The following is a 63,476-nucleotide window of genomic DNA, read 5'->3' as shown; positions in this document are numbered from 1 at the left end:
CAACAAAAGAAAGATGACTAAAAGCTATCTAGGTGGTCCCCACACATGTGGACAAAGCCTCCCAAGTACTTCTTGTTCCAAGTCTCTCTACGTTGCTTTCTTTGAAGCCCAAATGACCAAATATCTTTCACTAGCTTGTGGTCCCCCACCAATTCAAGGGCCCAAGGATTGAAGCCCTTAGAAGTCTCCATATTTTTCACAAAGTCCCTCCTTTTTGGTAGTTTTCTGCTTCATTCCTGAAATTGATTCCAAATACCAAATATGAGTAAATATCAGCAATTAACACAATATTTGTCAGGGATAGAAGGGAAAATTAATAATAAAAATACTAACAAATTATACCCTATCACCCCCCAAGACCTATCCCACCGATGTGGGACAAAAACTTATGCCAAAAAGTCAACATTAGGTCCCATTAATGAATTCAAATCTAAAATTACGAAATTAAATAAGTCAATTTGTTGATTCCTCTTACCTTTTATGTGAAATCAAGTTAAAATTGAAAGAGCTACTTGATTCTTTTCTGCGAAACATGTGCACTAGCTATGCTTATTTGCAACGGTGGACCCAAGTTTTTGTTAGGGAGCCGAACAGTCAAAACTATAATAGAAAGAATGTTACAGGAAATAAAACATAATAAATTTCAGTGATAATTTCAAAAACCTCTCCCTTGAGATCTCTGACTATTTCACTGACCTCTCCTGAAGTTTGCAAAATTTCATTGACCTCTCCAGATAGAAATTTGGGCTTGATTGCTTACATCACATGGTGTAAAGTTACTACTATGCCTAAAGACATTATGTATTATTAGCAAATTAATATCTAACAAATGAGTAATTAGCTTAAATTAATTGATTCCAATTGATTACTTAACATAATTATGGTGAAGCTCTTAATAAGAAACAATAACTGCAATTACAAAAGTGGCACCAATTGATACACTAATATGCTGCCATTTTTTGATTGACATCAATAAAAAGGACAACAAATTGATTTTATACAATCTGAGAAGAAGGCATCTTGTAGAGGAAAGAAAACTAAGAAGAAAGATGGAGAAAATAAAGGCCAAACATGAGGGAAGTTTCTGTTGAAACTAGTGCTGCTCTGATAGTAGCAAAGTGATTTCATAGTCTTAATTTTTAAAGGAGAAAGGAAAGAGTATAAAGGCAAATTTTGATATTTTTTCTGCTGTAAATTGCAACTATCACAGCAATTTTTTTTTCCTGGGAACAAGTTGAACTTCCTATAGTTTTTTGCACAAGAGAGAGATATATTGTGTGTCTAATCCTCAAGTAAGGTTTAGACTAGGCCATATATTATCCTTTCTTGGATGGGCATTTATTAGAATCCAAGTCTATAGTTCGCTTATTTCCCCAAGTCTATAATAACGATGTATATACTAGTCATGCTACATTTTTCATCCTATGCATTAGGTCTCGTTACTAAGTTCTAATCTAGGATTACGAAATTAAATAAATCAATTGTTGACTCCTCTTACCTTATATATGAATCAACTTAAATTTCCCCACTGTTGGATTTAGGGTTCAAATCCTAGGTCTGACAATTAGGATGGAAAGGGTGTAAGAGGTAAAAAATTTTTGTTATAAAGTTAAAATTGAAAGACCTATTTGATTATTTTATGTGAAACAAGTGCACCAGCTATGCTAAATTGCAATGGCAGACCAATGATTTTGTTAGCAAGGTGAACAGTAAAAAATATAATAAAAATGTTATAACAAATAAAGCACAATAAATTTAAAACAAAAGTTCAATAGACGTTGACTAGCAATAAGATTTTTTTTATTTATAAAGGATAAAGTATAAAATATATAAAATTTAAACTCTCTAGTCATTTTATTTCCTAACATTGATGCAAGGCATGCAAAACTGTGTTTTATAATCCTTCATGTTGTCAAATACATCTATTATTGAATGAACTTTGATTTCTCAAATTATTCCTTTCTTAATACATAAATAATCAATGTATGAATAAGAAAATCGTCATTAAAAGACTCAATAGAGATATGAATGATGGATACTTCGATAACATTTAGAAAAGCTAAGACATTTTGAGCTTTTTGTTTTATTAAAAAAATTAATGTGGCTTTTTTTTTTAACATCCAAGTCAATCTGATATTTTGGGATTGGTTTTATTGCTTTTTCAAATTCAAATCACTCTTATATTAGGGGCTGGCTTGTCATATATAGGGAAAGGAAAAGTGACTAACCAATCTTGGGTTCCCAATTTCCCCTAAACCGACCTGTTTAATGTTTAGCATCTCTACAAATAAATTCATTACAAATGTGGGAGATTTTAGATTTATTCCAACACCAATCATAAGATGAACAACAACAATTATCTACCCTACAGTTCTTGAGATCTAACTTAAATAGTAGGACATTAATCACAAGAACAGGAAATCAAACTACGAACTCTCCTTTCTTCCATTTCCGTTATCAGTCTTCGAGTCTCACTTGAATCAGAACAAAGACAATGAATGACAGAGGGAGGTAGGAAGACAACAAGGTTTGACAATTCATCTTCTTCGTTTGGTTCTCTGAAAAAAAAATTCAAAGTTTATCGTATTCATGCTTATTAAGTTGAATAAGACAGAAAAGTAAAAATGAACTTGTGGGTAAAAATGCCATAGCCATGCCACATCTTTTGATTTTGCTGAGAAACATGAATGAGTCAAGTTCTGCAAATAGAGTGGGAACATACAATTTACCGTCATCTTAACTTGAGCAATTAAGCCCAACTTTGTGTCTCGATCCTAACATACTCCATCTTTGATCGAATTCTCGTACCCTTTTTCCAGCAATTGACCTATACTAAGCAGATTTGTCTTTAAGTCTGGAACAAAAAGAACATCAGTGATAGTGTGAGTAGAAGAATTTCTTTTACTTTGGATAGTTACCCTTCCTTTTTTCATAATGGAAATTGTAGAGTTGTCACCAAACTTAACAGTATTACGGAATGACTTATCCAACTCAGAAAATGCCTTCTTATCTCCATACATGTGGTTGCTGCAACCGGTGTCTAAATATCACATATTTTGTTGAGTTTCTTCACTCATGTGACACACCATCAAAAGAGACACTTTTTCTTCTTTTTTTTGCAAAAATTAGTCCTTATACCATTTTTGCCTATTCAAAATAGTTCGATATTCCGACTGATAATGGCCATACCTATGACATTTGTAGCATTCAACATTAGATTTGTCTGTTGACTTTGGTCTTTCAGTTGTTGGTGGATGGCCTCCTCATCCTCTTCTTATTCCTTGAAATTGATTTTCTTGGTGCTGGTAATGTTGTTGTTGGTTGCCACGATCATTGCTTCCTCTACCTCTACCTCTACCTCTGTCTCCTCTCCATGTTTAGTGACTTTCTATTGAAGTTTCAATGCTTGCTTCTCTTTCTCTTGTTAGTTAATTTTTTGTTCATGAACCAACAAAGAACTCTGCAACTCATCAATTGAAATTGCATCAATATTTTTCGATTCCTCTATACAGCATACAACAAAATTAAATTTTGTTGTCATCGATCGAAGAATCTTCTTGACAATGGTGACGTTCTCCAAATTCTCTCCATGGATTCTCATCTTATTAGCGATTGCCATCATTCTTGCGAAATAATCTATGATCGACTCACTTGACTTCATGCCTAAAGTCTCAAATTCGGTCTGAAGAGCTTGAAGCTGCACCCGCTTTGCCTTCGCATTTCCTTGATACTTTTTCTTCATGGAGTCCCAAATCTGTTTGGAGGTATCTTTGCTAAGAATTGTCTCCAAAATAACTCAATCAATAGCTTGAAAAAGATCATTTTTGGCTTTAAGATCTTTCAGTTTCAATGCTTCCAACTCTATTTTCTGCACCTCTGACAATACTACTCCGACTGTTGGCTCTGCTACTCTAAATTCGACAACCTATCAATACTTCTTGGATCTCAAGAAGTTCTCCATTAGCATGCTCCAATGATCATAGTGACCATCAAAGCGAGGAATTGCTGGCTACACAAAATTATCGCTGGCCATCGTAATTTACCAATACAATTCTCACAACTTACTTTTGTTTTCACTCACGAGCCTAGCTCTAATGCCAATTTGATAGGGAGAAATACCTCAAGAGAGTCAATGGAAGAGTCTAATATGTAAGTCAGGCAGTGGCGGAGCCAGAAAAAATTTTTAGTGGGGGCAAAAGCAATTCTAAAATTTTTAACTACTATTTTTTTAGTTTTTTAAGGAAAAAAATATTCACCAACAAGTACAAATGATGCATATATTTTATGAAAAATATCAAAAAATAAACTCAAAATTATTAATGTAATAATAATTTTATTTCAAAAGCAAACTAAACCATATACAATTGCTCATAGCAAGTTTTCATATTTTGATAACGATTTACAATTTTTTCATTTTGAACTTCACGAAGTATATTTTTCTCAATATAAATAACTAAACAATTATTCATCCAAGGGTCTTCCATTTTATTTTGTAACCGATTCTTCACTATATTCATTATTGAAAAAACCCTTTCTACGATACCTGTAACAATAGGTAAAATCATAGACAACTTTAAAAGCATATAAACCAATAGATACACAAAACTTCAGGGGGTACACTTGAAATTATATCAAATTTTTATAGGTATTATAGAAATTTAAGGGGGGCAGTGGGGGCCTATAAACCAATAGATATACAAAACTCCAGGGGGCATAGTTGAAATTACATCAAATTTTTAAAGGTATCATAGAAATTTAAGGGGGCAGTGGAGGCCCAGTGTAAATCCGCCACTGAAGTCAGGAACCCAAGTTTGACCCAAAAGGTTAAACTCTTAGGTCTTGGGCCCTTATTTACATATTAACCGTTCTTTTTCTATCTCTCAGACCAATGTGGGACATAACAATTTACTCATCATTCTAACAAAATTTTTCCTTCATGAGTAACCCCTCACATTAAACCCAAATTTACAAGTCCTTGTTCGAGCCTACTTTAATATTGAACACAAGTCCACCTTATCATCTAAGATCATATCTTTTCCCAAATATAAACCCACTTTTCTTCAACATCCAAGCTAGATTTTTGGACCTCTGCCAACCCTTGGTTCCATCTCACACCAACCGGATCCCCTGCCAAACTCATGATACACTTGGTCCAACACTAGCCAAACTCCTTAGCATTTTGGCACTTCGATCCACCACCAAGAAGAGAAATTTTCACCAGTCCAACTCCGAAAAGAATCCATTTGCCCATGAGTAGTCTAGTCTCACAACCTGAAACTCTGATACCACTGTTACAATTATTGAGAAAAATAATAAGAGAAGCAAAGGATAAGAGTTTATTTCTTTGTAAAACTGACTTAACTCATAACATGAAATCACTCTATTTATAGAGTTCAAACCAACTCCACTAACTATCCCAATAACTCCACTAACTCCATTAGCTACTCCACTAATTCTACTAACTCCATTAATTAGGTAAAACAAAATAACATGATTAATTAACAACAGTAAATATTTCTAATAAATTATTGGGGTACTAATTATTCAAACAATTACCTTGAGTGGATGTCACTATCAGCTAGGTGAACTGATATTTACTTCACAACATCTTTATCGATTATTACTTTTGTCTATTGAAATCATTGATCATATTGAAAGAGTATGTTTTCTATACTCAAATTATTAAAGTGCTTTTGGTGATTAACTTCTATAATAATATTCTATAACCTTGGTATCTAAGTTTGTATTTTTAATAATAATAGAAGTGTAATAATGTCATTGTGCTCTTTTTTGTTAATATGATCTTTTTAAATATAAAAAGAAGTCTTTTTTTGAAAAGAATATAAAAAGAAGTCTATTGTAAATATATAAAAGAATTTTTTGTTTCACTAGGATTTATATGTTAATTAGCAGGTATACATGACAAGTATTTCATAGCCTGATATACAAACTAGTTGGGATACCGTATGATGGTAGAATATTCAAATTGTATATTAATTCCTAAGAGTATTGCTCGCAATTGTTTTTGGCACCTAAGAGTATTTCAGTCTACCAATTTACATTGAATATTTTGCCGAATACACCAATAGTTATACGAGAATAATAACGTTTCACAATAACTATTCTATTTTCATGCATTTTATCCTATTGTAGATATAGTTATTAGAATTGTGACTTTGATCGCAGGATCATACTGTATCATCACTAATAATTCGAATCGCATGTAGGTCGAAATTTAATATTAATTTAGCAAGATTGATAGTATCGTGATCCGAATTGTACTCTATGTTCGTAAAATTATATGACAATTTTAGTATTTTAATCATATCAATAATTCGTATACGCACCAATCACAAGTAACAGGTCCACCCCTAACTTACTTTTGTCGAAGGCCATCGTCTTTCCTGGGCCATCAAGTCTACTTTGCTCCTTTCTCTTATATATTTTTTTTCTCAGTGGGACTTCGGTCCATTTTCAGATTGAGTAAAGGAAAACGCTGTGCAGACTGTGCAGTAGCGCTGATATAATTTCAGAAATCTCCTTAAAGTTTCTAATAGTTGCACTGGCTTTTTCTGATATTTTAAAAATTTTAGATACCTTCCCTACTAGAAATGGAGCCCAACACTTACATCATGTCTGATGAAATGATTGAACTACCCTTAAAGCTTGTAAAGTATTTGACGGTTATGTAAACTTAATCAGTTAAATAAATAGTTAAACGACGCTTACAAAAAAAATAGTTAAATAAATTAATAGAAATAATCACAATTATAACAGGAAAAAAAAAAAAGCTAAAGAAGTCAGACTTGAAAAATAGAGGAATAGAAAAAAGAGACATTTTTTTGGGAGTGAAATATTGAAGAAACCAAGATAATGCTTGCCCAAGCCTGCAAACCTGCAATTGACAGCCACAGTAACAGCAAAAGTGCAAAACGGAAGAGCTACTGATTAGTCTTCAGACACATTAATCACGAATCGTACCGTATTAACAAACTGGGGCTTTCATCACAGTCCAACAATTAAATGTACACCACCATTGTTAAAAGAATAATAATAATGAAAACAATTACGATTTACAAACCGCACAACATAATAGCCAAAGCAAAAAGAATTTCCAAGCCAGTGTCCTTCAAACAAAGAATCTCCAAGTCTGCAACAATAAGTTTCCCTTGCTAGCTTCTTCGGCATCCATGTTATTCCTGACTCGGTTAAAACAATTAACACTACAACGATAAGAATCTCTACCGCTGTAATCTTTCATCCCCCACACTTCAATTGTTTTTCACCTTGGTACACACAAATTGTGAGGACCCATCTCGCATGAGTTTATGGATTACTTAATAATTTGGGTTAACCACTTTAAACACGTGGTTTCACCTCAAAAGTTACTTGAGCTAGCCTGTGGAGTCGGGGCGTTATAAATGGCATTTAGAGCAAATTTTGCGTGGTCTCTGTGCGAGGTAATTTTGGGCCAGTGGTTGGGTTAAGATTTTGATAAACCTCACATGCTTCTTTTATTGATGGATACCACATTGGATTTTCTATTGGACCTGGTAATCAGAAGTTTGATTCGCAAAAACAGGGAATTTAACTTTTTTGAAAGAAAAAGCAATTGGAAGAATGTGCTTCCTTGTGCTGTCCCTCATTACAAATACTCAGTCCTTTTGAAGTACAGTGTACTTCTTGGTAGTTGAGGAACTGGCTATCATGTCAAATTACAGTCGCAACCTGGTTAGTTCCTCTTCTTCCTTTTTTTTAAAAACAAAATTTGTAATAAATTGGATCCAAAATTCCTACTTTGTCTTCTTAAACTCTTACATGCAAGAATAATGACTAAATTTGGCTTACATTGAGCGTGTTGTAGTCGACATACTTTGAGAGCTCTACAATATTTAACAGTCATTAATGAAATATGACGAATTGCAATGTCTTTTCATATACTAGATGTAGGGTGTAGATTGAACAGTCTTTCGTGGTACATATTGATTTTATTTCCTGTAATATGACTTAAGGTCCAGGCCTTGAGATTAGCTCTCCAGTTTTAAAAGAAAGTAAAGTCGGAGTTTCGTTATTACCAAATGTGTAAAAGGTTACCTGTCAAGAAAGCATAGTTGAAAAGATTCATCTGTACGTTCTCTGCTGTTGCTAAATATTGAATAAATACATTGGGAATATGCCATGCCTATGTGTTCAGGTCTTCTTGAAAAACATGTTGATTTAGTGTCATGGATGTTATTGGAAGTTTATTTGTGATACAGCTTTCATGAAAGTTACCGTAAGAAATGCATAAAAACCTCCACAATCCTTCAAGTGTTAGCTCTCTCTCTCTCTCTCTCTCTCTCTCTCCCCCCCCCCCCCCCCCCTCCTTCACAAGTCTTAATTATTTGGCCATAAGTGCATTCTCTAGGTAGTATTTTCTGGATTCATGGAGCTAAACATTATATATTCTTTGACATATTTGCTTAATGAAAGTTATTGTAAAGAAATGAGGGAAACCTCCATAACTCTTGAAATGCTAATTCTCTCACACACACACACATAAACCTTTTCTAGCCATAATAAAGTGCATTATCTAGCTTGTATCTTCATTGTTGCGATTTTTAATGATCTGATTTCCTAATGTAAGTTTTAACCTGGACTTCAAGAAGTGGCAGATTCACGCAGGATGGTTCTGTTTGAAGGTGCAAATGTTGGAAATTTTTCCTAGCGATATAGCCTATGCATCTTGAGCCTGGATGAATCTCCGACAATGCTTTTGACCTTTTGAAAGAACTTGTACTGTTAACCTGTAGACATTTTGGTTCAATATTTTGATCTTAAACTTGGCTCGATCGATTAAATGGTCTGAAAATGGAAAACACGTTGTGGACTTGAATTCAGCATCAGATAGTGATAGAACAGTTATTTGGCACATTTTGCAGTGTTATTTCGGCCTAATTTTGGCTATTTACTGTGCTAAGTACTGAGGTCTAACTCATATTTCACATTGGTATGAATTATAGGTGATCGGCATTAAAAATGATCTCGCGGGGAAAATTTCCAGAAAACTTGTCGTCCCAGGGCGTGGCCACGCCTTGGAAGGTGGACGAAACCGAAAGACGGACCGTGGTCCACGTGAACCCGAAGCGGGGGATCAAAACTCCAAAGGGGATAGCTTTTTGAATTGCTCCAGACGTCTCTGGCCTTGATTTTTCTCTTGTGCGGCGGCTATAAAGAAGGGAGGAAGCAGGATTTACACGTCATCAAGACCTTAGCTTTAATTCTCCTTTTCTACTTTTTGTCAGACGCTTTCCGTCGTTTCTTTTTGGTTTTTTCTTCGGCAGCAAATTAGATAGCTAGATTGACATTGAATCAAAAACAGTAGCTTTAGTTTTCTTTTTCCCAGGCGCTAGACGTCGCTTTCCTCTTCTGACTTTCAACTTTTCCGCTGGACAATTCATTCGTAGCTTTGGCTTTGTAATTGGGACTCCGAAGCAGGGACGAAGGCAGGGCCTTTTCGGTTGTTATTGCAGTTAAGTTCCCTTTCCCAATTCCTTGGCAAATAATTAAATGAATTCAATTAAATCACGCGGGATTGAAACGATGAGAAGCGGCTAATTTCCCCCTCTACCCAAAAGGTTGACGCAAGGGCGCGGTCCATAATATCTGTGAGATCTAATCAAGCTTTCATTATTTCCTCCAATTTTGTTGCTATTCGTGCGTTTCCTGAATTAATTGTTCATGGGTATTTGATTAATTGAATATCAACGGCCGGGTATTTGATTTAATTTAATAGCCTACTGCCACGTTAATTAAATAGAATCCGTAATTGTTCATTTAATTGACACCCCGTGGCAACCACCATAATTGGTTTTATGATGGGAAAACGCAGGATCTAACTTAAATAAACCCTCTTAGCGCGTTTATTGGTTAGGGTTGGGTTCTTCTAGCTTTAATGCAATTGGGTAATTAAATTCCTACGGTCGTACCTAGGGTTGTTATCTGGTTAGGGAAGCAGTCAATGGTCGTACCTTGACTGTCGAAAAGGTAAGGAAGAACTGGTTGTCAGAGCTTATTGATAACTATAACCAACATAGTGATAAATGGATGAAATATCTTTGCATCGATGATCATTTAATTGGACCGTGCCTGCGCAGTTGATCCTTTGGGTAGAACTTTTGTTAATTGCTATTTTCAGTGAATTGTGCTTTGTGAGTTAGTTTTGAATTTTGTTTGTTTTATTTTATTTTATTTTTATTTGCCTCCCATTGAAAATCCCCCAATTTCGTTCTACTAATTTGGAAAGAAATAATTTCCTACCTGCTCCCTGTGGAATCGACCCTACTTGCCATTGTACGCAAAATTAGTATTTTTATAGACAAATCCGGTATATCGGATCAAGCAAACTCTTCGGGAACAGGGTGAATCAAGTAACCCATTGCACACCTAGGGTCCCTGCTCCAGTACTTGGATTTGTTCTATAATTATTTAATTGAGGTGGTAATTAGGACTTTTTAGTAATTATTATTGCACAGGTTCGGCACCTGTCAGATAGATATAGTTGTCATTTTCCTGCTATTGGTTTTAATACTTCACTTTCCAATTCAATACCAAATTGATATCATTTGATCATGGTGGCAGCATCAGTTTTGCTTTAAACTGTCAGAAGAACTTGGTAGTTGTTTATCTTGGCACATAAACTGAAAAAGATTTGACTGGCATTTGGGATGTGATGGTTCCTAAAGCCGTTGATTCCTTGTTTACTATAGAAGGGTAGATGAGCTTAAAGAACTTCATTTACTTAGCTGGAAGAGCAGAAAGAGTAGAGAAGTAGAAAAGCTTAAGAAGTGCTCATAAGAAAACAATTTTGATCATAGTAATATTAGTGTACTTCAAATGTTATATTTGTTCGTATTGATTTATTTTTTACCAGAATTACAAAAGCTAATTCTTAAGGCAAATATTGGAATCTAAAAATCATGCTTTGTGTTGGCTTGTCAAACCAGCAAAAATAAAAGTTCCTACTCTAATAATATGGATTTGACTGTAGCGGTGAGTAGGGTCGTATCCACAGGGACTGGGTAATTTATTTCTTTGTGAAAAATAGGGGATTAGGAGAAATTAGCTAAATAGCTCACGTGAATAAAAATAAAGACAATATCACAAAATTAAATAAAACTAAACCAATGAAAGACAATACTCTAGTCGAAGGTCTAATTTCCACTTTGGTTCATTTAACTGATCATCGATGCAAAGGTGAAATCACTTATTCATGAATAAACTGGTTATGGTCGTCAACACGCTCTGACAACCTGCCCCGTCTTACTGTTTCGATAACCACAACACACTCTGTGGCTATTTCTCTTGCCAATTAAGCAACCCTAAACAAACTCTTAGGATTTAACCTATTGACAGCATTAATAATTAGAGAAGCTACCAATTCTAACCAACAAACACACAAGCTCGGTTCATTTAAGTTAGATTATATATTCCCGTGACATAGATTTGAAAGTCTCTTTTATAATCAAATTACATCACGCGCCACAGATACTAAAACCATCAAACAATTACGGATTTGATATTTTAGATGGCAATAGACTATTTCAACAATTAAATATTGATCAGGTATTTAACTGTAGAAAATAATCATAAACATGGATGACAGAGAATATATAAATACTCAGAAATAGATGAAGCAAATAAATCAAATTAGATCTCACAGAATTGTCGAACCAAAGCTTCAATTATCCTTCAACTAGAAAAGAGATTAGCCACTCCTCATGATAGATTCGCGGCCGTAAGGAATATTAGGGTTTATTGTAGAGAAAAAGAGGAAAAGAATAAGAGCCAGTGGAAGCCCCCCTGCCCACGTCTGTTTTCTCCCCTATTAATAGGGGATGGGCTCCTCTTTCCTTCTAAGACTCCCAGTTCCCCTAAACTAACCAACTAAGACCTTTTAATTGGTTTCCCAAAATAATTACATCGAATCATGGCCCCTCAAGGTCTCCAATCCGTGGCTAATGTGTCAGCCTATGGGATGCAACCGGCTCTTTGACCAATTGATAGATTTATCTTGTGTCTTGCAAACTTTTGACTGCTTTATCAAATAAGGCGTGGGCATGCTTTATAACGAAAGCTCTTCTGGACATGGACCTTTAGAAGCACCACTTCGAGTTTGACAAAGCATGGGCACGCTTTACAAGACGTCTTCTGCAAAGTCGACTTTTAACGCGTCTTTTACTTCATTCTCACTAACAACTCCTACAAACAGTACCGAAATTCAAATATGAGTGAAATATATCGATTAACGCCATATTTTAGCAAAACAAAGGGGATAATATGTACCAATTATATGCACAATTAGCCACTTAACAAATTCCCCCACACCTAAACAATGCTTGCTCTCAAGCATTCACTACCCAAGAATCACAGTCAAGATGGCAAATATTTCATAGCACAGTGCATACTAACACAAGTATCGTGTCTTCTCAACAATTTTATCAAAATCAGGATGCACAAGATTCAACAGCCCTCACACGGATGATAATGTATCCACTCTGCACTCAAGTGTTTAAGGGACATTTAGCACTCAAATCAACTCCATGAAATGACATTACCATAAGCTTGCTAATATATCACATTTCCACCACTTAAAATGAATTCAATGCAAAAATCAAAGGGTCTTTATAAGGGTTGTAACGAGGCTTGGGTTAAGGGTTGGATAAAAGGGAATTATTTAGGTGTACATATATCAAAGGAAACATCAATAATATTCTGCATGAAATCAAACTCCTTTGTCATTTACATGTATAGCTAGCTTCCAGGTGTGTCAATAACTTCACTAAACTTGGCAAGTGCAAACGCAATTTAGGCATTAGCCCAACTATCACAAAACAACACAAGTGCACTTCACAACAAAATTTTTTTTTTCTTCTTTTTTTTCTTTCAATTTTTCTCTTTTTTTTCAATATTTTTTTCTCTTTTTTTGTATTTTTTTTCATTTCTCTCTTTTTTTTTAAAAAAAAAAATGCACAACATAACTATCACACTTGCCAACCATAAACGTACTTTTGGAACACACTTGAAATTGTCATGCAAGAATATTATGGTATTCTTTTGAAATAAGGTTCAAATGAGAAGGTCTAAACAAAAAGGTTTAAGGTAACGAATTTGGCTATTAAACCAAGAAAAGGGTTGAGGCTCCAACATGGTTAACTAAGGGTAAACATAATTAGGGAAGGCATTTAGATAGTAAAAAGGTTTAAACCTAATTGCCCTTGTCATTTTAATGTATCAAATTCAAGCATGGTCTCAACATGTATAACAAAGCAAGTTCTAGAATGTCAAATCATGTGTGATATCACTCAACAAAAGAAAATAGAGCACACTATAATGAATTGCTCATTAGGCTCAAAAGCTCACAAAATGATGAAAATTATGTCAAATCTAGTACATCCATCATTCAAATCAATTGCAAGAAAATAACATACTCATGCTAATAACATTATACTATTCATATTTGCATCTTAACTGCATTACATAAAACAAAATTATTCATGCCAATTTCGAAAAAAATTTCACTAACTTTCACTTGAAAGATCCACTCCCCTACACCTAAATCAGACATTGTCCTCAATGGATGAAATTTAAGTGCAAAAAGAAGAAAAGAGGACTTCCCTGATTATTGAACTGAACATTCAAGAGGGAATAAGTTGCTTAAAAATCACTGCAGGCGAAGCACGTAGTGAGGTTCAACTTGGGATCGCAATATTGGAGATTTTGTTGTAAGGCGTGGGCACGCTGTATAAGAAATAGTCTTCTGACCTTCCAATCGTAAAACAAACAACTCTTTCTGGACATAGAGCATGGGCACGTCTTGTAACAAATAGTTGACAGTCCAATCCGACCTAAAACGAACAATGCCCTCTGAACATAGAGCGTGGGCACGTCTTATAACAGAAAGTCTTCTGACCAAGGAATTCTCATCCAATCAAAGCGAAAACTTCATGAGCACGTCCACAGCCTGCAACAAAAAGCCTTTTATCGATAAGAAATGAAACAAACTGAACTTGCACCTAAGATCATGAAATAAAAAAAAATGAGAGAAAAAAAATGACTAGAAATTGAAACGCTTGGGTTGCCTCCCAAGCAGCGCCTTTCTTTAACGTCTTTGGCTAGACAATACCAGTGTTCAGTCAGGGTGTAACTCAAACTTTTTTCCAACTCTTGACATTTCTTGCGAATCCAAATTGCAATTGATTACATCCTTCAAAGCATCTCTACCATCTAATTCAAACTTTTGCTGCATGAAAGGGTCAATTTCATCTATAACAAAAACAGAATATGCCTCACTAGAATATTTCATGGCATCACAGATATTGAATTTTATTATTTCACCATCAAATTCCATTGTCAAGGTCCCCGAATAAACATCAATTTTTGTTTTAGATGTCATTAAAAATGGCCTGCCTAACAAAATTGGAGGTGAAACAGAGAAATCATCATCCATTTCTAACACATAGAAATCTGCAGGAAAAACCAATTTATCAACTTGAACTAGAATATCCTCTAACACCCCATCAGGATATGCATTAGACCTATCAGCAAGTTGCATAATGACACTTGTTGCTTTTAAGGGTCCAAGATTCAGAGAATTATAAATGGAACGAGGCATGATATTTACTGCAGCTCCTAAATCTATCAATGCTTTTTCGACCTTAGCATTCCCTATTTTGCAAGGAACAGTAAACATACCTGGATCCTTATGCTTAGAAGGCAATTTCTGTTGTAGGACCGCTGAAACACTTTCTCCCATATAAATCTTTTCACAGCCTTTTAACTTTTTCTTAGTGGTGCACAATTCTCTAAGAAATTTTGCATATTGAGGAATTTGCTTAATGGCATCGAGAAGGGGAATGTTTACCTCAACTTTGCGAAAAATGTCAAAAACTTCTTGCTCTTGCTGCCCCTTCTTAGATTTTGTAAATCGACTGGGAAATGGAGGAGAAGGTGTCACCACTACTGACGATTCATCTCTAAATTTTTGCTGCGGCACATCTTTAGGTTTGGGTGCCACTTCTTCTTTCTCAATAGCCTTCTCAATGGCCTGCTCAGAAATTCTCTGACTGGGTTGTGGCAACTCTTTGCCATTCCTCAATGTAATTGCACTCACATTTTGCTTGGGGTTGATAATAGTCTGTGAAGGCAACTTTCCTGAACCTTGAGACTCCCATCGATTAAATGCAGACGCTAGTTGGCTCACTTGATTCTCCAGATTTTGAATACTAGCTCTCTTCTCCTGTTGAAATTGCTGTGCATTAGTGGCTAACGATTTAACAATTTCTTCAAGTGATATACCTGGTTTTGAAACCGGTTGCTGTTGGTGAAATCCCGGTGGCTTTGAGGCATAACTGAAATTTGGATGATCCTTCCACCCTGGATTGTAGGTGTTTGAATAAGGATCATATCGCCTTTGAGGTGGGCCAGGAAATCCGCCAATTGCATTCACATATTCATTTGGATCATCTTGTAGTGTGGGACATGTATCAGTCTGATGGCTAGAAGCATAGCAAATTCCACATGTTTTGGCTTGCTGAACCTGTCTTACAACCAACTTTTCCACCAAAGAGGTTAGAGAATCCAATCGTTGTTCAATAGAGGAAATACTCACCTCATTGACTTTTCTAGGAGCATAATCCGGTCTCTCACCGAATTGTTGACCATTGGCTGCCATACTTGATATTAACCTTTTGGCTTCCATTGGCGTTTTATTCACCAATGCTCCTCCACTGGCTGCATCAATGATTTTCCTATCTGTTACTGATAATCCCTCGTAAAAATATTGAATAAGAAGTTGATCAGGGATTTGATGGTGAGAACAACTTGCACATAGCTATTTGAATCTTTCCCAATACTCGTGCAATGTTTCTCCATTAAATTGTCTAATCCCACAGATATCTTTCCTAATGCTTGCAGCTCGGGAAGCACGAAAAAATTTCTCAAGAAATTGCTGCTTCATATCAGTCCACATGGTAATTGATCTAGAGGGCAAATAATAGAGCCAATCCTTAGCTTTATCGGCTAAAGAAAATGGAAAGGCTCTTAATTTTATTTGTTCCTCCATGACCCCTTGGGGCTTCATGGTCGAGCATACCACATGAAATTCCTTGAGGTGCTTGTGAGGATCTTCACCTGCAAGTCCACGAAAAGAAGGGAGTAAGTGAATCAATCCAGATTTCAATTCAAATGGTACTTCTAAAACAGGATATGTTATGCAAAGGGGTTGCTGATTTAAATCTGGTGTAGCTAGCTCTCTCAAGGTCCTTTCTTCGGCCATGGTTTCAATCTCCTCTTCAATTTCACTAGAAGGTTCAACCAAGTTAGACGACCTTGCTCGTTGCTTAGTTTGCTTTGTCAATAGACGTGCTGTCTTCTCTATCTCAGGATCGTATTGCAATTCACCTGTACGCGAAGATCGAGGCATAAACTAGCAACATAATAAATAAAATAAAAATAAAAATCAAAGAAAATAAATCAATAAGGCACCAGTCCCCTGCAACGGCGCCAAAATTTGTTGGCTTGTCAAACCAGCAAAAATAAAAGTTCCTACTCTAATAATATGGATTTGAGTGTAGCGGTGAGTAGGGTCGTATCCACAGGGATTGGGTGATTTATTTCTTTGTGAAAAATAGGGGATTAGGAGAAATTAGCTAAATAGCTCACGTGAATAAAAATAAAGACAATATCACAAAATTAAATAAAACTAAACCAATGAAAGACAATACTCTAGTCGAAGGTCTAATTTCCACTTTGGTTCATTTAACTGATCATCGATGCAAAGGTGAAATCACTTATTCATGAATAAACTGGTTATGGTCGTCAACACGCTCTGACAACCTGCCTCGTCTTACTGTTTCGATAACCACAACACGCTCTGTGGCTATTTCTCTTGCCAATTAAGCAACCCTAAACAAGCTCTTAGGATTTAACCTATTGACAGCATTAATAATTAGAGAAGCTACCAATTCTAACCAACAAACACACAAGCTCGGTTCATTTAAGTTAGATTATATATTCCCGTGACATAGATTCGAAAGTCTCTTTTACAATCAAATTACATCACGCGCCACAGATACTAAAACCATCAAACAATTACGGATTTGATATTTTAGATGGCAATAGACTATTTCAACAATTAAATATTGTTCAGGTATTTAACTGTAGAAAATAATCATAAACATGGATGACAGAGAATATATAAATACTCAGAAATAGATGAAGCAAATAAATCAAATTAGATCTCACTGAATTGTCGAACCAAAGCTTCAATTATCCTTCAACTAGAAAAGAGATTAGCCACTCCTCATGATAGATTCGCGGCCATAAGGAATATTAGGGTTTATTGTAGAGAAAAAAAGGAAAAGAATAAGAGCCAGTGGAAGCCCCCCTGCCCACGTCTGTTTTCTCCCCTATGAATAGGGGATGGGCTCCTCTTTCCTTCTAAGACTCCTAGTTCCCCTAAACTAACCAACTAGAACCTTTTAATTGGTTTCCCAAAATAATTACATCGAATCATGGCCCCTCAAGGTCTCCAATCCGTGGCTAATGTGTCAGCCCATGGGATGCAACCGGCTCCTTGACCAGTTGACAGATTTATCTTGTGTCTTGCGAACTTTTGACTACTTTATCAAATAAGGCGTGGGCACGCTTTATAACGAAAGTTCTTTTGGACATGGACCTTTAGAAGCACCAAGTTTGACAAAGCGTGGGCACGCTTTACAAGACGTCTTCTGCAAAGTCAACTTTTAACGCGTCTTTTACTCCATTCTCACTAACAACTCCTACAAACAGTACCGAAATTCAAATATGAGTGAAATATATCGATTAACGCCATATTTTAGCAAAACAAAGGGGATAATATGTACCAATTATATGCACAATTAGCCACTTAACACTTCGAGTTTTGCTAAAATATATTGGGTAGGATGACACATTCAAGTGCCAAAGGCAATCAAAATGAGTTACATTGCTACATTTGTTCCAAAGTTCAAAAGCACAATACAGAACAAGAAAATTGGAAAGCTCCAATGCAAGGCAAAGCTTGGCCAAAACCTCTTGCTTTGTGGCAAACAAAGCCTCCAAAGTTTCAACTGAGCCTTGTAGTTATAGACCTGGAAAAAGGCAAGAAAAATGGTCTCAGAAGAACAAAAATCAAACATGATTTGCTTGGTCAAAATTTTAGATAAGAAGTTAAAAAGCAAATAGTCATGAAATTGGCATCAAATCAACCAATGGCCCTTTGGGTTGTTGGCTATCACCAATGATTTAAGTTGGGGTCAAGGGTTCCACTTGGGCCTCTTCTGCCCCCCCCCCCCCCCCCCCCCCCCACAACCCCCCAACACCCACTTGGCCCTCTCCCCTCCTGAAATAGCCTAGAGTACAACATTCATCGATTTGAAAACAAAAATGAAAGGAATAACAGAAACAAAAGGAATTCATGTCACAAACGAATAGAGAAAATGGATAGGTTGCTGAAAATTCATAAAATAGACTTACGAGCGATCATGGGAAGCATAAAGCAGAGTAATCCAAATCATGCTCATCATGTTGTCAAATCTGAACTCCTGATAAAGACTTTGATGTCATCAATACCCATGTCCATGCATTCCTCCCTAATCCTAATGGCCGACTCTTCTACAGATTGTGCACAGCAATTCACTTCAATCATTTGCAGTGTAGGTATATCCACAAGATACATCGGAATTTCCTCAAGGTCAATGCAATTTTGTAAGACAAGTCTTTCAAGTGTAGGGAGGTGGTCACGAGAGGCATTCCATTGGACAATGTCCAGAGTGTCTAAGCTCAAGAATCTGAGTCTCTGGAACTCTCCTTCCTTCATCTCCCATATTTGCCCTTCAAAGGCACCAGATTGTAACTTGAGAACTTCTAGGTTTGGAAGCCTCCCAATTGCAGACATATGGCTCCATGGCAAGCGAAAGTCTGAGAGAGTCAATTTCTTCAGATTCGATGGCAGGTTGAACTTGCCATCATTGAGAGGGGTCCCAAAGTAGAGTATCTTGACTGACTCCAAATGAGTTAGAAAATCCAACGCTGGAAATTGATTGAAGGTCGTGGAAGAATCCTGTGACTCATAGAATATGCAACTCAGTTTGCGAAGATTTGGAAACCTCTTCAGTATCCTTTCTGCATCCTGACCACAGGGAAGGGACAGGCGGGAAAAGCTGACCAAATTTTCTAAAACAGAGGAGTTTTCAGACTCTTCGTCATCCAAGTTGAAAGCAACATGGATTTTCACATGAAGATGCCTCAGACTTGTCAGGCACCAAATCGTATTTGGCAAGATGATCTTACCACGCAATCCTTTCACAATAAGAGTTTCCAGTTTCCTGAGGTTGCCTAATGATTGTGGAATAGAAGTCACATACCCCCCAACTGCTAAATATCTCAATTGAATCAGTAGTCCAATTTCAACAGGAAAAGAAGCCACGTCGATGCATTCGAAATCCAACACCCTAAGTAATTTAAAGTTGTGCAAAATGAACGAGATGTCGTAAGGCCATCTAGTTTCTGAATCTGTAGAGGCAAAAAACACCAAAGAACGGGTGCCCAGGCCAGATGGTCTTGATTCAAGAAACTGATTTTGCTTCAAACATACAGCCAACCGATAGGATGCAAATGAAACAGGACGCAAATGATGGTAAAAATCAAATTCAAAACCATAATCTGAACTGGGAAAAGAAGCATATGGGTCATCACACCTGGTTACTAGCTGAAAGAAGTTTGCATCTTTGGCTTTCGACTTACAGAAATCAAGCATAAGAGACTGAAGACGACATGCTTTGACTTTGCCGTTGGATCTTCTTCTGGAGACTATTACCAAGCTTTTGTCAATCAACTCCACCAAAAACTCCTCTGCCAAATCTTCAAAGCTCTTTGTCTGAGTTTTTGGTATTAACCCTTCTGCAAGCCACAGCTGAATCAACTTGCTAACAAGAATATCTTTGTCTTTATCAAGAACTCCCATGTAGAGAAAGCATGGTTTTAGATATTCCGGCAAGTATTGGTAGCTTAGTTCTAGGACTGACTGGCCCTGAGCTTCTGGGTCATTGAGTACCTGGGAGCTCAAGCTGTTTGCTATTTTCTTCCACGAATTTCGGCTCTTTTCTGTCATCTTCAGTATACCAGCTACAGCAACAATTGCAAGAGGCAATCCTCGACATTGCCGAGCAATTTCTTTTCCAACTGCCACTAACTCTTTGGGGCAATCTTCCTCATTGAATACCTTCATCTTTAATAACCTGAAACTTTCATCCTCAGAGAGCGCACGAAGAGAATGAGGTTCTCTATGTGGATTGATTTCCAAGGCCAATCCACGGGAACGAGTGGTTACCAGAATTCTACTTCCATTGTGGTCATCCGGGAAAATACGTTTTAAGTCATTATAAGCTCCAACACTCCAAACGTCATCCATAACTATGAGATACCTTCTTCTTTTCAACATCTTCCAGAGTTTGTCCTCGAGATCTTCATCATTCATTTCAGAAATCCTGTCAGTAAGCTCGCTAATATCTGCTAAAATCTGAAGCAATAATTGCCTTTCCTCATATACTTGGGAAACAGTGCACCATGCACGAATATGGAAGTGGCGCATGACAATTCTATTGTTGTATACTTTCCTCGCCAATAGAGTCTTGCCTAAACCGGGCATTCCAAAAATAGAAACAGTATTTAGACTCATGGATCCTCTAGTAAGCATGTCGGTTATCATTTCTTCTTGGTCCCATAGATCCACCACAATTTCATCGATTGCCATTGTACCATCCCTTGGAAACGTACCGCGTGAAACATCCTTGGTCACATTTTCGGGAACTAGGACTTTAGCATCACGGATGGTCAACTGAATTCCACAGGCCTTCTCATTTACAAGTCTCAACTCCTCCAGTACATCATTTAACCAGAAGAAATCCTGCCATTGAGCATCAACCTCAATTGAATCAATCACATACTCTGCTTTATAGGCCAAATGAATGATTTGTTTACCAATATCTTTCAGCTCCTGATCCTCTTCAATCTGTAACTTTGAAACATCCACAAGAAAAGAACTCAATGACTGGAGATGTCGTTGAATCTCTTCAATGTGGTGCTTTGCCAATGCAATTGACACAGGATCATATTTCAGCAGCTCCACAAGGTTTGTTGACAGAGAATCAACGAAATTCAGTCTGAAAGTCGTAGGGAAAGCAAACAGTGGAAATTGGGGAATTATCTTTTTGAGCTTTGCCTCCATCAACTGGTTCATCTTATCTAAAAGCTCGGAAAATGAAAGGATCATTTCATCTTGTGCGATAAGAAAAGAATAATTGAGACTTGTCAGACTCCTGAAAAAAACTTCAATTGGTTTGAAGGCTCTGAAGATGTCCTCTGTATTCTTCATTCGCTCATCTGAGAGAATTAGTGGAAAGTACTCAAGCTTCTGAAGATGAAGTGCAATTCGATCTTTCCCACTAGCCATGGAAGTTGCGTCATTACCACTCTTCAACAGTAATAAATCCGTTAGAAACGACTCTTCCTTGAAAATCACAATCTTAAAAAAAAGTAGGAGAAGTGAGTTCTTCATGATACATCCAGTGATTTTCTTGTCCCTAAATGACTGATGAAGAGATTCTACTTCCTGAAACAACGATTCAGTGAACGCCAACATCTTTTCCCCACCCTCAATCTTCTCAAGGGGTAAATTTTTGGAATATATGCTCAGATTTCTCGAGATATCTTTCCAATCTGAAAGCATACTGGAGGAGGACGATGAATTGCTGATAATTTCGCTCATATTATGAATTTGTGCCATGAGGGAAAGCTCCGCTCTGAGAAGACAAATTCTTGTAAGTAACTCAGAACACTGAGGAGAGTCATCCAGTTTGTGCCCCTTGCGACAATTGACTTCAAAGAGCGACGCTATCTCAACCAGCATTGCATTGATTTCTGGAAAGAAACTTTTTACTGCATCCTTGTCCTTTAATTTAGTAGTAGCATCAACAAAAAGAGTTAAAAGGGAAGGCACCTCTTTTCGAAAATCACCACGTTCAGAATTGAAGAGATAGTTGCAGAATTGCATAACAACATCCATCTCTTCATCCTTGTTATTACTAATACAGCAAAGAGTCAAAAGGAAATTGAGATGGAAACTCATGAAAGTGGGATTTCTTGGATGAACCTCATGGTGCAAATCCTCCACGAACTTACTCAGCTCACCTTTTTCCACTTGGATCCGGCCTGTTTTGCAATCCAACCAGTGGACAGAACACCGATCTACAATTCGAAGGACCAAGGATACCACATGACCGAGGGAGGCATCAATACTAGGCACTGCATCATCTGTTTTTGCTCCTGCCCCTTCTCCAACGCCTGATCCTCCCAGGTATGGGAATTTGGGATCACTTAGTAATAGACCAAAGTAACGCTTGATGGACTTTAGACTGTTGTAGAAGGTAAAGACTTGATCCCGTATACCAAAGTGTTCATGACCCAAGTGATCTACCACAATCTGACTGATTCTGAGCACGTTTGATTGTGCATGGCTGACAAATCTTGGCCAAAAGGAAACATCAAGAGTTGCAGGAGACATCAGCTGTAACTGGAGTGAGCTGCTGATGGTGCTCCCTCCTGTTGAGCACGACGAGTACAGATAGTCAAGAGCTTCTCCAATTTCAGCCATTAATCGCTTGGTTTTTGTTTCACAATCACGAGCTAACTGGAGAAGGAACTGTGATTCTGGACCCTCGTTGTCCTCCTCCTCTCCATCAGAAATACGATTAAGGTCATGGGCAATCTCCTCGGCTGCAGCTTCAATCTTGACACCTGCATCACTCCCCTTATGACAGGACTCCCAAAGAATCCTCAGAACCCTCCAGTCCTTGTAGACCTGCTCTGCAGTGACCGATCGACGCCGTAACCCTTCCAAAACAGAATCAAGGCGATCCAAACTAGAAGCCGCACCACCACCACCAGAAGCCATTATCTTCAAAATTTAAGGATGCAAAAAGTCGTCTTACAACAACGTTTTCTACCTGCTTCAGAGTTTTAGACACATGCATATTGTTAGTATTCTGGCCAAAATAAAATAAATAATTGACGACTAATTAATCAAGATGATTTTTTTATATACACCAAACTATCCGCCATGTGAATTGATGTTTGGAACTCAACCACCCCATTTGAATTTCAAAGTCAGAAAATAAAATAAAATTATGGATATTGAAGACTAGAGACTAAGAGTGCATTTGATAAAATTAAAGTTTGAAAACTGAAATTTGAAATTTAAAATTATTAAATTATTAAGTATTAAATCTAATATATTTGAGTGTGTTGATAAGTGAATTTCTTATTAATCATTTTTCGAAATAAGTTTTGTTTAGAAAATTTAGTGTCACTTGATTAATTTAGATGTTTAACTTTTGGTTATCAAATTCATTTGAATATGTTAAAATTTGAATCCATTAAATTTAAGTACTAAATTGAATTATCAAACAAGATCGTGCAACTCTCCCCTCTTCCCTACCTCTTTTCTCTCTCCCCTCATAATCAACTCTCTTTCCCAAAACCCGCTAAACACTGGCCCTCGCTGTCAGCAACCACACAACCATCAAAACTCTGACATCCCTAGTGTTTATTCCCTTTTTTCCCTCTTTCTTATTACTATAATTTTGAACCTTATCTGTTGTTTCAATATCTTCACTTTTTTTTACAGATTTCAATAAATTGAAGTTGCCAAATTGAAAGGCGTAGAGAGCATACTTAATTACCAAATTAGAGGGAAATGAAGATGGTGACAATGAAGAGTTTAAAAAATGGAATTGTGGAAATGAAAACTTTAGAGTAAGATAGAGTTTAAACGCCTGTCAACATCACGACTTTCATTGTTCCTCCTCCTCCTCCTATGACTTCATAGAAAGATAGTATTATCCTCTCTTCTCTTCTTTCTTTCTTAATCTAAATTTTATCTTCTCTCATAAATTCCCAAACTAGGCCTAAGCCCTTTTTTTTTTTTTTGGAACATGTGCAACAAGCAGAATTACATCATTTACTGTACTATTATTTTGATTCCTAATCTTGATATGAAGCATTGATTAAGAGGTGAATATCTTATGCTCATCTTCTAAGGCGGAGTGAAAACTAGAAATCAATTACTAATTTACTAGAATTTATCTGTTAAGTTAGCACATATGAATAAGTTCAAAACGATTTCATACCTTAGTATACAATACTGGATATTATATAAGATACATTACACTAACCTTCCTTATAATTTTTACAAAAGTTAGGAAACTTTCCTCTTGATATCAAAATAATAGGAACCTCCCATCTTCCTTGTTATACAATATCAAAAAGTTTCCCTACTCTTAATTAAATGAAGAAAATTAAGTATTTTTGTCATGAATTAGTTCTGCGTCAGCATATTGCCTTTACAATGACATAGGTAAATATTTCTAAAGAAAAATTAAGAAAAGAGGGTGAAACTAGTTTTTCTTTTCTTCAAAATCTGTGGTTACAAAAAATTGATGACACCTAATTATGTGTGTAGCCATAAAAGTTGGTCCTCTATCATTTTATTTTATTTCTTTCAGATTAAGTGCTTGTATTTCTAAGAAATATTAAATACTGAACCCCATTTGTAATTTGAAAAATAAAAATTTAAAGGAAAAGTGAAATTTGAATTTTTTGAGTTTTTTATGGAGTAAAATGAAGGGAAAAAGTAAAAACAAAACCAAGTGTACAATGGGACTTTTGAGACTTTTTTTGCCCATTAGAAGTTTAGGAAAAAAGTTTTGTCAAATTGAGGAGTTGCCACTCGATATTGAGTTTTAAGTGTATCAAATCACTCAAATTATCAATGAAAAAGTAGTTTTATTTTAAAAATTAAAGTAAAAACCCGGCCCTTTGCCTAAACAATTCTTGGTATTTTGAATGCCAGATAAAATGAGTTTGGGACTGGAGGAAGGGGTTAGGTTGGATAGTAAGGTGGAAAATAATGTTAGTTGGAAGTTCTGAATTCAAAACACCTCACTTACAAGAGAGAGAGAGAGAGAGTTTGGAAGCTCAATTGTGAGGGAGTAACTCAAGCACCTTCTTACACCCAAATAAACCAGATGCTAGTCTAATTTCAATTTTAGTTTTAGAGCCAATGGTTAGTCTATTCAAGCTAAACAAGTAACCCAAAATAAATAAATAAACATAGTTAACTCAAGCTTTTCATTGGAAAAGTTATAGAATAATGCGCTCTCACATATGATCATATTTCACCAAAAAAATAAGAAAAATGAATTTAAAAATTACAAAAGATCCTATGTCCTTTTTCTGGCTCACATAGTACTGAGAAAGCAATTAGTGAAAGAAAAAAAAAATTATAGAATTACATAGGCCTAACTCCGTTTGGGCTCACATAAGTACAAAGAGAAATTCTGAGGAGGTCTTGGTTTAGTTATAGAATTACATAGGCCTAACTCCGTTTGGGCTCACATAAGTACAAAGAGAAATTCTGAGGAGGTCTTGGTTTAGTTATAGAATTACATAGGCCTAACTCCCTTTGGGCTCACGTAAGTACAAAGAGAAATTCTGAGGAGGTCTTAGTGTAGTGATTAAAATTGATACTTAGGACTAGAGGTTCTGGGTTCTAATTTTTATATCCATTCCCCATTTCGTAAATCCCATCTTTCTCCTTTTTTTTTTGTAAAAAGGAAAAAAGTACAAAGAGAGATAAAGCAAATGACAAAGTTAGTCATTCAGACCTAACTGCAACATTTTAATCAAATTTGTGGGTCGAACTAAAAATGACAGAAAGTTAGTGGCACAATTTTAAAAAGTAAACTAGAGGGACTGAGATGCAATTTCGGAAAATCTATCATCTTCCTCCTCCGGACACAATGCTATTTGACCATATAGCTTTCTTCTTCTTTTATTTTGCCAAAATTACCAGACAATCTCACCTCCAGCCAGTCAACAAGACCAAAAAAAAAAAAAAGATAAAATTGAAAACAAGACAGATAAGGGGAAAAATTAAGGTTGCCAAAAAAAGGGGGAAATTAACGAATAATCATGTATTTCATGTACATAGTCCTAAGAAGAAGATATCTTACAGTGGTGGTGGTGTTAATTTCCAGTAACGGCGACAGCAGCTCCTCCCCTTGCTCGTTTTTCACTCTGATTTCCCTCTTCTTTTTCCTGCCTCTTAATGCCTGTGTTTATGTATTTCCTCGGCGCTAGTAATAGAGAAGACAGAGAGGGAGTTTGAGAAAGAAATTTTCCCTGATGATCATCGATGTTATCAAGCTCTAAATGAGACCACAAACCAACCAAATGTATTCATCATAGACATAGATATCATGGTACCACTGCCCAGTACATAATATGAAGGACATGAATAAGAAAGGTGAAAGGTTAAATAGTAAAAGCAAAATCACTCTATAAATGGTAGCTAGATGAGCTTACATTCCAACTCTCCACCCTGGCTTTCACCCAATAAAACCATAAAAAGGAAAAAAAAAAAAAAAAAAAAAAGGAACCAAAAGGGAGGTTTTAGCAAGGTTCCAGCTAAACTAAGAGGGTAACTTACAAAGGTAGTATGAGACATAATCAGAAATATTGGACAAATTAAATATCAAAAGCCAAATAAAGCATCTGGCTTTCTGCAACCATTTAACACATACGCAACCTCGCAGTAAATTCATTCGTCGAACAACATAATCCAGTATCACTTACGTGACAATCCAAGTTCCCAAATTCGGATGGTTCTTGTATCTCAGCTCATCAACTGCAGCGGCAACAGATGCAATGTTCCACGGGCTACAAGAGAGCAAAGTTTTAGGTTAGGAGCTCTATTTCCTGCTGCCGGTGCAACAAATACTCCAGCTTTAATCGCTGAAAGAAGTGTAGCGTCAAAAGTGTTTAAGAAGGTAGCCTTTGTGGTTGCTGGGGGTACTGTTTGGCTCCACTGAGAGATTTAGGAAGCCAACACCGTTGACATTGCAAGGCCTATGAAAAGAATCCCTGGGAAGATTCACATATGCAAGGTGGATATGGTTGATATCGATTGACTTCACAATCTCACGATGGTCATAAAGAAGAACAAGCTAGCAGATCAGAATTCTCATAAATGAGCTCTTTAAGGATGCAGAAGCCGTTTTAGAACAAGGCTTTTTACCTACTGCAGAGTTGTATATAGTTGCATACCTTGTGTATTCAGCCGAGAATGAAGGAAATAATTGACGACTAATTATTAGGATAATTTTTTATATTTGTGTAACCATCAGCCTCGTGAGCTGATGTTTACAACTCAACCACCCACTTTGGATTTTACTGTTTTGAAATAGAAGCCATGACTTTTGACTAAGCATGCGGAACAAGATAACTTTCATTATTTTACTTTAGCACGTATCATACTGAGGATCCAAAGCATTGATTACAAGCTGAGATCCCTGATTTAGACCTTTAGATAGTGTTCGTTTGTCACGAAAAGGGAAGGATATTGAAGGACTTTCCTATAAGTTTCAAACGTTTGTTTGTCAGAAAACTGAGGAACTTTCCTATAAGTTTCCCCGTAACCGCTCATTTTCCTGTAAAATTTTTCCTGTTGTAATTGATAGGAAAGTGAGTCACAAGAAAATTTCAATTAATTAATTTTTTTTACAACTTCATTCTTTCTAAACTATTTCCTCTATTCTAAGCTTCTACGTAAATTAGAATATCTTAGAATTTACAATTGAAACAACCGCCTTGTAATTAGACATTTTATTCTTATTTTAACAATTAATGATTTAGTAATTTATTGAATTTATATGAAAATAGTATTTTTCTTCTTTTACATTTTACGCTCCTTTATTATGTCCATATATTTTTGAAATAACTTACACACACACACACATATATATAGACTTATTATTAAAGAATGCGATTAATTTTCAAGTAAACAACTCTTCTAATATGCAATGCAAAATTCTATAATTATTACATGTTTTTACATATATTAAATACCAAAAATGAAGAAGTACAATATTGAATATTTTCTATTAACGAACACAGTAGCTAATTTTTTCCTAACTTTCCAACTAAACAAACACAAGAATTTATATTTGTTTGCATCATTTTCTTTTAACCAAGCAAAGTTAATTTTCTTTTCCTTTATCACACTTCATTTCATTTTTTCATGACATAATTTCTTACACTTTCCTGTCAAACAAGCAGCGCCGTGCAGCTAAGATTCCAATATAACCTACATACTTTACTTACTTTTCTTCTTTCCTTTTGATCATTTTTATAGGAATAAAAAGTTAGTGGGAATCCATTCATATGTGACGTCTTCTAGTACTTGCCTTCGATTATTGACCTTTGAGATTTATAATCCATATGTAGTTTAAACTTAAAGAATACTAGGGGGCACTCCTAATCAACTACGTGTCTTCTTGGCTCTATTCTGTTGGATTTGGCCACCCAAGCAAGAACGTTGAATTGGACAAGGATAAATCGAAAGTATGTTACAGGAAGATCATCCATTTTACAAATACTCCATCCAAGACTGGTCGAGTTGGACAAACATTGGGGGAGGAATGCATTGGGTAATTCGGGAGAGGCAATGTAAGTGTAAGTGAGATTTCGAATTCGAATCCTCCCATTTACACTAAAACAAAAAAATTGAACAAATATTAGGACAAAGTTCAATATTTACTGGTCTGTGGCTGTAGATGAATTTGTACATACTTTAGTTGGACGTCTCTATAATATTAAATTCGATATTTTCTAACTTCAAATTATTGCATGCCATTGAATTTTCTTTTTTTCCTTTTATATGCATTTTAATTTGTTAATTAGCCAACAAAAAATCAAGAGATTAACATTGAATGTGGTAGGAACAAATTTACAATCATTGTATTTAAAAATAAATTAACTCAGAGGCAAGAATGAATTGGGTGATTTCGGGGAAAAAATTGTAAATGAGAGGTTTCGGATTCAAACTCTCCCACGTACACTAAGAAAATAACTTGGGCAAAATTTCATCTTTTAACTTTCGCAAAAATAGGGAGAGCACTTGTAACCGTAAAAAACCAACATATATAATTGCTAGAATAATTATATTTTTGAATCTTTTTTAAAAAAATCAATAATCTTCGTATTTATTCTGTTGTCGGTAAGTGAAATATGTTCAGAATTGTGTCTAAAGAGGAATCAATGCTCACTAGACTAGATAAAATAACCCCGAAAGTCTTCTTGTCATTTTTGTATATATATTTACTTTAGATTGAGGATACGGGACAAGTTAAATATTTGTCTTATTCTAGAACTTTTAATCCAAAGCAAATCAGGCATGTAGACTGCAAATTTACCCATTTTCACCGAGGTAGTTTAGAAGATCAAGGATTGTTTGGCTCCAAATTTTTACAAGTTTGATTGTTTGGCAAATTTATTTTTTGCTGCTCATTTTTGTCAAACATGTAATATTAATTAGATTGACTCTTGTATCAAAAAATTAAAATACTTTTAGTTTCAAGAACAATAGAGTAACATGTGACTCTTATTTTTGAATGTTAGATCTAATATTAAAAATGGGTATTTAAGGAAAGTATGAACAAAAATTAATTGATTTAATTATATTACTCCCTCCGTCCCACTTTGATAGTTCTGTTTTTAAAATACTTTTAGTTTCAAGAACAATAGAGTAACATGTGACTCTTATTTTTGAATGTTAGATCTAATATTAAAAATGGGTATTTAAGGAAAGTATGAACAAAAATTAATTGATTTAATTATATTACTCCCTCCGTCCCACTTTGATAGTTCTGTTTTTCTATTTCGTCTGTCCCAAATTATAGTCCACTTTCCAATTGAAGAATATATGTATCTTTTAATTTCTCTAAAACTAGTGTGAATACCAGTGCTACGCACGGTGCCTACATTATTAAAAAAAATTACAATCTATGGAAGAATTTAAAAATAGTAAAATATTATAATCACGGGCACATGAAAGTATATTTAAAAAAATGAAAGTTTGTAACAATAGTTCAATATATGATAAAAATATCTCCATTATTTATAAACGATCATTTCGATGAAGGTTGGATCTTGAAAAAAAAATAGAAATCTATATCATAAATTGAACGACATAAGGGTCCAATTAAATATAATTGAATATTTAATTTGATAAGTAAATGAAATACTTACAGACATTTTGCCTTTGATTTGATAATCTTCTACGAAGGTGTGAACATTCTTCACACCAGTCAACTCTGAGTACGAACGCCAGTATTGGGGGTTTAATTAATTCTGTTGTTTTTTGTGGAGTTCACACTATAAATGAGAATGCACGATTTTTGCATGAATTAATGTGTTGGTCGAACAATGCACCTCCATTTTTCTGACAATTAAAAGCATACATAGTTCAAAATTATCTTTTGTTTTAGACAGTTTGTAAATAATATTGTGTAAAAAAATATACATATAAATAATGTATACCTTTGTTTTTAAATCTCTAAGATAAGAAGCATCACAACGAAACATGAATCGTGCATGCCTGTCTTGAAGAGCGAAGTATAGTACCGAAACTTGTAAACAATGGAAACAACAATTATATTATAATATTGAAAATATTAGTAATAATTGAAATTACAATGAAAATGTCAATATTCAAAGAATAAATAGTACCGAAACTTCTATTTTGATACATAAGATTACTGTCCATAAGATTACACCTAAAAAGTATATTAATTTTTAGGTGCCATTGTCTCATATGTTCTCGTAAGCAATGTTTTGCAAGATTCTTAGGTGCCATTGTCTCATATGTTTTTGCAAGAATTATTTTTTGAATCTATTCCTTTTTTTTTTTTTTTTTTGCTCTTTCTCTCGATCGTCAACATTTTTGTCTTGCACGATTCCAACTTTCCACAGCAAAATTACAGCATAATCCAGATTTAAGCAGCCCAAGGACATGTAATGCAGTAAGACACAAAATCTGCCAAAAAAAAAAAAGAGCCAAAACACAAAAAACGAACCTACCCGCTAGTAGTAATCTCTTAATGTCAACCTTCAGAACATCTTATTTCAAAGAAACGAAGAAACTCCAAAGATCACAACTCATAATTAATAGTACTACTATTTTGCGTGAGCAGAATTAATAGTACTACAGCAATATGCTACCATATTAACAGTTTGGGGGAAAACCTACATAAGTCACATCATGAGCACAACTCATGATATGATCAGTTTTTCAGCCATAATGTGGGACGTAGTATACTTTTGGGAATTACTCATTATCTTTGTCAAATTTAAAGGGCTATAGTGAAGCACTTTAAGCATGATCTTCCACCAAAAACTTCTGCAATAAATGCAAACTGCATTCCTTGTCAGTATAATGTTTCAGTTAATTCACATTACCTTACTTTTATATTTTTTTCAAAAGAAAAAAAAGAATGTTACATTAGTCCCTCGTCAGTTTCCCAAGCTATTTGTCTCTAAGTCTGGATAGTCACTCGAGGTGACTGGAGAAAATATCTTAATCTCCATTTTTGTTCTAAACTTTTAGCGCTTTGTGCGTAGAAATAATAGCATTAATGGGAAGACATTTAGGTAGACATTTAATGAAAAAATAACGTTTTCCCTAATCAAAGCTATAACCATGTTTTGGGACTAATCTGATTAATTACTAATACAATGAGAACTATATGTCTAAATGCCTAAACTCACATAAAAGCCATAGTACCATACTTTGTTGATTGAGCCAGCAAGGATTAGTATGGAAACAACAATAATATTACAATATTGAGAATATTATTAATAATTGAAAATACAATGAAAATATCAATATTAAAAGAATAAATAGTACCGAAACTTCTAATTTGATTGGCGCGGCGTTTGAGTCGGTGTAGTCGAGATTTTATCCATCGTAGTTGATGTGAGATTTCTCTTTCGTCGACGCAAAGTTGTTGGAACTGTTCCAATTCTTGTGCGGGACCGTTGTGGCGTCCTTTTCGTTTTGTTAGTAGATGTTTCCTCCTTTGCAATCTTGCGAGTTTGAAATTCAGGCATTGTTGACATGCCTGTAAACGGCCATGTTCCATTATGAAGTTAATTTGAGAGGTTTGAGAAGGAAGTTGATTGGAAGGGTTTTAAGAGTAATTCCCAAAAGTAGTACCAAGTATATTGTTGTTTCGTGGCAGTTGGAAAAGATCATGTGCTATCTTCAATTCCGTTGAATTATGGGCTATCTTTATTCTCGTCAATGCTCTTCAACTCACTGGAAAATGGGAATCAGTAGTGGTACTACAACCATCTGACGCACGGGTAAGTGGAAACAGTTTTAATGTAAGTGGAAGTTAAATTTTTGTTTGAGGGAACATGGGAGTGTTAGAGTTTTTATGTAAGTGGAAGTTAAATTTTTGTTTGAGGGGACGTGGGAGTGTTAGTTGAAGTTAACTCCTTATTTGAGGGAAACGTGGGGATGTAATGTGCCCATGATATTTTTTACGAAATAAGATAAATGTGAAATGCTAGGAAAATAGAGTTGAGAGTGGGAAGGGTTGTGGAGGCTTGTTCCTAAAAATCCCTTCTCAAATTTATATAGATACCCTTATTCAATGTAAGTTGTTATTACTATAAACTACCTTATTTAATATAGATTGTTGATATTGAATATAATCTACCCTATTTAATGCATTTAGATTTTCCAAAACATATTGATATATGAAAAGCTAACTTTATTTAATGTAAGGATATTTTAGGAAAATAGCAATCTAAATTTATTTTTTCAACAAAGTTAATTACTTTTTCTCAAACTGTGTGAGAAAAAAAACTAGAACTATCAAAATAGGACAAAGAGAGTAACTAAATTTCTTAATCTGCGTGAAAAAGAAAACAGGGCTATGTTTATGGGACAAAGGAGTGTTAATTTTGCCTGATTTTGGCACTTAAACGCAGAAATTCAAACAGAAACTGCTCAGAGGTTTTTAAGGACCAAAACTGTTGGTCAACTAGTAACTCTTGGTTTTATTGTGGCACAAAGTTTAAAAAAATTCAAGTTTGGATGCACTATTCTTTACTGGGTTTTGTAGTCTTACTCATGATGCTTTATGAAAAACAACACCTGGCCCCAATCAAGACCCAAAAAATAAATAAATAAATTAAGATAATAGTACTAGTCTGCTATGTGCTTTTTCTCTAGACACCTTTGTAAATTGCACCCACATAAAATGTCGTAATTTATTAATGGCCCGCGTGAATAGCACACCGATCGCAAAATAGAGAAATTTCTAAAATTATGATGAATTTTAAAAAATTTCTACAAAGGGGCATGTCGCGCCCCACTTTTTTGGAAAAAATAAAATAATTGTTTTTTGTGAATTTATTGATTTTAAAAAAATGAATTCTTTTGATGAAAAAATATGGGTCTAAATGGGACTTTTGAAAATGCGACGATTTGACCCAAAAAAATAGTTTAAAAAAGGTTTTTATATAAAAAAAATGGAGTCGCCACTTGGTATAGAGTTAGGGTGTACCAAGTCACCAAAAAAATTGAATTGTTTAAAGTAAAATAGGAAAAAGTAAGAAACCCTTTTTAAACGACTCCTAGTCCACGTAAAACAAAGACAAAGGTTCGGGAGTCACATTTGACGAAGGGGAAGGCAAGGATAAAAATCCAAGGCACCCCTTCGACCTAGCCAAGGCTAGTTGCGTGATTTAACCATTATTTTCCTCATTCATTTTTTTTTTACCCAAGGTATGTATGCAAATTGGATATGACTAATGGATGAGAAATGCAATCTTAAGTCTAGAAATGTCTCTGATGAGGCTTTTGATCCCATTCACATGAATTGTGAAGGTCAATAAGGAAAGACCTCATAGAAAATCATGAATGATGCAAATGAGGACTCAAATAAGAGTGTAAGTGTGCAAGGTGTAGAAAAGTGCATGTGTGCAATTTGAGAAAAAGTGTTTGTGTGCAAATGGATGAAAATATAAGTGTTAGTGTGCAAATGGATGAAAATATAAATATATAGGTATAAATGGGTGCAAAGTGTGAGGTAGAAAGTAAAGAAGGAAAAGAAGTGTGTGAATATGGCATGTGAATTACAATATATAATTAGTGAGGAAAATAATGAGAAAATGATATGAAAGTGCATGATCCTAGAGGGATGCATCAGGTCGAGTACGGGAATGACCTCTAATTTCGTGATCTCAATTTTCCCTTTGATTAGAAGGGAGAACTAGCGTGCTAAGGCTATTTTGAAGCCACACTCGCTCGTTTCCCTTACCCAAGGGGTTTCTCAGGCAAATGGACCCTATAACTAGCATGAAATGCAAAGGCCTAAAATGAAAGGGAAAAGGTTAGAGGGACATGCCAAATGCCATAAAAACTAAAAAAATGCATGAAATGTAGTGAACATGCAAACATGTACTAACGAGGGGAAATCCCTCAGGGTCTAGCGTTGGACTAGCCCATTCTATGAATTCCGACTAGCGTTGGACTAGTGGAAACGTACATTCATTCATCACATTCATTCAGGCTATGGAAAGCGAGTAGACATGCCAAACACTTATAAACACATAGCACATAACATTTAGCATGCTCGACTAGATGCAAGGCCCTAACAAAGCAAATTAACACGTAGTAACTAAGCATGCAAGACACATAAGACAATTAAAGCCTTAACTATTACATTTGCTAGCTAGGCACATGACTTCGATAGGTCTTCATTGAATGCTCCTCCAAGCCCTATCTATTACAAGCCAAGAGGTGTACACATACCCCATTAAAAGAATAACTTAATGAAAAGCAAGAGTAAATGACATAAATAAAAGAAATTAAGGAAAGGCTAAGAAAGCAAAGTAGACATGTATTTCTCACGTAGCATGTTGGTTCACATAGGAGAGACACAAAAAGGGATAAAGAAAATATACCGCCCCCTTCGAGTGATGACCAAATGAAAGAAAAATGGCTTCAAAACAATAAAAAGGTCAAGGTACCTCAAATAGTAAAGTAACACAAAGTCACTAAATCTCCCCTAATTGCAATTTAAATGAAATCAAACAATACATAGTTTTCCAATAAAGGGATCCACCGAGGACCCAAATGCAAGCATTAATCAACCATTCAAAGCCAATGGGAACATCTTAGAAACTTTGAAATTCCAAGAGCAAGAAAAGGCCAAAGCCAAATTATTTCAGAAAATTCAAAAAGAAAGGCGAACACAAGCTCATTTGAACACAAAGTTCTTAAACTCTTGCCTTAAGTATCACCTTAGCAAAACATGGTAACCAATGAAGTCAAGCAAGTAATTGAATTGAAACATTAATGTTGCCAAAGATTCAATTATGAACACTAGCCAAGCATTCAAGCCTAAACAAACACTTTTAGGAACTTCCAGGGTTCAAGGGCAAAAGAAAAGGCAAATAATGATTCAAATGCAAATATCTTAGGACCTAATTGCAAGAACATGGAATATAATTGGGCCATAGTGGAACAAGGGGAGACTTGGGGATCAAAGTGCAATTTTCAGAAATTAATTCATGCAGTTTTCATGCAAGCTACGTGAAAATCAACATGAGAAACAACATTCTGCAGCAGAAATTTCTGCTGAAAGCTTTCGGCAACCCAGAAGACAACCGTGACTTTCATTTTCTCAACCTTAACACCATTTTGATCGAAAAATCTTCTAACCAAAACATTAAAGCATGAATCTAACAACCAAACAAGCAAGTAAATCAAATTCAAAGTGAGTTTCTGCAATATTTTCTCTCATGCTTGCTCAAACGAAACCCAACTCAAACTCACATCTTATTTTCCAAAAAATCAGATTTCAAGTTCACATACATAGCTTTAACTAAGCTGCAAACTATGTCATTACCATCGCCTCAACAGGTAGAAAACTTAGAAGGAAAAAACATGCAAGTTCTATGCAATAGCCATGAAACAAGTTTCTGCAATTACTTCACATACTCTAGCAACCGAAGACTGCTGCACTTTCTTCTCAAGCTCAAGCTTCTTAATCACAACCGTGATCAAATATTTTTCAGCATGGTGTTTAATCATAGCTCAAGTGTTTTAAGGACTCAAACGTAAACTTAACATCAAATCATTCCATTCCTTCTCCTTAAAACCAGATTTAACAAGCAATTTAAACGTAAGGGTCCCTTAAACAGCCATGGAAAAGAAAACAAAAAGACAAAAAGATGCAGCAGCTTTTTACTCCTTTTATCTTAGCTCAGCCATCTTTGCATGCAAACACTCAAATCAGTTCTACCAATTTGTCATTTACAGACCAAATACAAGGAATTTGCCCCCCAAACATGAATAAGAACCCAGAATTCGCAAAAACAAACTGGAAAATTCTTTTCTTCTTCACTCGGCTACACTGGAAAAATTCCAGCAGCTTTAGTCCATCTTTAAACCGAATTTCCTCGGCTGAAACACTAAATTATGTACCCAAAACTAACATGCAAGACTAATAAATGAAGTCATTATCAATTCCAGTTCAAAACAGGGTCGGTCACCAACAAAATGTATCCAAAATTCCAGAATTTGTTCAACTATTTACGGATGACATGCATGCAGCAGATTTTTTTTTTTGTTTCATTCAAATTTCTGGTTTACACACAGCTAATTAATCTCATGCAGGGCTTAATCATCCAGCATTTAGTTAGCTAAACACACAACCCAGTGAGAATCAAACACTTTCCAGCAAATCTCATTCTAAAATACCCATACAACTCCCAAAACAACTCCATCGGCTAAGCTGGAAAAGTGTTTAGCAGTCCAACAACTTCTAATAAAAAAAATTCCAGCCATGCAATCAGATTCCTGGCCATAAGGTTCACATGCAACACCAAATAAAAAGGTTATCTATCAAATTGGATCCTCAATTAAGCTCAGATTATCACATGGAGTCAGAATTAAAATTACATGTCCCAAATTAGTTCATCGGCAGAGACATTTAGCCAAAACAGAATTTCTGCATGCTTCATAACATCATCCGAATGCACAATTTAACATGCATGGTCTTAATCATCACAATTTCATTCGGTTAAGTACACTTAGGTGCTCAGATTGTCCTAGAAAAACAGAAATACAGCTGCGTTCTATCATCAGTTTCTCGGCAGCAACACTTAGCCAAAACAGAAATTTCCTAATGGCTTGATTTCTATCCACCGACTGTACAAGCCTCACATGCAACTCGCATATAGTTTCCTCCACTAGTAATCAACCTAAAAAGTCCAGAAATTACCTCACAGCAAGCTAAGCTCTTGCACAGAAAGTCTGAAAATTTTTCTTCCTCTCGGCTCTCACGCACGGCTGAAATACAGGTTTACTTGGGCTGTGGCAGATGATGGAACTGGTGGTGGTTGCGGCTGGGAAACTTGATTGCAGCTGGTAGAAATGGAAGTGCAGAATGGTGAAACTTGCTCACGGTTTCTCCCTGGCTTCACTCTAGCTTTCGGACAGAACCAGGAAATTTTGCAGCCGCGGTTTCTCCTCTTGCTCTCACCCTCTCTCGGACAGCTCAAGGCCGCAACTCACTCCACCCTTTCTCTGGTTTCCTCTCGTCCTCATGGCTTGCTGATTGCAGCTCACTCTCTCTCTCTCTCCCTGTCGATGATCACGAGGCAGATGGAAAATCTTGTTGTGGTTTTGGGATGTATTGATGCCGAGGAAAAAAAATGGAATTGGTGGTGCCAGGTCGTGGTGATATAAACCGGCACTAAGGATAGAAAATACTAGAATGTGAAGTGGAAATGGATTCGGCAGAAATAGAATTGTGATTTTTTTTGATTTTTTTTTTTTGATTTTTTGATTTTTTGATTTTTTGATTTTTTTGATTTTAATTAAAACAAAATTAATAATAATAAAAAGAAATAACAAAACAATTAACATTGGATAAAGAATAAATAAACTAGAAACAACAAAATGCAAATTCCATTTTCCTTTTTTTTCATTTTCATTTTTAAATAATGAAACTAAATCTAAAACAACTAAAACATATTTTTTGAACGCTTTTCTTTTTTCCTTTGAGAAATTCTACGCTAAAATGGCTAAAATAACTAAAACTAAAAGTAAATAAAACTAATTGTGACAAATAAAAATAGAACAAATAAAAAACGAATAGTAAATAAATAAATAATAAAACACCAAAAATTTGGTGTCTACAGTTTGCCCCTCTTTGTCTGAGTTTTGAAAAAACTTGAGACAAAGAAGTAGACACCAAATAATTACCTGTGTTATTTGGCTGCATTAAACTTAAACGACTGACACTCTAGAAATGAGGATTTACCCCTTTTGACAAACTTAAAATGGAATTGACTTAGACAGGAAATTTAAAGCGGGATTGACCCGAACGAAATTTAAAGACGGGACTGACTAGAGAAGGAAATTCAAATCATGGGACTGGTCCGAACAAGCTTTAATCGCGGGACTGACCCGAATAAGCTTTGAATCGCGGGACTGACCCGAATAAGATTTTAATCGTGGGACTGACCCGAACAGGCTTTGAATCGCGGGACTGACCCGAATAAGTTTTGAATTGCGGGACTGTCCCGAATAAGCTTTGAATCGTGGGACTGACCCGAAAATGCTTTTGATCATGGGACTGACCCGAAAATGCTTTTGATCGTGGGACTGACCCGAATAAGCTTTTGATCATGGGACTGACCCGAAAATCCTTTTGATCGTGGGACTGACCCGAAAATGCTTTTGATCATGAGACTGACCCGAAAATGCTTTTGATCGCGGGACTGACCCGAAAATGCTTTTGGTCATGGGACTGACCCGAAAATCCTTTTGATCGTGGGACTGACCCGAATAAGCTCTTGATCATGGGACTGACCCGAAAATGCTTTTGATCGCGGGACTGACCCGAAAATGCTTTTGGTCATGGGACTGACCCGAAAATGCTTTTGATCATGGGACTGACCCGAAAATGCTTTTGATCGTGGGACTGACCCGAAAATGCTTTTGGTCATGGGACTGACCCGAAAATGCTTTTGATCGTGGGACTGACCCGAAAATGCTTTTGATCATGGGACTGACCCGAAAATGCTTTTGATCGATCATGGGACTGACCCGAAAATGCTTTTGATCGTGGGACTGACCCGAATAAGCTTTTGATCGTGGGACTGACCCGAATAAGCTTTTGATCATGGGACTGACCCGAAAATGCTTTTGATCGTGGGACTGACCCGAATAAGCTTTGAATCATGAACTGCTCACTAGTGGGACTGACCCACGGCTAGTGGCGATGCAAAATGAAATGCGCACTAGTGGGACTGACTCACAGCTAGTGGCAGAGTAAAATAAAAATGCCTTGACAATCGGTCAGTGGGATTAAACCCGAGCCTGCCGCGATAAAATTTGTGTTCATTTTTTTATTGATGATTTTTTTTCTTTTTGCTTTTCTTTTTGACTTTTGAAAATCTTTCCGAAAAATTAATTTGCCCCAGTATGATGAATTTTTGCAATGTGAGTCCAGAGTTGATTCTGTATCGCCATGCTGTTGCATTTTTCGATGAAATTTGCTTGCGACATTTTCAATCTGCCTTTGTTCACCGGAGAACTCTTTCCGACACCGATTCCAGTGCGAGGTGTGCTTACTTTCATCTGTGTATGCAATTTTTCTGCAAAAGAGAAAAAAACAAAGAAATTGCCACCATCATTTGATCCGTTTTCCTTTGAGAATCGTGTAAACATGAGTCTTTCAACGCCTTTATCAACTTTTGCTGCGGCAGTCGATTGAGTTGGATTTTTCACCCTAAGGCTTTTTCGATTTACAAACTGATCAGGTATGTGCTTTGCCATATTGTGAAGTCTGCGTAACTGACTTTGTTGAACCTTAACCCTTTTCAAAAGATGACTGAACCCAAGTATGCTTCGAATAAACCACGGGGATTGTTATTCACCAAAATTCAAAGATAAAGAATGAAATATGCAAGAAAATTCACATGTCATGTAAGAATAAATATGCACAAGAATGCACACATAACCACTTGTGCTTAAATTCTACAAAAAATGCCATGAATGCAAGTAATTTGGAAAAATGAGCTTCCTAAGAATGTATTTGCAAAAGAATGTTTTACAAAATGACACAGTTTTGGTCAACAAATGTCATATTCAATTCTCTGGATATCTTTGTTCTGGAATTCAAAATTGACAGAAGTATGACAAAATGAGGAGAAATCCAAATGAACCAAATCACCAGCTGTTCTTCCTCGTGCTCGCTCGCTGCAAAATCCTACCTTGGTGCCCTTTCGGGTTTTTACCTAAGGAAGCAATGGAAGAGCTCAACCATAATCGCCTCAGGAGTATGAGTTAAAGATTTCTGACATCAGTAAAATGCACTTCCCTTGTAAGATTAAGCGAAGGCATTATGGACATCACTTGTCAGTTGATTAGCAAACTTTCCAATAGAAATACAGCAAGTGACGAAAGCCAGGACTTTGGGCTTTTGTAATGGGGTCAGGTGGGGTATTTCAAGAAAAGTTAAGGCTTGAAAACAATTTGCTCTTATGAGAGGTGAAATAACCTGAGATTACATCATTTGAAATCATCTTCAATTTCGAACGAAACTGAGGGAAATTTGCCCCAGTTCGATTGAATTCTCTCTCCTTGCATTTTCATTGCATTTTCCTCACTTTTTGCATTTTTCTTTGAAAACTAAATTTGCCCCGGTGTGGGGTTTATTGTCTTCCATCTTTCTTTCAAAGATAAATTTGCCCCAGTGTGGGGTTTTACCTTTTCTTTCTGATCGTCTCTGTTCACAATGAATTTGCCCCAGTGTGGGGCTTGCAATCCTCAGGGGCTGCCAAACGAAAAAATTATTGTTCTGATAGCTCAAAAGGGATGACTAGGGATGAAATGTTTTGATTGGAAAAGAAGATGGCCTGACTTTTGTTTCGCCCCTTGCATGATTTCCAAAAGAAATTTGCATAATCAGAAATAAAACTTCTTACACATGTCTGAGTTGATAGGTTGAGAGACTGTTTGTCCGTCCATCTCTTCAAGGATAAGTGCTCCACTCGGTAGCACCTTTTTGAATGACAAATGGCCTTACCAGTTTAGGCCAAATTCGTCTTTGATTTCATCTTGCATTGGCAAATCTCGCTTTAACTCATTGTCCTTCTTCTCTAAAGGACCGGTGGCGGACCTTTTTGTTATGAACACAGGCCATACGACATTCAACTGCTTTTCATCCATCAAAATCAATCGTCGGTGACGCTGCTTTAACCAATCAGCTTAGAACTTGGCAGAGGAGGGATTTCTTGATGAAAGGCTTTCTTAACGAAAGGATTTTCAATGAAGAGCTTTCTTAATGAAGGGATTTTTCAATGAAGGATTTTTAATGAAGGGATTTTTGGCCTTCTCATTTTTCAACGAAGGGATTTCTGACCTTCTCAAAGAAGGGATTTTTCGAAGGGATTTCTGACCTTCTCAAAGAAGGGATTTTTCAATGAAGGGATTTCTTAATGAAGGGACTTTTGGATGAATGGTATTATCGGAATCCAGAACAGTGATATTCAAAGGGTCAAATAATTTCATCTTTGGCCATTTAAAAGAATTAAAATTCAGGACAATAATCAAATAAACAAATTGTGCATTTAATGGAAAAACTAATCAAAGCGAAAACAAGACAAAAGCTTAATTGCGAAAGATGTTTTCATGAAGCTATTCACATATGCAAGAAATGGTTTTTGTGAACTTTAGTAAATAACAACCCCTAGATTAACCGAAATTCCCTTCGAGAGGGAAGATACTCGGCCATCCAAATTGTGCAAAGCTCCTTCAGGATTTTCAAATTTCGTCGTTGGAGGTGGATGCCTCGAAGGTGTCCTGGTGTTCAGGAAAAGGATTTGTACTTATGATCGGCCCTTGTTCACCTCTTTTCCTTAGCACTATTTCTCCTGCCTCGATCATGTCTTGGACTTTGTGCTTAAGTGCCCTGCAATCGGCGGTTGAGTGGCCAGGTACTCCCGAATGATAGGCACAAATAGCATGTGGATTGTACCCAGCAGGCATGCCATGAAGGTAAGTTGGAGGGGGAATCACGCCTATTTTGTTGGCAACCTTCAATTGCTCATACAATTGGTCCAAAGGCCTGCCTAGGTTGGTGAAGGTTCGAGTACGGCTTTGATTGTAGGTTTCAGTGGGTCGGGGATAGTTGTAGGTGGGTCTATTTGGTGGGGGAAATCTTTGGTGGTAAGGAGGCCGAGGACGAGCTTGTTGAAAGCTTGGTTGAGATATTTGGAAAGGGGTTGTAGGTGGGTTGGCATAATTTGGGCGAGGTCGAGGATGAGTGATATTGGTGTGGTAAACAGGACGAGGATTTGAGTAGTAGGGGTAAGGGTTTGAGTAGGTAGGGTATTGTCGAGGTCTGGGTCTTGGGACAGGGTTTTGATTCCATGTGAAAGCAGTTTCCCCCTCTTTCTTTTGGAATTGCGGGTTCTTCCCACTAGTCCCCTGACCTTGCAAAGCATCCAACTGTGACTTGAGGGTAGAGACATTAACAATCTTCCCAGCTTTTACGAAATCATCAAATTCCTCAAGCTTATTGACAATAGCAGCAAACGAGCATCCAGTCATGCGAAAAATTTCTTCGAAATATGGAGGATCATGTGCCTTAATGAAAGTGCGTATGATTTCGTCCTCAGTCATTGGTGGCTCGACTTTGGCAGCTATTTTCCTCCATCTCTTGGCATAAGTCTTGTGATCCTCGGAGGGTTTTCTTTTTGTTCCTTCCAACGTATTTCGTGTTGGAGCCAGCTCGCAGTTATACTCATATTGCCTTACAAAAGCATTGGACAAGTCAATCCAGGTTTTTACTTCTTCGGACTTCAAATTTGAGTACCAATCGAGGGCATCCCCCTCCAGACTTTCCGGGAACAACCTTAGAGGCAGGTTCTCGTCGTCTACAGGCTTTCCCAACTTGTTAGCAAATAGTCGGAGGTGTGTCTTGGGATTACCCGTCCCATCGTACTTGTTAAATTTAGGGGTTTTGAACCCCTCGGGCAATTGCATATTGGGAAAGAGACAAAGCTCATCGTAGTCCAGGACTCCTTGCTTGTTCAACCCCTGACTCTTCCTCATAAACTCATCAAAACGATCAAGGCGTTTGAGCAGCTTTATATCAACGGGAGCAGAAGATTCCCCCATTTCTGCCTTGGTTTGAACAATATGGTCTGGTAGGAATGGCTCAGCAACAGGGTGATAAAAGGTATGTGGCTCAGGTGGTACATTTGAAGTGATTTGGGGTGGTGGACCTCGCGTGTGAGTAAGAATAAATGAAGGATGAGGAGGGTAAGTGTATGGCAAATTTGTGGTGGGATAGGTGAAAGTTTCTTCGGGTGCAATAGGAAATGATGGAGTAACAGTGGCATGGGCCGAAGGTAGGACAAACGGCTCTTGCTCAGGCTGTCTGGCGGGTACAGGTTCGGGTTGAACTCCGCTGCTAATTAGCTCATCATTCAACTTCCTTTGGGCGGCCATCTCAGACGCCATCTCTCCAAACTTGGTAAGCATCTCAGTCAACTGAATCCCCAAACTTGCAGTCTCGGGTTGAGCGGTAGTAGCAGACCTATCTGACTGTTCCGGTTGTGAACTCATGTTTACACGACTCCTCTGGGCTTGACTACGGGATCGCGTTATGATGGGGCTTCGACGAGAAGCTATATTTAAATATTACCTGAGAATTTTTGAAAGATTGCCTTTAGATTTAACCCTCGCTTAGTTATTCCAATAAAAACAAAGAAAAAGAAAAGAAAAAACAAGAGTTAGTAGATATTCAGAAAATTCGGATGCATGTCCTATGGGGGAACCCTTTTGTGCCAAGGGTAGGCCTAGCATGAAAATGCAGTCCTCCAGAGCAGGCACTATACAATACCTGATGGATCCGATCGACTGATCGTGTGAGGAATGATTTGAAAAATTTGGCCACTTGGAGTGAGAAGAGACATTTGCCCTAAAACATGAGGACGAAGTCGGAACGGATTGCTTGCTTTGATCTACACATAAAATGATTTGTGAAAGGGATTGCCATGTCTCGATTAATTTATTCAATGAACCCTAAAGGGGAAAAAGCGAGTCAAATGGATAAAATTGGTGATTTATTCAAAATCGACCGATTTACCTAAAAATAGGTAAGCTGGATAACATTGACGATTTATTCAAAATTGATCGAATAGATAGACTTGGTCAACTGAATTGAATGAAATTGATGATCTCTTCAAAATCAACTTGATTTCGCCCTAAAAATGGGTAAATTGGCCAAAGAGATGAAATGGAGTTAATGATTTATTTTAAAAATCGGCCAAATCCCTAAAAGGGTAAATTGGTCAAATGAATTGATGACTTATTCAAAAATCGACCGGATGACCCTGAAAAGGGTAAATTGGTCAAATGAATTGATTTATTCAAAAATTGACCGGATGACCCTAAAAAGGGTAAATTGGTCAAATGAATTGGATGAAATGAATTTATTCAAAAATGATTAGATTGAACTAAAATTGAATGAATTGACAAAAATGGATTGGATAAAATGGATGATTTGTTCAAAAATCGATTGAGTTCTCTACCCATTGGGTAGTTTCAAGAAATCATTACAATGCCTTAGTCTATGAGCCTCCTAAAATCAAGATTTGGCCTCCATTGATTTATCGTCTCAATAGTGAAGAATTATTTGGGTTTCTTCAAATTAATGTCCTTTACGCAAGGGATTTTTACCAATTTTGATAAAGTGGCCAAAAGGTGATTATTAGACGCTCATATTCCAAAGATCGCTCTATGAAAATGATCGGATCCTACCTTACCTTGTGCACTACCCTTTTGGATGATACAAAAAATGTAAACGTGCAAGTCTCCTTGGATTAAGTATCCGAGACATATGGTGGCTTATTCCTAAACACGGGATCCCCTAAATGGCATTCCCTTCCTAGGGTGGATGCGTGATGCCAGTTTATTAAAAGCAGTAAGATATGCAATTTGAAATGAGACATGACCTAAGGAACCCTTTGTTTGCCAGGGTAAGCCTAAAAATGACATGCCATTATTAATTTACGAATGAAATACACCGAAATTTCTAAACATGCAATAGCCTATCTATAAGGGTAGGTCCTAAAAGAAGGTCATGCCCGACCTCTTATTTCCTAACGTTTGTGAATGCAAAGGCAAGAGACAAGGAAAGTTAATTCAACACATAATCACATAACACGTTGGACAATTAAATGATATAAAAAGTAGGAAAAGTAAATAAGGAAAAGGGTGGGATCCCTCCCCTCGTGAATGGTGTCCCTACTAGGGCAAGGCAGACTCTACCCTAGGTGAACTATATGGATGCATGCGGTTGGGGTTCACTAATGCATCTAGACTCGATAAGCTCAGGTCCCCAAGCCTTCAGACTCGTGGCCAAGGGTCATCAATCCCAAGGCCCTTTGTCGGTGGCTCGAGCGATTCCCCAAACACCGCTACGCACACGTCGTGTTACGGCTGCATGTTTGAATGAATCTATAAAAAACCCTCAACCTTCGACTAAAAACTAAAGGCTATCAACCCAAAGTTTAAAGCGGAAGATTGAGTGACCCATTGGATCGTGCTACGCACACGTCGTGTCACGATCACACGTCCAAGTGGGTCTCCTAATCCTAATAGGGTGGAGTGGCGTGACAAGCCACTAAAAAGAAAATAAAGAGGGATGAATAATAAAGCGTATGCGCGTATGATAGTATACGTTTTGGAGGGGAGGGATCGAGAACTAACGCGTGGCTCTAAGGGTGACACATCCCCCCCCCCCAAAATGCAAATGCAAAGCGCGAGATAAAGCAAGTACAATCATACATCCAATCATCCAATCATACATACGTGAGTGAGGGAGTAGTTTGATATGCGCGTACGTGGCAAAAAGTCCTAGAAAGGGAAAATGCAATCCTAATATCCAAATGCTATACATAAAGAGGGTAGAAAAAAGGAAAAGAATGGCTAAATCAAATGCTTGGACCCACTTAGGAAGTCCCCAGTGGAGTCGCCAACTGTCGCGCCCCACTTTTTTGGAAAAAATAAAATAATTGTTTTTTGTGAATTTATTGATTTTAAAAAAATGAATTCTTTTGATGAAAAAATATGGGTCTAAATGGGACTTTTGAAAATGCGACGATTTGACCCAAAAAAATAGTTTAAAAAGGGTTTTTATATAAAAAAAATGGAGTCGCCACTTGGTATAGAGTTAGGGTGTACCAAGTCACCAAAAAAATTGAATTGTTTAAAGTAAAATAGGAAAAAGTAAGAAACCCTTTTTAAACGACTCCTAGTCCACGTAAAACAAAGACAAAGGTTCGGGAGTCACATTTGACGAAGGGGAAGGCAAGGATAAAAATCCAAGGCACCCCTTCGACCTAGCCAAGGCTAGTTGCGTGATTTAACCCTTATTTTCCTCATTCATTTTTTTTTTACCCAAGGTATGTATGCAAATTGGATATGACTAATGGATGAGAAATGCAATCTTAAGTCTAGAAATGTCTCTGATGAGGCTTTTGATGCCATTCACATGAATTGTGAAGGTCAATAAGGAAAGACCTCATAGAAAATCATAAATGATGCAAATGAGGACTCAAATAAGAGTGTAAGTGTGCAAGGTGTAGAAAAGTGCATGTGTGCAATTTGAGAAAAAGTGTTTGTGTGCAAATGGATGAAAATATAAGTGTTAGTGTGCAAATGGATGAAAATATAAATATATAGGTATAAATGGGTGCAAAGTGTGAGGTAGAAAGTAAAGAAGGAAAAGAAGTGTGTGAATATGGCATGTGAATTACAATATATAATTAGTGAGGAAAATAATGAGAAAATGATATGAAAGTGCATGATCCTAGAGGGATGCATCAGGTCGAGTACGGGAATGACCTCTAATTTCGTGATCTCAATTTTCCCTTTAATTAGAAGGGAGAACTAGCGTGCTAAGGCTATTTTGAAGCCACACTCGCTCGTTTCCCTTACCCAAGGGGTTTCTCAGGCAAATGGACCCTATAACTAGCATGAAATGCAAAGGCCTAAAATGAAAGGGAAAAGGTTAGAGGGACATGCCAAATGCCATAAAAACTAAAAAAATGCATGAAATGTAGTGAACATGCAAACATGTACTAACGAGGGGAAATCCCTCAGGGTCTAGCGTTGGACTAGCCCATTCTATGAATTCCGACTAGCGTTGGACTAGTGGAAACGTACATTCATTCATCACATTCATTCAGGCTATGGAAAGCGAGTAGACATGCCAAACACTTATAAACACATAGCACGTAACATTTAGCATGCTCGACTAGATGCAAGGCCCTAACAAAGCAAATTAACACGTAGTAACTAAGCATGCAAGACACATAAGACAATTAAAGCCTTAACTATTACATTTGCTAGCTAGGCACATGACTTCGATAGGTCTTCATTGAATGCTCCTCCAAGCCCTATCTATTACAAGCCAAGAGGTGTACACATACCCCATTAAAAGAATAACTTAATGAAAAGCAAGAGTAAATGACATAAATAAAAGAAATTAAGGAAAGGCTAAGAAAGCAAAGTAGACATGTATTTCTCACGTAGCATGTTGGTTCACATAGGAGAGACACAAAAAGGGATAAAGAAAATATACCGCCCCCTTCGAGTGATGACCAAATGAAAGAAAAATGGCTTCAAAACAATAAAAAGGTCAAGGTACCTCAAATAGTAAAGTAACACAAAGTCACTAAATCTCCCCTAATTGCAATTTAAATGAAATCAAACAATACATAGTTTTCCAATAAAGGGATCCACCGAGGACCCAAATGCAAGCATTAATCAACCATTCAAAGCCAATGGGAACATCTTAGAAACTTTGAAATTCCAAGAGCAAGAAAAGGCCAAAGCCAAATTATTTCAGAAAATTCAAAAAGAAAGGCGAACACAAGCTCATTTGAACACAAAGTTCTTAAACTCTTGCCTTAAGTATCACCTTAGCAAAACATGGTAACCAATGAAGTCAAGCAAGTAATTGAATTGAAACATTAATGTTACCAAAGATTCAATTATGAACACTAGCCAAGCATTCAAGCCTAAACAAACACTTTTAGGAACTTCCAGGGTTCAAGGGCAAAAGAAAAGGCAAATAATGATTCAAATGCAAATATCTTAGGACCTAATTGCAAGAACATGGAATATAATTGGGCCATAGTGGAACAAGGGGAGACTTGGGGATCAAAGTGCAATTTTCAGAAATTAATTCATGCAGTTTTCATGCAAGCTACGTGAAAATCAACATGAGAAACAACATTCTGCAGCAGAAATTTCTGCTGAAAGCTTTCGGCAACCCAGAAGACAACCGTGACTTTCATTTTCTCAACCTTAACACCATTTTGATCGAAAAATCTTCTAACCAAAACATTAAAGCATGAATCTAACAACCAAACAAGCAAGTAAATCAAATTCAAAGTGAGTTTCTGCAATATTTTCTCTCATGCTTGCTCAAACGAAACCCAACTCAAACTCACATCTTATTTTCCAAAAAATCAGATTTCAAGTTCACATACATAGCTTTAACTAAGCTGCAAACTATGTCATTACCATCGCCTCAACAGGTAGAAAACTTAGAAGGAAAAAACATGCAAGTTCTATGCAATAGCCATGAAACAAGTTTCTGCAATTACTTCACATACTCTAGCAACCGAAGACTGCTGCACTTTCTTCTCAAGCTCAAGCTTCTTAATCACAACCGTGATCAAATATTTTTCAGCATGGTGTTTAATCATAGCTCAAGTGTTTTAAGGACTCAAACGTAAACTTAACATCAAATCATTCCATTCCTTCTCCTTAAAACCAGATTTAACAAGCAATTTAAACGTAAGGGTCCCTTAAACAGCCATGGAAAAGAAAACAAAAAGACAAAAAGATGCAGCAGCTTTTTACTCCTTTTATCTTAGCTCAGCCATCTTTGCATGCAAACACTCAAATCAGTTCTACCAATTTGTCATTTACAGACCAAATACAAGGAATTTGCCCCCCAAACATGAATAAGAACCCAGAATTCGCAAAAACAAACTGGAAAATTCTTTTCTTCTTCACTCGGCTACACTGGAAAAATTCCAGCAGCTTTAGTCCATCTTTAAACCGAATTTCCTCGGCTGAAACACTAAATTATGTACCCAAAACTAACATGCAAGACTAATAAATGAAGTCATTATCAATTCCAGTTCAAAACAGGGTCGGTCACCAACAAAATGTATCCAAAATTCCAGAATTTGTTCAACTATTTACGGATGACATGCATGCAGCAGATTTTTTTTTTTTGTTTCATTCAAATTTCTGGTTTACACACAGCTAATTAATCTCATGCAGGGCTTAATCATCCAGCATTTAGTTAGCTAAACACACAACCCAGTGAGAATCAAACACTTTCCAGCAAATCTCATTCTAAAATACCCATACAACTCCCAAAACAACTCCATCGGCTAAGCTGGAAAAGTGTTTAGCAGTCCAACAACTTCTAATAAAAAAAATTCCAGCCATGCAATCAGATTCCTGGCCATAAGGTTCACATGCAACACCAAATAAAAAGGTTATCTATCAAATTGGATCCTCAATTAAGCTCAGATTATCACATGGAGTCAGAATTAAAATTACATGTCCCAAATTAGTTCATCGGCAGAGACATTTAGCCAAAACAGAATTTCTGCATGCTTCATAACATCATCCGAATGCACAATTTAACATGCATGGTCTTAATCATCACAATTTCATTCGGTTAAGTACACTTAGGTGCTCAGATTGTCCTAGAAAAACAGAAATACAGCTGCGTTCTATCATCAGTTTCTCGGCAGCAACACTTAGCCAAAACAGAAATTTCCTAATGGCTTGATTTCTATCCACCGACTGTACAAGCCTCACATGCAACTCGCATATAGTTTCCTCCACTAGTAATCAACCTAAAAAGTCCAGAAATTACCTCACAGCAAGCTAAGCTCTTGCACAGAAAGTCTGAAAATTTTTCTTCCTCTCGGCTCTCACGCACGGCTGAAATACAGGTTTACTTGGGCTGTGGCAGATGATGGAACTGGTGGTGGTTGCGGCTGGGAAACTTGATTGCAGCTGGTAGAAATGGAAGTGCAGAATGGTGAAACTTGCTCACGGTTTCTCCCTGGCTTCACTCTAGCTTTCGGACAGAACCAGGAAATTTTGCAGCCGCGGTTTCTCCTCTTGCTCTCACCCTCTCTCGGACAGCTCAAGGCCGCAACTCACTCCACCCTTTCTCTGGTTTCCTCTCGTCCTCATGGCTTGCTGATTGCAGCTCACTCTCTCTCTCTCCCTGTCGATGATCACGAGGCAGATGGAAAATCTTGTTGTGGTTTTGGGATGTATTGATGCCGAGGAAAAAAAAATGGAATTGGTGGTGCCAGGTCGTGGTGATATAAACCGGCACTAAGGATAGAAAATACTAGAATGTGAAGTGGAAATGGATTCGGCAGAAATAGAATTGTGATTTTTTTTGATTTTTTGATTTTTTGATTTTTTGATTTTTTGATTTTAATTAAAACAAAATTAATAATAATAAAAAGAAATAACAAAACAATTAACATTGGATAAAGAATAAATAAACTAGAAACAACAAAATGCAAATTCCATTTTCCTTTTTTTTCATTTTCATTTTTAAATAATGAAACTAAATCTAAAACAACTAAAACATATTTTTTGAACGCTTTTCTTTTTTCCTTTGAGAAATTCTACGCTAAAATGGCTAAAATAACTAAAACTAAAAGTAAATAAAACTAATTGTGACAAATAAAAATAGAACAAATAAAAAACGAATAGTAAATAAATAAATAATAAAACACCAAAAATTTGGTGTCTACAGGGCATTTTGAGTATACAATTCCGTCCAAGGGGTCTTCGCATTCAACAAATGCGAGCTCAGGAGTTCGCATTTGCTGAATGCGAAGTCCCCTTGAATTTTCGACCCACAGAATCCAAAAAAAAAAAGGAAAAAAGAAAACCAGACCTCGCATTTCAAAAATGCGAGGTCACTTACCTCGCATCTGTTAAATGCTACCTGGACAATCGCATCTGTTCAGCATCTTCTTCCGTCACTGGACAATAGCATCAGAAAGCTTAACTTATTCACTGAAAGCTGGCTGTAGCTTCAACATTTTCCGGTCTCCATTTTGCAGCTTTCTGGGGCTTCAACTTTCTGGCGAGAGCTTCCAAAATGACCAAAGTTGGACTCCCTCCCTCCAACGGCTGCACTCTTGATGAATGCTGCTACTTCCGAGGATTTCAATGATGGATTTGGGATGCAATTTCCCTTCAATTTGTATTTCCCAATTTTGTTGTTTCTTTGGGTTTTTTGGTTAAATGAGTCAAAGAGAGGACTGAGGTTGAAGGAGCTGGGTTTTCATGTTTCACCGACAGACAAAGGACCTCGCATTTGAGAAATGCGAGGTCTATTTAAAAAAAAAAATGCTACCTGGCTTTTTGTTAGCTAAGCTAGTTCGCATTCAGCAAATGCGAACCACCTCATTTTAGAAATCACCCCATAAATAGCCTCTGTTGTAGAAAAACTTTTTTTTTTCATAATAATTTAAGAATTTCCTCTCGCAAAATACTCTTCAGTGGAGCCAAACATGTCGACAAAAACGACACCTCACATTAAAATCCGATCATCACACCTTGATTTGCTAAACGATGAACCTAACATGCATGTCTGAACATCGCTTCTCTCAAAGACAGTAAGGCTGCGTTTCTATGTCTAATGCTTGGAAGATGGATGTGCTCCGCTAATATATACATATGTATATCAAATTCAGACCCATAATATAACGCTTGCTATGATATAATATATGTAAAATAAAAAATAGTTAAAAATTAAGTTCAATTAAATAATTTTTGAAAATTTATTTTATAAACCATGCTAACCGAGTGGACCGCGACTTGATTTTAGAGGTTGCAACTAGGGGTGGCAATTTTCGACACGACCTGAAAACACGACACGAACCGAACACGAAATTAATGGGTTTGGGTTGAGGTTTCGGGAATTCGGGTCAGAATCGGGTTGGACCCGATGAATCCGAAAAGAAAACAGGTCGATTTCGGGTCAACTCGTGGTGACCTGATATGACCCGATATGACCCGTTTACGAATTAAAAATAATTTAATAAACATAAAAATAATTTTATCTAACTAAACTAAGTTATTCTTTTTTTCAAAGGCATTAATTACTTAATCCTAAATGAATTTATTTAATTTGTGTGAAGTTGAAATTATTATATTTGGACAAATAATATATTATATTATTTTTTACTTTTATACTGTTTTAATTTATTTTATATTTTGTTTGGGATAAAACACTTTTACGGTGTTTAATTTATTTTAGATTTGGTTTGGAATTATTTATTTAAATTTTTATTACTTGATTATGTAATTAGTTTTGTGAGAAATTGATTTTATTAGAAATTACAGTGATAAATTAATAAATTAAAATTAAGTTTCGGGTCATTTTGGGTCGACCCGCCAACCTGAAATTTTCGGGTTCGGGTCAGCATACCTGACCCGTCACGGGTTGGCGGGTCGGGTTCGGGTCAACAGATTTTCTGACGGGTTGACCCGAACCCGACCCGCCAACCTGATTTGGACCCGAATTGCCACCCCTAGTTGCAACTAACAATGCAGTACATACAAATCCTAATCCTAACAATATAAAAGAGCCAGTTGCTCTTATGAACAGTAATCATGGTCCCTATGGGCACCTTGACTAGGTGGCTAAATATGGAATATCAGGTGAACATATGATTTGTTGGAGTTAGGACTGAGTTCGGATGTGCGGCTGGTAGCTGATATGGCAATTTGATTTTACTAGCTAACCCTTGTCTCCCAATTTTGCCCTTTAATTAATTAGTTATGTGAGCTTGTAGACTTGGTTATAATGGGGCCTTTCCATAATGCTACACTTGGATGCTAGATTGAGATCCATCAGTGTGACTGGTTTCTCCGTTTTCTGTTCCAACCCTATCGCAAATTTGTTCAAGAACTTCTCCATCTTCTCTGAAAGCTAAAACCAAGCTAATTATGCAGAAAATTTAGAGGCAATTCAGTTAAAAGATTCACTATCCACATGGATGGCAATCGTTGCGTGCAAAGCTCACAAGACGTTTCAATTGTCAAACAGAAATTCCAATACCCTCCAAAAACATGTTCCGTCTTCCCTCCATTTGACTCCTCCGCTGCTTAGTCCCAACTCTCTTCTGTCAAAAATCTTGTCGAAGCTTCCAAGTCATCTTCTCTGGCACTCGTTTCTTTTTACCCCTTTTTTTCCTTCATTGTTCTTGAAGTAATTGAGATTATAAATGGTTCAAATTGTGGGTATTTGATATTGCAACAAGCTTATTTCAAATCTGCATATGAGTACTTTGACAGAAGAATAAAGCTTAAGGAGATAAGGAAGCATCGAAATCTCCGTGTTCTTCAAGCTCAGAATCATATTGAATGTGAGATGGCCAAGTTTCAGGTTACTGCTGTTGTTTTCTTTCACCTCCAGTAAAACTCTTTTTCTTTCTAATTGATCCGTTTATGTTTATCCTTTTGTTATGGAATTTAAATTATACCAAGTTTGAGGCTTTTCCAGTTGTTCTTCTGCTCTTAGATGCGCATTGGATTTTTCTGGCATTCTGTGCATGCATAGTTCTGATTTATTGCTGGGTTCAATTACTGCTCTACTACTGATGGTAGGGAAGATAGGGCCATTTGGGTGATTTTGGGGCAATTCCCCAACGCATATTGTTTTCACAGCATACACTATTTTCAAGTACGTATTGTTTTGGATTTTTGGATTAGTTTTTATTACAAATTTGTTGATGGTTTATATGCTCTAAATTTGATCCTGGAAAAAAATTCTTATGTTAGGTTCTTAATTATTTTCGGTCAAATTTTTATCCACCCTTGGAAGCCGCTTGCTTCATTACTTTGCCTGTCTTATTTGGTTGGTTGGGTTCAAGTATTTTGTGTCCTTACAGCCAAATATGTTTTTTTTTTCTTTTGTTGAATTTCTGCTTTTGAGGCCTTCAGACATGACAATGAGTCCGAGAAGTTCTTCCAGTGCATTCTGGTAAACTTGAAATTTTGTCTCTCTTTTCAGCATTTCATTTGCATTCTATAGTTTATTTGCTGTTTCTCTTTCTCCCACATTTAGTGCTTCTTATTAGTCGAAATTTAGGATGGAACTTGGCAAACTATCAAAAGAAGCTACATAGAAGTTTGAAATTCTGTAGGTGTATACTATCATTCTTAACCAATTTTCCTTAAAGGATTGCATCATTCCCCCTCTTCCAAGGGACTGAACCTCTTAGGTAATAGTCATTTTGTATGATTTAGTTCAAGTGAATGGATAAATTTTCTTTCTACTCTATGTTCGTGTTGTTTGATGATACGGAGGGAGCTCTTTGATTTGTATCCACTTACTACACGCTAATTGTTTTAAAAGGCTTGATTGGAAAGCTATTATTTGGGGGTCTCACCCCCTTCCCCGGGGTCTCTTGTCACCATTGAAGCTCAAAGGAATGTAGTTTCAAGAATGCTTAAAACTTTGTGAAGATAATGATCACGATCAATATGATATTTATGGAATAAACAATAATGAAAGTGACTGGTAATACATGTGCTCCACATATGTGATGCATGTTCAAAATGTCATTTATCAATTACTCGAAGTTTGTAATTATAATTCTCTGAAGTGACTTTTTGTGAATAAAATTTGTTGAAGTTTGTGTTTTGCTCCTTTGTGATGAGGTCATGCTTCAATCTATGCTACAAGCCCGTACATGTGCCAGCATGTATCCGTACTGATTTTACCTATGCACCAGCTGCAATCGTTTTTAGCTTATCATCCTCAGGATCAGTCGGTGTGGCAATACATGAAGTGACAATGGTGCATTTATGCTTTTAATGCACTAAAAGAAATGCTGGAGTTTGAAATCTGACAATTTTATATGTTGATGGCATGAACAAATGATGGAGTTTTTGGTAGTTTCTTGAGACAAGATACCATATCTGTGTGATCAAAGAATTTGATGAGAATATGCCTGGAGAATTGTTACAGTTTTTGACCATGTATTCCTGCATAGATTATACTCTTTCTGGGCACCCTCCCGCAACGCGCGAGGCCCAAATAAACTAGTATATAGAAATGGGGAGCTTAATTGTACTTCTAAAGGTACGCTTATCTTACTCCTTTTTAAGGTATAGGATATAAACAAAAAAATTTCAAAATTTGTCTGCAATTTTAAAACTTCAATTGTGAATGATTTATCACGAGTAAAAGTATTGAAATTGAAAATGAGTTAGATGTCAATTATCTATTTGGGTGATATTACGTGCATTCAAACTTGAGAAAATTTGAGATTAGCATTTTGATTTTCATTTCGTCCAAACTTCAAAAGAACAAAAGCAACCCAAACGTCAGTCTTTGATCACTTCAATAAATTTCTGCTTATAGACAAACCAGTTGTCACCCCGGGGCATCTGTTTAGTTTTTACCTTTTCTTCAGTTTAAGTGAAAATCTGTTTAGTTTAAGTGACAATAAGTTATCAGCTTATAAAGGCACTAATGTAACTAAAAGAAAATAAGTATTTAAAAATAAAAATATAAAGAGAGATGTCAAGGAAGCCTTAGTCTAGCAGTTAAAATTAAGGCCTTGGATTCTAATCCCTACCCTCTCCCCATTTCTTAAATCCCACCCCGCCCTTATTAGGAAATTTTTTGGGTAAAATAAAAAAGGTACAAAGAGAGATAAAACAAATGACTAATTGAAAGTAATTGACACTTAGCACAATAAATTAAGAGATGATCAGGCTAACAATCTACTAAGTTAGTCCTAAAGACCTAAAGACCTAACTGAAAACATTTAAAACAAATTGTGGGGTCAAACTAAAAATGACAGAAAGTTAGTGGCACAATTTCAAAATAAAAGAAACTAGAGGACTGAGATGTAATTTTAGAACTGTGTTTTCCGGTCCCTAGTTTGGTCAGACTCAAGAGTTTTTGCCAAACTAATCATCACTGTCCACATGCGATCCTAAGTATCACTTTTCAGTGTCAATTCAGTACCAATTTCTATATTTATGTAAAATGCTCTATTATTTAAGTTATCATGTGCAGGTTATTTAACCTTTTTTTACTCTCATGTGATAAATAGAATTGACACTCGATTTAATACAGAGCAGTGATATAAAAGATCTCAATTGATCACCATCAATTCATCACACAAACATACAAACTTGAAGTGTGTATTAAGAAAAATGAAAAGGAGTGGGAAACATATATATGTACGACAAAATTATGGGGAAATTGACGAATTCATGTACTTCATATATTCCTAAGAAGATATCTTACGGTGCTTGTCCGTTGAAGATTGAGATGGTAGAGGTGAAGCGATTTCCAGTAACGGCAAAACCAGCTCCTCCCCTGGCTTGCTTTGCACTCTGATTTTCCAACCTCCCTCTTAATGCGTGTGTTTATGTCTTTTCCTGATGAAGATTGATGTTACCAAGCTTTAAATGAGTCTACAAATCAACATAATATATTCATCATAGAAATAGACAGCAGCACCACCCAACTCTCCAACTCCCCACCCTGGATTTCACCCAATAAAACGATAAAAAAAAAAAGAAAAAAAAGGAACCAAAAGGAGGTTTGTTCCAGCTAAAGAGAGTTTAACTTGTGCAGGTAGTTTGAAACAAAATCAGCAGAATTGGACAAAAATATCAAAAACCAAATAAAGCATCTGGCTTTATGCAACCAATTAGCACATACGCATGTTTCTAGTAAATTAGTCAAACAACATAATCCAGTATTACTTAAGGGACAAATCCAAGTCCAGCTAAGATTTTTCTATTTCCCAAAGTCAAATGGTTCTTGTACCTCCGGTCATCAACTGCAGCGGCAACAGATGCAATCCGTGGGCTATAAGAGAACAAAGTTTTAGGAAAAGGACCTCCACTTCCTGCTGCCTGTGCAACAAATACTCCACCTTTAACTGCTGAAAGAAGTGCGTCAATAGGGTTCTAGAAGGCGGTCTTTGTGGTTATGAGAGATTGAGGATGTCCAAGGCCTATTAAAAGAAGGTAACTTGAATCAGAACCTCTAAGTCCATTGATAGGTGTCGACCCTGTGTAATAATAAAAATCTATTAAAAAAAAATACAAATTTTGTATATAGCGGTGAGTAGAGTCGAATTCATAGGGATTGGGGCTAATTCGTTTCTTCTAGATCCCAGAGTAAGGGGGGGTTTTGGAAAATACAAAAATAACTAATTAACCAACTGATAAAATAACTAATGGAAATAAATATGAATTAAATTAATAATAAATACGACTCTAGGTAAAGGTACAACTTTTCAGACATGGTCTATTCAACTGATCATCGATGCAAAGATAATTCAATTATTCATTAATAGATTGGTTATAGCCATCAACAAACTCTGATAACCAATTTTTCCTTACTTTATTGATAGCCAAGGTACGATAGTTGACTATTTCTCTAATCAAGAAATAACCATAGGTATGACCGTAGGATTTAATTCCTCAATTGCATTAAGAATTAGAAAAATCCAACCCTAACTAACAAACACACTATGAGGGTTTATTTAAATTAGATCATACGTTCCCCTAACGTGTGTAAACGCTAGTCGCCATTGGTATTAATCAATTAAACAATTATGGATTCAATCAATTAATCTGACAGCAGATTATTAGGTTAATTCAAATATCGGACCCTTGACATTCAAATAATACAACAATCATAAGAAGTTAAACTAGAAAACGTACAATTACTAATGAATAAAAGAAATAAATAAAATTAATTCAATCGTACAGATGTTTGGAACCGAATTTTCAAATTGACCTTCGACTAGAAAACGAGAATTTAGTCCTTCATTGTTGAGAAAATTCCCAACGCGATGCTGTGAAAGAAAGCCCCCAACATGAGGCCAACCAAAACAAAGATAAAAACCTAATCTAAGTGACTAGTCCCCTCACTATTGCCTCCACCCTTCTCTACTAATATTAGTAGTTCTCTCTTGTATTTACTACCCGAAGAAAGGAAAAACAATAAAAATAAAATTCTACTTGAAAAAGGAAAACTCTCAAGATAATGCTAATTGTTCCATAATAAAACATCTAATAAAAAAGTGATAGTTTCTTAATCTTCACCCAATACTCCACGTAGACTGCATCTTGAATTGGGAAACTTGCGCTTGACAATCAACTCTTAAGAAAATCACCCCTTTTTAGCACCTTTTACTCCAATGCCCTACAATTAATATAAAACACCAAATATAAGTAGAATCTGACAATTAAAACAATATTTGGCAAGAATATAGGAAAAATTAATCATATATTTAATAACAAATTTTGACCTATCAATTTTTCTCACACCTATACCATGCTTGTCCTCAACATGAGAAACAACAAATGAAACAATCAAATTCAAACAATGGCTATCACTCAAATCATCTATTACCAAGATACAATTAAAACACATGTCAAGTATTAGTGACAATTTTCAAGAAATATCTCTTCAGTTTACTTTCAAGATCAAGGACTTTTCCAATTTATGACTAACAAATCCAAGAATATAAAATATTCAACCAGCATTTTTCAGCAAATGGTTCGACTATTAAGTAAAATCTCAACATTAAAACTCATAGCTCAGCAGGCTAATATAACTATCCACAATCTCGTACATTTTTTTTTTGTTTTTCACTCTTAGAACAACCCTCTCTTCTTCTTTTTTTTTTTCTTTTTATTTGATGAAAAATGTTTAGTTCTTAGGCATTCAAACCTTTTGACGCGAACTTCGACATTTACCAATGAAAGAACCTGGTTACTCAACTCTCATCGCTTAAAAATCACATACTCATAGTTATCGTCGGTTTTTGACGCGAAAGTCGATACTTGTGGTGAAGACCTCCAGTTACTAGGCAACGATACCAATGAAGTATAGTCTAATACTATTCATAAATAAATATCAAATTAAGATTAAAAATCACACAAATCCGCTTTATTTCTGAAACATGGAGAACTAAAATTAATGGTTGAACCAATTTGCACAAAAAATGTTAGATAAATATTTATAATACTTAGAGAAATTAACCAAAAAGTGTAAAAGTCACAAAATCTCAAATATTCACCAAAGAGATACCTTTAAACTTAACCATGTTATACTTAACATCTTAGATTATAAAAATCTTAGTAATAGAAAATTTTGAGACATCTAACAATCGTTTATCAGGAACAACCACAAATATGCACAAAGATAAGCAAAAATTGGATAAAATTGAACAAAAAAAATTGAACAAAAAAAATTCCAACAAAAATACCTATATTTGCACTTTTTCAATATACTATCATATGCTATCCCCCTTACATCTAAATCTTACATTGTTCTCAATGTAAGAAATAAACAATAGAATACAAAGTAAAAGGGATAACGAAACTTCCCTGATAATTGAGGAGGGTCGTGGACAGCTACAGGTGGAAAAGGCAGCAGAAGTGACCACAAACGGCCGACAAGGAATGGATGGTGCTAGCGGTACTGGACGATGAACGGACGATCAACTTTGGTAGGCATATATTGTTCACCTCTTGAATCATTGTAGTTAATTATGTGTGGATTGCTTGAGGACAAGCAATGATTCAAGTGTGGGGGAATTGACAAGTGACTAATTTACGCTATATTTGAATGATATTTTATGTTATTTTTAGTCACTTTGGCTATATTATAGGAAGAAAATGGATCATTTTGGCTGTAATTAGTGTAAAATGTTCTTAAGTGTTTAAATGAAGTTTTTGTCACTTTTTACTTGCATTTTGTCCATATTTTGTATAGGAGTTGGAAATATACTTTATTTGGATGAAAAGGAAGTTGACAGCTTTGACACATCTTTATATTTCGGCGATAACTTGAGTTACAATGTTCGGATTGAGATGATAAAGATAAGAGATAGATCTACAAATCTTATGAAGACATCGAAATCCAGTTTGAAGGTTTTTCAGGTCAAAAAGCCAAATTACAGTAGCCAATTTCTATTGGTCGAAACTGAAACAAGGCATTGAATAGTGAAGGGTATTTCTATCATTTCTCTACCTACACAAATCCAAATGAGGTGATTCTTGATGCATTGGAAAGCTAACCTAAAGGGCTACAAGTTTCATATTTTGGTCAAGAGTTAATTCAGTTTCTATCATCAAGAAATTTTCAGTTGAAATTGAGGCAAAATTGGAGCAACATTGAAGACTGGACAGAAATTGCAAAGAAAGGCAGGGGAGCAATCTTACAACTACAAAGTTGTTGTCACACGTCCATCAATAGTTGTAAATTATTGGAGGAGGAAACAAGTTGTGCAAGTGGAGAGCAGCCATTTCTGATCAGAATCTGGCCGACAATCCTTGATTCTTTATATTTTGGCCGGATTTGTGGCCGGATTTTGGTCAGAAATGGCTGCTCGCCACTTGCACAACTTGTTTTCTCCTCCAATAATTCACAACTATTGATGGACATGTGACAACAACTTTGCAGCTGTAAAAGTGACGTTTGAAGCCTCATTTCTTGACTAGAGTTCTCTATATATAGCCATGAACTTTCAAGATAAAAGAGAGCTTGGAGAGTGTAAGAAATACCACAAAAATGTAGTTCTTACATTTTCTTAGAGTTAGGTTAGTATAGTATAGGGTAGTTTAACTAGTAGTTCATTCTTCTTGTTTATTAGCTACATGAAGATGAAGATGGAGATAAAGAAGGCAAGAACAGAGCTCATGTGATAAGGGTTACTTTACCTTTCCCATTCTTTATCTTTTGTACTTGATTCTAAGTTTAGTTAATATACAAGTTTTGGATTCTATGTTTATTATGTGTTTCTAAAGTTTATGCCTTGGGTTTGGTTGAACTTTCTATGATTGTTAGTGTTTATTATTTGGCTATTTGATGCTATTGTTTTGAGCATGTTATTTAGTACTTTAACTCTTTAAATTATGATTAACTTGGTACCATTAATTGTGATTAGCTAAGGTGTTGTTTCTTCAATACAAATTGAGATTTAACACTAGTTCAAGAAGTGCTAAACCTAGGGAGTACAGTCACGAGAGTAAATGTGCACTTTTGTGGCATTAATGATTCATTTCAAGTAATTTCATAGAAAAAATGAACTTGTAGCTAATTTCATAACCATGAGAGTAGGTATGGTTTAGTTATAAGTACAGTTGATTCACTACGAAAGTAGGTTTCACATACATAAGAAAATTACGCCATAACTAGCCAAGATAGTAGTATTCAATGATCCAAAAGTAGCACTTGCATGAGTAGTTAGGGATACCATAGTCTAAGGAGCTTTTATTTACTATTTTCTTGCATAAGTTTAGCATAGTTTTATCTCTTTTAATTCATTGATCGTCTAAATAATAGAGAAATTTTAGTAGTGCCGGTAATTGTCCAATTTTTCTCATGGGATCGATCCGATATATGCCCTAAACTACTAGTTGACCTGTATACTTGCAGGCAAAATGGGTATAAGTTGGATTTAAACTTGTACTTATATTAAAATTCCTGTCAAGTTTTGGCACCGTTGCCGGGGAAGATTTTTGGCAATATCGATGTGAAGAGTAACTTTATTAGTTTAGACATTTTAGTAGTTTTTCTTGTGTATTTAATGGAGTCCAGTTTGTTGTGTTAGTCTTGAATTTTATTTTATTTTTGAGTTTTATGTGTGTATGTGTTTTATTACCTATTCTTCTTACTAATCTTGTTCTTAAATTGTTTAAAAGCAATTTTAGGTAATGAGGAGGGTAGGTCAATATGGAGGACAAGGCATGAGAAGTGAAAGATCGGCAACAGATGGTTACTACGTGCAAAGCTCCTTAAATAGAGGTAACCAAGAAATTACCAAAGGTATGTCATTTGAAGATGGTTTGAGATGTTTAAAGGCTAAACTTGATGTTATAAAGTTACAAATTCAAATGAACACTTTTATGCATGAAATTGAGTAAAAGAGGAATGTTAATGCTTTTAATTCTAATCATATGATTTGTGAACTGTGTGGAGGTTATCCTGCTACTCATATATGTAGACAAGTACAAAATGTGGATTATTATGATGAATTTGGGCATTGCAATCCTTATGGTCCTAATTGGGGCAATTTTTGTGCTTATGGTTAGGATAATCAATGTGCTAATAATGTTTCTCCTTGTTTATATGATTACCAATCCGAATGTATCCACTATGAATCAAAACCATTTTGGGAATTGGCAATAGAAGAGTTAGCTAATGCACCTCTATCTTGAAAATTAGAAAGTGAACCATTAGCTAATGATTTTAATGCATCTTGAGAGCTAGCTGTAGAACATTCTTCTAATCAATTTGATTTAGTCATAGAAAAGCTAGCTAATGCAACTTTTGATCGTTTTGATAGGGTTGAGGAAAAATTAGATGAATTAACCTCTCACTTTTGTAGAATATAAGAACAATTACATGTAATGTGTGAAGTTATTTCTTATAATAATATGCAAAATGACCCTATTACGAATGGTAGGAATGTTTGACGGGTTTTTGATGTAAGTGCAAGTTTAATTCCGATTTATACCTGTTTGACTGCAAGTATACAGGTCAAATTAGTAGTTTAGGGCTAAACATGTATCGGGTCGATCCCACGAGGAGCAACTTAAATAAGTACTAGGTCCTTTACTTACTTTATTATTTAGACTAACTAATAATTAAAGTAAGAGAATCTATAACTACTACTACCTACAAATCTTAACTAGACAATTGCAAGATAACAAATGGTGAAAATTCACTAAATACTTGAGTTTAGGGATGTAGATTCCACTTATGGCATAAACAACACAAATGAATAAATTTACCTCTTGTTTTTTTTTAAGTGTAAGCAGAGGGATTTGAACCCGAGACCTCTTACTTACACTCCCTCCCCCCGTACCACTCAACCCATCCCTTCCTATCTCTTGTTACAACCCTTGTTTAACTAGGGATTCATTTTCAATATTACCAAGTCTCATTCTCATGATGAAATGGTCTAGATATAGTCTAGTTTTTCCTATTCTCATGGTGAATAACTAGATCTACTCTTGTTTCCTTTATGAAATGCAAGTTTAATCCATTTAAGTGTACCTCTATTCTCATGATTTTACTACTTAAGCTCTACTCATGTTATTCCATCATTATTATCAATTTTCATTAAATATTAACAACTAAGAGCTTGTTATTGGTGATCAAGCAACAACAAGTTATAAGCATACACAAATAAACAAGTTAATACAAGATGCAACAAGTGTAACTCATATTCATTTCATGTCAATTAGCCATAAGTTTCATCTACTTCCTAGATTTAGAAATTTAGCTACTCATGTAAAATATAACAAGAAAACACATAGGTTCATTGCATGAATACATCATGAATCACAA

The 63,476-nt window shown here is 36.1% G+C and overlaps 2 protein-coding genes across 5 annotated transcripts; both read right to left on the bottom strand.

The window, feature by feature from the left end:
* Positions 1-14,170: 14,170 nt before the first annotated feature.
* Positions 14,171-15,739, bottom strand: LOC113737721 (uncharacterized). The gene has a single exon (XM_027264903.1). The coding sequence runs from the start codon at positions 15,737-15,739 to the stop codon at positions 14,171-14,173; it is 1,569 nt and encodes a 522-aa protein (XP_027120704.1).
* A 2,094-nt stretch (positions 15,740-17,833) lies between these two features.
* LOC113736950 (putative late blight resistance protein homolog R1A-4) lies at positions 17,834-27,248 on the bottom strand. Of its 4 annotated transcripts, none has more exons than XM_072083560.1 (4): positions 26,752-27,248; positions 26,130-26,298; positions 18,535-23,066; positions 17,834-18,149 (listed from the first exon to the last, which is right to left on the bottom strand). In XM_072083560.1, exon 3 carries the CDS (start codon positions 23,009-23,011, stop codon positions 18,581-18,583), a length of 4,431 nt encoding a protein of 1,476 aa, XP_071939661.1. In that variant the 5' UTR covers positions 23,012-23,066; positions 26,130-26,298; positions 26,752-27,248; the 3' UTR covers positions 17,834-18,149; positions 18,535-18,580. The 4 variants fall into 4 exon arrangements, with proteins under 4 accessions (XP_071939661.1, XP_071939662.1, XP_071939659.1 ...); XM_072083561.1 differs by having other exon boundaries at positions 18,535-23,063; XM_072083558.1 differs by having other exon boundaries at positions 26,130-26,252.
* Positions 27,249-63,476: the final 36,228 nt, after the last annotated feature.

Source organism: Coffea arabica, chromosome 3e, assembly GCF_036785885.1.
Source record: "Coffea arabica cultivar ET-39 chromosome 3e, Coffea Arabica ET-39 HiFi, whole genome shotgun sequence".
NCBI classification, from domain to species: Eukaryota; Viridiplantae; Streptophyta; class Magnoliopsida; order Gentianales; family Rubiaceae; genus Coffea; species Coffea arabica.
Note: the sequence above shows the minus strand (reverse complement) of the source record. Positions and strands in the feature narration are given on the sequence as shown.

What these genes read in the sequence shown, in the direction of transcription:
- LOC113737721 (XM_027264903.1), bottom strand. Translation starts at nt 15,739, where the DNA reads ATGGAAGCCAAAAGGTTAATATCAAGTATGGCAGCCAATGGTCAACAA.
- LOC113736950 (XM_072083560.1), bottom strand. Translation starts at nt 23,011, where the DNA reads ATGGCTTCTGGTGGTGGTGGTGCGGCTTCTAGTTTGGATCGCCTTGAT.